The following is a 72,089-nucleotide window of genomic DNA, read 5'->3' on the forward strand; positions in this document are numbered from 1 at the left end:
ACTGTTCTTTTTTTTGTATGTTTGAAAAGTTCCATAATAAAATGTTTTGTTTTAAATGTCAGTCTTTTGATCATGATTTAGTATTTTCCCATTCCCCCCTACCAAATATTTCTCTGTGTTATGGGACAAAATCCCAGTCGTCTCTCACTAGTAGCTGCTCTGGCAACAGGTATAAAAATCTATTGTTTGGTTTAGAAAAAAAAAATAAAGGCTCGAACTTTGAAGTATGAGAAGAGAAACTCAGATATCTACTTTGATATTTCATACTATCTCAGCTCAGTAAACAATTTCAGAATTAGACCCACTGAGACAAGGAAGGGGAGTGCCAGATAGACATTACCATCTCCATCATCACTGGGCAATGGTGCAGGCACTTAAGAAAGAATTCAACTGTTGACTGAGAAAGCATGACTCTGGTAATGCAGAAGGTGGAACTCTCTTTTGGGACAAAGTATGTTTCCCAACCTTCTCCTTCTCCCTGTTACACACACGTAAACGCTCCCCAAGAGAGGCCTGGATCAATAGACAGCAAATTAAACCACTTAGCCTGGAAGTAGTGGTCTTGCTAGAACCAGACTCTTGGGAAAACTCTTGGAAATTTCCATTCTAGAATCTTCCTATCTATACGAATTGGTAGATTGAAGCATAATCCAAAGGTTTTTTTAAAAATTTTTCTCGAGGGAGGGCCTGTTTCCAAATGGCTTTTCAACACACATAAGATAACCCAGATAGGCACAAGGGGAAGGAGGCAGGGTCCAGCATCAGACAGATTCCTGGCTTTACCGGATTTCCTGGAGGCAATGGAAGTGCAGTGGCCACGTGATACCCCAGTTTCCACATCTATCAAGTGGTGACAATAGAGGTTACGGGGATTAGATAATACAATGCATAGGAAGTGCTTAGCACAGTAGCTAATACATTGAAAACACTCAATACATGGGTTTGGCTTTTGTAAATTATTTGATTGTTTACCACATCTTTATATGCCAGCTACATTTTAGCATAATCCAGACAAGCTCACTCGCCATTCAATCCAAACCCCTTGTACAGGGAAAAATGTGTTTCCAAACACAAATATAAACTCATTTTATTACGCTTTTGAAATAAGAAAATATGAGCATAAATATCTGATCTACTAGTAAAATCACAATCTGAAAAAAAAAAAAGGCCCAATGGTACAGTGTATCAATAGAAGTTAGCTTCTTTGCTTTTCTACTCCATTTCAAAGTAGAGCTCACAGTGATATGAAGAAATATTTAAGATGCAGAATCATCCTACCACAATTTTGTTCTTGATTCCACAAAACACATCATTCCTACGAATCTCTCCCTTTTGGAAAAAACAGTATAGGCACATGGAACCTTAACAGTAAAATTTTGTGGAGATACAATGGTGGAGTCTAAGATCTACATTTTCCTTGCTGGTTTTCTAAAATTGCGCTCCAAATGGGCAAGTAAAATACAAATTTATGCATGTAGAAAGTAAAAATATCCCAAATACTTTAAACAAATTTTTTAAAGCTCTGGTTTCTATACTCATGTTTCAGGAACACTTATAATACTTCAGAGAAATCATATTGCAGAACTTGAGAACGAAAATTTTACTCTGGCTGCTAGGAAAAAATATGTCTAGGAATATTTAGAACTATTTATATTTCAAAAAATCTTTAGGCTTGAAGATTCAAGAAACGATATCTAGTATAAAGTGCTATTCCAAACACACATAAGTTCATCATAACTTTGACTTTTTACAGATATTTTCCAAGTATTATTTGTAGATTGCAAATGATCTAGTAAGTGGGTTCAAAACTTAATTCTTGAGCTAAGTAAAAAGATAACAGGCGACATTCAAATTTATCTTTGGAAAGCAGCAGTGAAATATTACAGTTTTCTTCCATTAAATCAAGTCAGTATTTCATTCTGAAAGCAATGTATTAATATGCAATTTTATGAAATAATCCAGTTATAGGCGAAGACTCTTGGTGAACACGCTTCGTCAACCTAGGATCCTCCTAGTGCCGACCAGGCATTTGTGAGACCGCCTGAGGGACAATGGATTAAATGGCCTTTAGGGTAAAAATATTTCTTTCAGGTTCAGATTTAAAATTTCTCTATAATTAAAATCCTTTCTCAATTGTGTAATTTTCTCCTAATTTACAGGTATGACACGATTTGGCGATTCAGGGCTATCACTCTGTGGATTTAAAAGCGGTTGGAGACAAGCTGGAGGCTCTGGCCTTTCTCTTCTCTTTGATACCCTCCCTCTGAAGAGTCAGAAATTGTCCCAAACTATAGGAAAATAGAGTACTTGAGAATGAGTAAACTATTCTAATCCAAGGAGTGAAGGTACGTGAAAGAGTTCTATGAACTGTAAAATACCACACCTCTAGCCTTCTTAACCTTCTCCTCCCTCTCGCCTGAACAAAGCTCTAATTAATGAGAGGGCTAGGATGCTGAGGTTAACCCCTGAAGCCTTCTCATTCATCTGGAGAGGCCCGTAAAGTTTCGAACGATTATCCATCAAGAGATAAAGGGCAGTGGACACTGGAACAAGAATTAACACAGGCAGAAAGGAATCTCACCTCTGGAATATCTCTAGAACAATCTTTTTCAGGCAAACCTCCCTTTTGGGTAATGATGAACCTAAATGTCTGGTCTGAAAAGAAAACTCCCATCAGACCCCTGCTGATTTGAGAATTCAATTCCTGCCCAGTTGGAATACTGCCAACATTTTTCAGTTCCTAACAGGAATGTGTGTGCAAGTTCAATAAAAGCTTTGTTTCTAAAGACGTGTTGGTGTTAACATTTCAGGTGAGACTGAGGAATCACCCTTGTGACTTGGCGTATTCTGCTACACTCATTATTGTATGTGATAGGAACAGAGGTGAGGGCCGGGCCAGAGGTGAGGGGCTCAGTCTTAGGAAGAAGGCTTTCAGTGGAGGTGGACAGGTGAAGATGCCAACCCTTCCTCACAGTGGAGATTCTCATCAGGGCTTTAAACAGAGTCGTTGAAGAATATTTTAGATTCTTCAAAGGGCAGTGATTCATACAGAACCCCTTCTCCAAAAAAGCATAAAGTAAGCTCACCTACACGTCATTGTTTCTCTTTACCTTCTGACTGAGGAAGATGGAGGGCCAGAGAGTTGGAGACAAAGCTTCCCAATGTCATCTTCTTTGGTCATGCCTTGAAATTACCCCCAATTACCACTAACTGCATCAGCTATGTCCTAACATTCTCCACGGAGTGATGCTCATTGCCTGAAAGATGTGAGTTCAATTGTGAGTACAAATCCCAAATGAGGAAACTCTGAGCCAGTCCAACGTGCTTTGTTATTTGCTATTTTCCCCTATAAACGCGTTAATAAAACAACAATAATAATTTCCTCGGAAGGCAATGCTTCTGCCAAAATAAAATGCTTCAGAGACACACACGGTCTGGTGGTCCCACCTCTCTCAGCCCTGGAGATTCCCAGGCTCCAGGCCACTGGTCATGTGGGGTTGTAACCAGACACTGCGACAGCGACAGATTCCTCATCTTTGTGATCTAACTCTTTTGCTACAGAGTAAGCCACCGATCCATTGGTCCATAGCTGCAGCTTCGGATCAGACTCTTTGGCCAGGAACTGCAGCTGGGTTTTTTTCATCTTCTTTACAAGTCTAGCAAAGCCAAGCAACACAGAACTAAATATCATTGAGAATCCACAGAGCAGAAAGGCTGCAGTGTAGCTGCCCGTCGTATCCACAAGCCATCCTGTAATAAGCAACAGCGAAATTACATTGTGGAGTTGACAATTCAATTATTTACCTACTCTCAAATCTAATCATTTCTTTTTTTTTTTTTTAATGTTTAATTTTGAGAAAGAGAGACAGAGAGACAGAGTGTGAGCAGGGGAGGGCAGAGAGAGAGAGAGGGAGATAGAATCCGAAGCAGGCTCCAGGCTCTGAGCTGTCGGCACGGAGCCTGACACGGGGCTCGAACCCACGAACTGTGAGATCATGACCTGGGCCGAAGTTGGACACTTAACCAGCTGAGCCACCCAGGTGCCCCAAATCTAATCATTTCGAAGGATAAGAACAATAGATTGCTAGCACCACCATTATAATTTTGACATGAGAAGCAGATCTAAAAATATGGTGCAGCAACTGAAAATGCATTGTTTTCTAGGAAAAGTTCTTAAATGGATTGTCATCACTAGGTAAAGTGTTTGGAGGAGTGTCCCATTCTTAGTAATCGCACAAGAAACATTGTTATTAATCCTAGAAAATATGGTAGAAAAGATAAAAATAGCATCAAATTATTGATGTTGGGATCACTTATCTCTGGTGTTAAGAGAATATAATTGTACCAAATGCTGGTAGTATTCCCAACACCCACATACCGTCTATCTTGAGTGACATTAACATGCTCCTGGATATAGAAGAATCCAAATTTTCGGCTAGATCCAGTCATTGTACCCCATACAGTGAAAATCAGAACTTTGGGCCATCTTAGATGCGGCCAACGCAAACTTCACAAGATATCATTCTGCAATCATGGCTTTTTTTTTCTTCTTTTCTTTAGCTCCTTTTGCAACAAATTAATCCCAATACCAATTCCCGCTCTAAATTTTGAGGAGAACCAGGGCATATGATATGCAAAATATGGGCCACAATGATCAGAGAATCGATGGCATCAAATTAGACCTTGGCAGGCAATTATTTTACGATTAAAAAGTTATTTAAAAACTCCTCTAAACTTCTATGCCAAGAAAATCCTCTGGAAAAGTATATGATTTTTCCTTTCACCCACTTCATTAGTCAAAAACGGTATGCAGAAATTGTTACAAGCCCCACAAAGTTTCCTGTAATTCAAACTACTCTCGAATATTTTAGTTATCCTGTGATTTGCTTATGCATTTCTGTAGCACCAAACAAAAGAGACTGAGTAGAGAGTTGTCATTTTAACGGTAATTAAATAAGAGAAGTATTATGGTAAGAACTTACACCCTAATCCTCCAATGCCTGGCAACAAGAATGTCTAATTTGCCAAATGAAGGCCATGGATCAAAAAAAAGGATCCAGGAATCCAAATTTCATTTATGCACTATGACTTTTTAACTGAATTACACTGCTCCCTCCAAGGTTGGTACACACAAAAATTGGCTACCAAGGGAGGATGGGGGGACGTTTTGGGGGCAGTTTCCAAAACATGAAGCACTAAAAAGATGGTCCTATATCACAGAATTTAAACTGACCAGGAAATTTTTTAAATGTTTATTTAGTTTTGAGAGAGAGAGAGAGAGAGAGTATAAGCAGGGGAAGGGCAGAGACAGAGGGAGATATAGAATCTGAAGCAGGCTCCAGACTCCGAGATGTGGGCACAGAGCCCAATGCAGGGCTCGAACCCACGAACCATGAGATCATGACCTGAGCTGAAGTCAGAGGCTTAACTGACTGAGCCACCAAGGCACCCCTGACCAGGAATTTTTATCTGCAGCTGTGAAACAGCCACAGTTTCCCCTAGTTGGCTGCTTTAGCAATGGCTGGGTTTGGAAATCATTCTATAGTTTCACTATACGCTAACTAATTTGGATGTAAATTAAAAAAAAAAATAAAATAAAAATACTATCCGTAGTCTCTTAAGAATATAGGGCCCCTTTGGCTCCTTTGGCTGGCACTCAAGACCCTCCACTATGACACCCACTTACCATTTCAGCCTCACTGCCCACTCTCCCCAAGTGGAATCCTGTACTCCCTCCAGACTTCCCTCTGAATGTGCCTGACTTATTTATAAGCCTGAACAGCTGCTCCATTCCATTCCTCCCATCATTAGTGTGGAATGGAATCAAGACCCTAATTTTGGACTTTTTCTTTCCAAGTAGGCTAAAGTCTCCACTTGGCTGGAAGAAAATGATAAAACAAGGATACAAGTGAGCCCATGATACCTCGGTGGCTCTTGAATCCCTTCCTCTTTCGCTCTTCCCAACTTAACTTCCAGTCCCCATTGTCTGTGTGCGAGTTGACAGTTTTCACATCAGTATGACAAACAGCAGAGGTGTCGGGGGGATCTCTCTGGAAACTTACCTGCGATGGGTGGGCTCACCAAGTACGGCACTGCGTGAAGGAAGTACACCACACCGAGGGCTGATGACAAAGACGTGGTCCCTACTATTTCTGCAGTCACTACTGGGATCAGAGTCACGTAGGCACCATCAAAGTAGCCAAAGGTACAAGAGAAAGGCACGAGCAGGGGAAGACTCTGGAGCATTGGGAGGCAGAGATAGCAAAGCCCATCCAGTCCCACGGCAAAGAGGTAGCAGACATACCGGTAATTCTTCAGGCACCTGTGGATTTGAAGACCAAGAATGAGTGCAGAATGCACAGCTTCTATCAAAGAGCTTTGGAACCATGGCCATGCAGCGATAAGCACTGCAGTTATTTATAGAGAAGGCTTCCCGTTATCCATGTCGTCTACCTATCTTTCTTTTGGTATAGGAACACACAAGACTTCATCTTCCCAGGAAACATGGTGTGGCACAAAATACGCTCTAAAACTAGAAAGACGGAAGTCTGAATCCAGTTCTGTCACCTACTAACTGCTTAACTCTAATCTCCATTTCTTTAAGCTGTATAATGGGAAGGTTACCTATCCCATACGGTCACCCTAAGCATAGTTGTAAAATAACAAGTCGAGTGTCAGGAGACTATTTTCTAGCCGTCTACCATATTAGATGCTTTCAGGTACGTCACCCATTGGTGTCTGCTACGTCATATGTGGTCAATAACCCAAGTTACACAAGGGAGAAGCTAGAATATGAAGACATTAAAATGACTGGCCAGAGATGATGTCAGTCTTGTACTAGGACTAAGTGTCATTTTCAAGACCTCCCCAGTGGTACTTCTGTTACCTTTTCCCCCTATAGCTCCAAACTCATCATTGATACCAATTATTTCAAAGACTCGGTACAGTATCAGCCCCGGCCATTTATGCTTTACAAATGTTTTTCAACCCGCAGTCTCATTTGAGCCTCACAAAATGCTAAGAGGTCAACAGAAAAATATTGCACTCGCCTGTTTTACAGATGAAGACCCCTGAAGATCTGAGGGTCACTAATTTTCCCTAGGTCACAGGGATAGTAAGGGGCAGAGCCAGCAGAAGAACTTAGGTCTGGTATAGCCCCTGAGCAGAGATGCCTCTATCAAACCTACACTGGGGCTGCTTCTTGTGGTGTTAGTGGTCAAGACAGAGACCCCAGCTCTTCCCGCTTTTCCTTAACCATTACATTTGGAATTAACTTTAAATATTATACTCATAGCACTGGAGAATGGCTGTTGGACACTGAGTAAGTACCGAAGACATAACATGTGAGAAGCCACATGATGACTGCTCTCCCAGGTCACAGCTCGAGTGTGAAGAGAATCTGAGTATCTCACTCTCCTTCAATCCAAGCAGTAAGCATTAGCTTAAGAAACTACCTAGTAGATTTGTTACAACTTGGGTTTCTAAGCCTAAAACCATACTTAAAGTATTTGCTATCCGCATGGTCAAACACAAATGTGTGGCTATAAATAATGTGTTAGTTTTGCACCTAATCTCCCTGCCTGGACTCAATTCTGTTCCTCTCTCCACTTCCAGCCAGCCTCTGTGTTTTTTGTTTGTTTGCTTGTTTTGTTTTGTCTTTAAACTAAAACCGCAACACCCAGCCTGAGCACTGACTTGACTTCGGATGGAATGAAATGTGTCACCAGAACTTGTGCTTACCACAGGTTTCTGCAATTTAGACTTACCCATCATCCTGAACCGTCTAGAACAGAGGTTGGCAAACCATGGCCAAATCTAGATCACCACCTGTTTTTGCACCAAGCGTTTTCTATTTCTGAGTGGTTGGAACAAAAAACCAAAAGAACAATACTATTTCAACGTGTGAAAATTATCTGGGAAATTAAAATTTCAGTATCCATAGTAAAGTCCTACTGGAACATAGCCACTCTCATTTCTTCACATATTGTCTATAGTTGTTTTGTGCTACAACAGCAGAACTGAATACTTGTGATCACATGACCCACGGAGCCAAAAACGTTTACTATCTACCTCTTTACGGGAAAAGGTTTCCAACCTCTACCTAGAAGAAACAGCAGGGGGGTTGCCCTCAGATACTGAAAACTCATTGACGTCACTCAGATGTGGGTTTTGTACAGGGTAAGGGGATGAGGGGGATCTCAAAGCTGGGAGTCCCCTGGTAGGGCGCCGACTGTGGTTTCACGGATTTTACCTTCTGTCAGTTAGCCATCCAAATGTGATATTGCCAATAATGTCAATCACCCCGAGTATGGACATAAGGAAAGCAGCTTGCTGGTGACTCACTCCGACACTCAGAGCATAAGGTACCAAGTACACAAAGAGAGGGCTGCAGCCGTAAGCCATGAACAGAACAGAGATGGCTAACACAACGAAGTCTGACATCAGTAAAAAACTGTATTCCTGTTGCAAAGAGCAACAGAGGCAGGTCTGCACCCATTTTTTAGTCAAAGTTGCACAGGGAGACACTCGCTTAAAGTCTTGTTTCTGAGTTCTACAGATGTGGTCCTGCTCTGGAGTTGTAGGGTCCTCTTTCAGAGTAATAGGCCGCATCAAGGCGCCGCAAACACAGAGATTCAAAACGAAGCCCCCAAGAATGAGTAACGCTCCCCGCCAGGAAAACTGTTCAATAAGGAGTTGAACCACCGGAGCCAGTATGAAGGTGCCAATGCCACTTCCTGACATAGCGATCCCGTAAGCAAGGGCCTTCCGTCTGCTGAAATATTTGCCAACCATGGCAATAGCTGGAGAGTAACAAAGTGCAAATCCGAGACCTAAGGATGAAGAGAAGTAGATGAGTTCTGGTATACCGTGAGCAGCCGATGAAACAAAATATTTCAGGATAAACTTATTTGGATTAAAGAGAATCTGGCCTTCTGTCAAACCCTTTTAAAACTATTTTCTACACCAAGCTGAAGAGGAGTCTCCCTGACCAGTCATTCACAGTTTGGGAAGCATAGTGTGTGTGGATGGATGGATGGATAGATAGATAGATAGATAGATAGATAGATAGATAGATAGATATCTACAGATATCTATATCTATATCTGCCATATTTTTTTAAGGTTTGCTTCCAAAGCCATATTTTTTTAAGGTTTGCTTCCAAAGAAGAAAGTCATATATATAGATATAGATATAGATAGATATATGAAATGAAATATATTTTAATATATGAAATATTAAAATGAAAGGAAGAGCTTAAAAAATCATTACACGAACTGAATTTGAATTAACTAGAAAATGAAGATAATGCTGACCCAAGAAACTTATTCTCCCCACCCAATACCTCTTTTTATCTTAAATTATCCAGAGGATTACTTCAACTCTTCACTGCCTATGAAAACACAACTCTGATCATCTGGACCACTCATGGAATTTGGGTTTAAATAGCATATATGACCCCATGAAAGTTCCAGAATAATTTCACATAATGGGGAAACTTCATGCCAACTTTGTGTATGAACACAGCATGTACACATAGTAACCTGAACATATTCCTTAAAGTCAGCAGAAAGCCTTTTAAGGATTTTCAGTTTCTATTCCTTTTAAGTCAAGAAAATCTGAAGAGTGTAAAACCTTGAACTCATAGCATCTAAATGGAAAAACAGAACGACCTTCGGCTCCTATTCCCATCCGCAGTGCTGGGTGACCAATGATCCAGATTTGCCTGGACTGATGGGTTTTCAGGATACGAGATGTTCAGTGCTAAGACCAGGGCACTCCTTGGTAAAATGGGATGACTGGACACCTAGCGGTTGGGACTTTTGGGTTACATGGAACAGATACCTTTTTTTTTTTTTTTTAAGCGGACAGAGCCAGATTTATAAAATCACTAGGAGATTATGTCCTTCATTGACCAGATCATGCTACCCCTACAGCCCAGACTGAGTTAGTGCTATTCCACATTCCTTTGAGTGATGGGGCAAAATGCCACTCCAGTGCCACCGAGTGACCCCACCTTGATGCTATGCAGTGCCCTTAGGTATGATTTATGGGATGCACATAGATTACTTCCCTTCTTGCAGGGTTCGTCATAATTCTCTAAAGCATAATTCCATCACATTGAGAGAGAATGCATAATGTAAAAATCTTCACAATAAGGGGCTTTCTTTTTTAAATTGTAAACCCCCATTTATTGGATGATGCTCCTCACTCACTATAAAGCAGGGACAACTCAGGTCGAGCGCAGATAGTGTTTTGGTGTCTCAGCAAAGATGTTGGGAGAATGATGACTGCTGAAAATTTATGGTGCCCTGGCTAACATCTCATTGCTTCTGAGTACAGAATCTCAGCCATCCACTGCTACCAGAGGGGAAGCCGGAAATCACTTCTATCATGTGGCTGAATTGAAGGGTGATACATTTTCATTCCAGGAGTGCAATCAATTGCATTTCCAGCTCTTTTAACTGCTAGGTAGGTAGACATAAGCTAAGTCAACTAAATTATGCAACTATGGGGCACCCAGGTGGCTCAGTTGGGCGTCTGACTTCGGCTCAGGTCATGATCTCACCGCTTGTGGGTTCGAGCCCCGGCTCTGTACTAACAGTTCAGAGCCCGGAGCCTGCTTTGGATTCTGCGTCTCCCTCTCTCTCTGCCCCTCCCCTGCTCATGCTCTCTCTCTCTCCTTCAGAAATAAATAAACATGGAAAAAATTTTACGTTATGCATCTAACAAGATGACTATTTTACGGAATACAGTTCTGTTGATTGCTTGACAACACCTGAAGGGGGTGGGGAGACAAGCGGTACAAAGAGCCCTTACCTGTGAGAACTCCCAGAGTGAGGTAGAGATGCTTCAGACTGGTGGCAAATGAGCCCAGGATGAGACCAGTCGATGCAAGCAAGCCACCCAGCATGATTCCCACTTGACAGGATAAATGGTTACTGACGACACTCCCAAGTGGAGCTTCAAAAACAATAATAAATAGGTTCAGCAGAGAGGCCTTGAGGGCACTGTGGAAAGGCTGTGGTGTTGCGTTGACAGAACAGAAAATGGTTGACCTTTATGGCATCAAGCCCGTCTCGCTCATTCCACATATTTGGAAACTGAGGACAGAGGAAATGACTTGTCTATGGTCACACGGAGAACAAGTAGCAAAGCTGGAATTAGGATCGGTTCTGCTGAGTTGCATTTCCGTGTGCCCTCCGCTTCTCCATTCTATTATAGTCATAATTCCAGGGCTCGGGGGTGCTTTTAAAATAGTGAAATAGCTCCTTATTTAAATTACATGCCACTTACACAGGGATGTGGCTTGTATGTTTCACATAGTATTAATCATGCATCATTAGCAATAATTATCACAGTTAACTAGTAGGGAAGGAAAGTAGGGAAGGGAAGGCAACACTGTGTGGCCAGTAGTGTTGTGCAGGAAAAGGCCAAGGAAAAAGACCATTCCACAATCTGGTACTGTTTTCGGCCTTTAGGAAACCCTGTGGATGAGAAATCAAAATCCAGAAAATCTAGGAAAATGCCTCACATCCGTAGTGACATTTGGGTTGGCCTCACTCTATTTGTGGTTTAACAATGTGTTATAATTGTGCCAGCTTTCAGGTTTATAGAATATTAATTAAGCTGGAATAGACCAAGGAGAAATTGAAGTTCAGGGGACTATGACATGTCCAAGATCACCAACAAGTATAGCTCAGGGCACCTGACACCAAGTTCAGGGTTATTTCACCCTGTTACTCTGTCTCCTTGGGCCTCCCAGACTGATGGCAGAGGAGACATGGGGAAAGCATGAGAATTCTTTCTATGGAACAACTCATGCTGAGCAGTATTCCTAGTACGAAGATCAGAAGAGCAAGTTCTTCGGGTATCTGTGGAGTATAATTTTGTATCGGTCAGGTTGAAACTGGGGCCCGACTCAAATGTACGTGACAGAACCAGCCGTCAGCCTGATGTCTCCTGCCTAGTTAAAACAGTGGCAGTGTGTCTATATAATCTCTGGAGAACAGGAAGGAGCAAAACTCCCAAGAATATATCTAATTCTCCAGGCTGCTGCCGCTATGGCTATTGGAAAGTGACAAAACTTACACTAAACTCAATGAAAAGTGCCCCCAGTGGGTGTCTGCAGCCTCTTCTCCATCTCCTGACCTCAACTAGTGTTGCCAGATGAGCAACATGGAAACTGGTACATGGAAACTGGATCCAACAGGCCTCAAGTCCTTGCATGGCCTCCAGTCCTTGAATTTTAAAATGCTGCATCTAATACGACCCAGCTTTATCACACAGTCACTGTGATCCTGTTGGTCACCGAAGGCCATTTAGTCCTCTTCTGGGGATAATAAATATTCTCCAAAAGATAACAGTGAGGGAAATGAGTCACCTGTGTCATCTGAGAAAGATAAACATGGCTCACTTGGCATGGTCATACAAAGGCTGTGACTAATAACATGACCCTGAAAACCAAGTGATAGTCTTCCTGATTAAAAAAACAAACAAAACAAACAAGAAAACAGGGTAGAAAACCCAAAGATATTATTTTCTGATCCCTTAAGACCTTCCAGGGTTATCAGTAGACAGAGTCAACTTAGCCTTCTCATGAAACGTGCTCTTTGTCCCAGAACTGCTCTCAAATTTCTCCCAACAAAGGAAATACATTTCAGCACAATTCAACTGATTCCAGAGTATGTCCATTTTTTTTTCTAAAAATAAGTATGAATCAGTACCTAGAGTGGAATCAGTTGATGTTATTTATAAGTTATTAAATAATATGGGATTTCCTTTTTGCCACAAGACATGGCCTGAAGAGATAACAGTGGTTTTTTTTTAATACTAAGGATTCATTTAAATGAAATGATTAAATGGGTCTAGACTGCAAATAGATCATTCCAACTTGTCCCAATCTCAGAAACTCTCTAAGACATTCATTTAAGAACTTTGGTTTAAAACGTTCGAAAAGAAAAATCTCAAGACTAGCGTTCCTCTACGACATAGATGGATTGAGAGATTCCATGGATTTTGAGACAACTCTGTATGTCCTCTGTAGTACCCTTGGGGTTTCCTGAATGAAATTATAGTGACGGTGAACGTGCTGATCACATGACTGTACCATCCTATCCTTCCCTCATACTTCTCTAAGAATGAAGGTTTACCCATGAAAAACAAAATCCATGAGCCATATTTTGAACCTCCGGGAAGGGAACAGAATAAGAACAAGATTTCTTGGCATTTGCTTAAGGAGATCATATAGGAATGGCTCATAGTGCGATCCAATGACCGTTTTCATGACTGGAGAATGAGGGACCATAGCATTTAGCAAAGAGAGGTCAAGCATATACTGTATGGTTAACTGTTTCCCAAATCAGGATGAGTCCTGTGAGGTCCAGCACCCTATCTCTATATGGGAGCACCAAATAGTATGCCTTTTTGAGAGTGTCAATCACCTGTTCTATCTGCCCTCAGCGAAGACCATTAATTCCAAGGGCAGGTCTGGTTGGGTTTGGCTGAAGGTAGGATCAGTCTTTTCTTTTTATATAGTCTTAGCCAACTTTTAGCAAAACCCTTCTATTCATAAAAAGCTGGTAAACAGAAGCAGTGGAAGGCCAGTGTCACATACAGTTCAAGAGTAACCAATAATTGTCTAGCCCTGGTGATACTCACCACAGAGCATGGTCACACAGTCTACAATGGAATGGATCCAAGCTGTTTGTGCATAATCCTGAGTGAAGTATGTCTGGAACTCCACAAAAAAAATGGAAATACATCTGAAAAATACAGTGCAAGAATTTTATACAAAAAAAAAAAATGAATGAGCATGGATCAAAACCACAGTTTCAAATTCTGGTTCAGCTGGTTTAATTGGTTTTCAGTGGTACATTGCTGGACCATAGTAAGTAGGAAGTCAGAATGGCCCAATGGCTACGGAGCCACTCTAAAGGATGAGAAAGAATGTTCATCCACTAGAAGGGCTGCTGAAGCCAAGTGGATATGAGGATCACCACTGTAGGGAAGGTTTTACGGGAAATATGGCAGGTCAAAAATATGGGTTCTTTTTTATCTTCATATTTCACCAACATCTGTGACTTCTAAGAGGTTGATACACAAGTTAAAATTTGACAATTAAGAATTATACATCTCTCAGGGTGCCTGGGTGGCTCAGCCAGTTAAGCATTCCACTCTTGATTTTGGCTCAGGTCACGATCTCACAATTCATGGGATCGGGCCCCATGTCGGGGCTTGGGATTCTTTCTGCCCATCCTCTGCTCTCTCTCTTTCTCTCTCTCTCAAAAAAAGGAGTTCTACATCTCCTCTCCCAGCAATTTCAGTTCTAGGTTTTAACAAAAGGTAATAATCAAATGATGATAATAATAGTAATAATAGATACACATAAAAGGATATATTTTAAAGAACTATTTATAAAGGCCAAATATTGTAACCAACCTATTTGCCCATCAATAAGGGACTGGCTAAGTAAATTTTGACATCAATAAAATGAAATATTTTTAGGTGTTAAAAAATGATGATTTGATATGTATTTATTGATTTGGGAAAAAATTCACAATACAATGTTAAGTAAAACAAAGTAGTTTATATAGTAAAGGCTTATTTTGATAAAATCATAGTTCATATAAATAGAGAAAAAAACAAAAAGTACCCAGTCATTATATGTGAATGGTGACATTATAAATAATCACGAGAGAGAGAGACAGACAGACAGACATACAGAGACAGAGAAACTTTACACTGAAAAATTAATTAGGAAAAAAAGATGTAAGTGATTTTAGAGCAATGATTTGTATCACTGTACAAGTTTGAATGAATGTCATGCAGATTAGCAAGTTTCCCAATTCAGGGCAGGAGCTTCTAGTACTCGATTACAGCCAGGGAAGGATCAGGTCTTGGTGAGGATGAGATAGGAGGTCTTCTCTCTGGATAGGGCTACCGTCTAACCCATCATGCTTCAGCAGCCCGCAGTAACCTGTTATTTCTCTCCCCAGCCCCTTCCAGTTGCTGCTAGATGTGAAGGTGGGTGATGGAGAAAAAGATGGAGGAGAATCAGGTAGAACCAGGACAACTGTGTTAGGCAGGGCCAGCTTTCCCAGCGTGCATCCTCTGCAATCGCACAGAATCTGGCACTCAGAAGCATAGAATTGCAGCTGTCACGGTCTTAAAATTTCTAACACGTTCATCTCTGAATTCATGTTTTGTAAGTAAAGTCCAAAGGAGCAACAGGGCATGCACGCGAGCAGAGGAGATACACGCACCACGTGTGTTTGCGACTCTCCGCCTTCCCATGGACACGTGTGGTATTAGACACATAAACTCTGGTAGACTCACAATGTGTGGGTGTTGGGTTAGACTCAGAGTGTGTGCAAGTTATGTTACATTGACAACTGAGTAAGCATGGGGGTAGGGGGAGGAAGGCTCTCACTCCTGAGAGAGGCCATGCTTTCCTTTCAAATCAGAACTTGTTTCAAATGCAGAAAGCAAGCAACAGTGTTCTAGGAAACACAAAGCACTGAGGATTCCTATATCCTCTCTGACTCAGGTTATGTCTCTGTATTTTACTAGCCAACCACTTACGCTGAAAATCATGACATGGAGGAAAAAAGAAAGGTAGGGCTACCCACCATTCCTTTCCCTTTCCTTCTCTGTCTTCCCTTATTCATCAGGAAGTGGAAGATAGAGAATGTTGACAGAAAGTGAGTGCATCAAGAAACGAAGTGAAAACGGTGGAGGTTGTTTTGTTTTGTTTCGTTTTGGTTTTTGGTGCAGGGTTTCCCCTGTTCTGGTGAAAATGAAATACATACACGTGCCTGAGCTCCAGTGATTCTGCATGAGTTCAACGCTCACGTTTGTGTTCAAAACTGGGATTGCAGGATGTAAAGATGAAAGGTAAACTCATGCTAGTAAGAACACCGAAGAGCAAATTAAAAACTCCATGAAGGGGCACCTGGGGGGGCTCAGGTGGTTAAGCATCCGACTCTTGATTTCAGCTCAGGTCATGACCTCACAGTCTGTGAGATAGAGACCCACCTCGGGCTCTGCACTCACAGCGCAGAGAGCGCTTGGGATTCTCTCTCTGCCTCTAAATTTGCCCCTTGCCCGTGTGTGCACATGCATGCTCTCTCCCTCTCTCTCTCTCTCTCTCTCTCTCTCAAAATAAATAAATAAATAAACTTAGCCTGGGTTAGCCTGGGTTTCTCAACCCAAGTCCTACTGACATTTTGGCCATCATCTTTAACAAAGACAACTCTTGGTTTTAGGGGTTGTCCTGTGTATCATACAGTGTTTGGTAGCATCCCTGGCCTCCACCCCCCAAATGTCTCCAAACATTGCCCACCGTCCCCTGGAGGTCAAAATCAGCCTGGTTGAGAACCACTGATCTAATCTATGGTCAGGTTTTATTCTACCTTATACATAGCTCTCAAATGCCTCCACAGCTCTCCATTCCCCTTATTCATAATTCATGCCCATACCTCTCTCCTGGACTGCAGCCCAACCCTCCTAACTCATCTCCCTGAATTCACACTTGGCTGCCTTCTGTACATTTTATATGCAATGGTCAGTGACCTTACTAGAACACAAAAGAGATCCTGATGCTTCAAACTCTTTAACATGACTTCTGACACCCCGCAGGAGTTGACCCTTCTCAGTGTTTCCCCTAACCTACACCATGCATTCCTCATTTCAGCCAGACTGAACTTATTTCCATCACTTTCAACACACCACCCATACTTTTTCACACCTCTGAGCATTAAAGAGTTTTCTTCTTTTCTAGGCTGCTCTCTCAGCTGACCTCATTCTTGTAGTCTAAAGATAATAGTCAACTCCTCCAGGGGCACCTGGGTGGCTCAGTCGATTAAGCGTCAGACTTCAGCTCAGGTCACAATCTCACGGTTCAGGAGCTTGAGCCCTGCGTCGGGCTCTGTGCTGAGAGCTCGGCCTGGAGCCTGCTTCAGATTCTGGGGCTCCCTCTCTCTCTGCCCTCACCTGCTCATGCTCTGTCTCTCTCTCTTGCTCTCAAAAATAAACATTAATGGTCAACTCATCCAGGAAGGCTTCCCTGACAACCTGAGTCTGGGCTTAATACCTCTCGTAAGTGTTTACATGACGTGTGGGACACCTACCACACTACAGGGATATGGCGATTCCCTTTGTGTTTGTTTGTATTCTCCATTAGACTGTTGCTCTGTCACAGCAAAGACCATGTCTGCACTGGATCTTATATCATTACCTGGGTGGTCATTAAATATTGTTCAAGGTTCAAGGTATCGCAGGGAGGAAAGAAAGAAGGAAGGAAGGATTAGTGTTGGTAAAGAAGTGACTAGAAGTGAAGGAAGTAAAAAAGGTTGAACAGCAACTTCAAGGACATGAATGAGAAAGGGAAGAGGAAGACTGGAGGGTGGCTGACCAGGAACGTGTAGCCGGATAAGGTGAAGTAAAGATGTGAAGAATCTGAGTTCATAAGCTGGCAGAATGAAGTATCAGTAGGAGGAAGATCCCGAAGCTAGAGATGGGAAAGAACATGGGGTGACTAAGAATAAAGGGTCCCAGATGATGAGAAGACATTTTGCGATGGTATGCCGATCTCTTCTCTTCACTAAATCATTCTGAGGGATTTCATATTTGTGCGACTATGTTTGTCTCTTGTAACTTTTTTATCTTGTTTTATTGCTGTTTAGTTTTCTGACTGATGGTTTTCTTAACTGACCTGATTAGTCATATCAGTCAAACTTTAGGTATGCAAAGTTCAAAAATAATACCCGAGATTCTTATCTAACCATGTGAATAGGCTTGCCAGAGGCAAAATTTAATAACCATGAACATGCTTCTGATTGACTGCGACTTTCAAAAAACAAGTATCACTTCTTACTTGTTCTCAAAAGGGAAAAAAGTACTTTTCAAATGGTAAAGTTCCATGATTTATGGCTTCTAAACACAGGCATGACCTTAAAGAAAATAAATGTTATCGGGAGCACACGTGCTTCTCACTCCAGAAATAATTTTTATTGTCCTTTGGAAAATCTGTGCATCTGATGTGTCAGGAAAGCTGGGTCCTGATCGCTGATCCTCACACTGAGTAACTGAGAGTTTGGATAAAGCTTCTTAATCTCTCAGAGTCTCTTTTCCTCATTTCTGAAATAAGCAGTTTGATCAGCCTAACTGGATCAGTCATAATGCATTCATTAGATCATGCTCAGTAGCAAACAACTCCTAACATCCTTCAGTGGTTGATAGGCTCTGTTCCTAAGAATAAGGAAACAAAATTATCACGCAAGTGTCATCTTTATGAAATACCATTCTCAAAGATACTCTCCCTCAAGGGGCCAACATGCCTAGTATCTCCGTCTTGCCACTCTGCTATAAAATTCTTCTCAAGGCACCTGGCTGGCTCAGTTGATGGAGCATGCGACTCTTAACCTCGGGGTTGTGGGTTTGAGACCCTTGTCGGGTGTAGAGATTTCTTAAAAAGAAAGAAAAATCTTGGGGCGCCTGGGTGGCTCAGTCGGTTGAGCATCCGACTTGGGCTCAGGTCTTGATCTCACGGTCCACGGGTTTGAGCCCTGTGTCGGGCTCTGTGCCAACAGTGCGAAGCCTGGAGCCTGCTGGGATTCTGTGTCTCCCTATCTCTCTGCCCACCTCCCACCCCCCACCCCACCACTTGAGCTCTCTCTCTCTCTCTCTGTCAAAAATCAATAAACATTAAAAAAAAATTTTTTTAAAGAAAAAATAATCTTAAAAAATAAAACTTCTTCTCTGGCTCCTATAGAGCTAGATGTTGACAACATCTGGTATTTGGGAAAGATGGTTCTCCAGTTGATGAAGTCATCCAGTGCATCAATGTGGAAGTGATCCACTGGCCAGTGTAGCCTAGTAGTTAAAAGCAGTACTACTCACTACCCTTGTGACTCTGGACACATTATTCGACCTCTGTGTGTTGTTTCAAGGACTAAATGATTTAACAAATGAAAGGTGCTTGGAACAATGTTAACCAGCACAGAACAAGTACTCAGCTAACATTAGCTACTATTTATAGGAATTCAGCCATTGTTAAAAGAGCTCCCCAATTCCACAGGACTCTAGACATCTACTGCAACTAAGTTAATTTGGATCCAGAAGATGTTAAGAAAAATAGGTCTTTTTTTAATATAACTTTTTAAAAATATTTAATTTGAGGGGGGGGGAGCAGAGAGAGAGTAGGAGAGAAAGAATTCCAAGCAGACTCCATTCTGTCAGCCCAGAGCCCAGTGTGAGGCTCGAACTCACAAACCATGAGATCATGGCCTGAGCTGAAATCAAGAGTCAGACACTTAACCAACTGAGCCACCCAGATGCTCTTTTTAATAGAACTTTTGTTTTCCTTTTACTTTCTGATTTTTTTTTTTTGATGAGCATGTACTACTTTTATTTTTTATTTTATTTATTATTATTTTAATTTGAGAGAGAGAGAGTGAGTGGGGGAGAGGGGCAGAGGGAGAGAGAGAAAGAGAATCTTAAGCAGTCTCCAAGCTCAGTGCAGAATCTGACGCAGGGCTCGATCCCACAACTCTGGGATCATGACCTGAGCTGAAATCAAGAGTCAGACACTCAACTGACTGAGCCACGCAGGTGCCCTGAGAAAAGTTAGGTCTTACAGCCGGAGGTTTTCTTTGAACATTCAAATCAAGTATTGCTTTTTCAACCATCAACTCCAACTCAAGCTGTCAGTTCACAAACAGAATGTCACATAATTTCACGATGAAATGTGATTCTTGAAATAGAGAATGTGTTTGGTAATAAGATATCTTGAGGCAAAAAATAAGTACTCAACACACATTAATGAACAGAGAGTATAAATAAATGAGAATGACGGCTTTAATAGCCTAGACAACTTCGAGCTTTATGTAAACTTTACATGTAAGGCAGCATCATCAGTTACAAGGCAAGAGTTGAAAGTTGATTTTAAAGTGGTCTGGATCATGACTGTATGGAGCATTGTTTGTAAATCAAAACCCAGGGAACAATATAAGTCCTTCAATCAAAATGTGTTAAATAAATTATGCACACATCCTTGTGATGGAATCTTAAGCTGTTATTTTTCAGTGAGGTAGAGCTGTATGTGCTGAATATGGAAATACTTCCAAGAGATATTATTAAGCAAAAAATAATAAGTTCAAGCACACATTTACTCCAAATATAAGTGAGATGAATGAGTCCCAATGTACATGGGTTTAACTTAAGCATATTCAACAATAGGGCCTTGGATAAAAGAACGAGGACAAATGAACAAGAATGAGAGAAGCCTGTACTTACGCTGTTACTTTCCTTCAACCTAGAACTTAGCCTCCAGCCAAATGTAAAAGGAAGCAGAAGAATTTAAATTCTAGGCATTAAGCTTTCCAACAGCTCAGTATCTGGTGAGCCAAGAGGTTTTCAAGGATTGTTTTGACCTTATGTATTTTTCTTTTCCGAGATGAGCTGTTTACGAAAACAAACGGCTGGAATAGCCACAACATTTAGTCTAAAAATGTCCTCACATTTCAGGTGTATGTGCCAGATATTATAGAAGACACCACTATCCAGGACTTTCAGGTATTAGAAAATCACATTCCTCGCAAAGAAAAAGATATCCAAGCAAAGGAAATGCGCGCGCGCACACACACACACACACACCCTGTACATATACACAGATATTTTCACAATGAGAGGTTCAGAAATAGAACGAAGCAGACTTAGAAGAAAAGACAAGCCAGATCATCTTAATAAATCTAGAAGAAAATCCCACCTACCTGGTGACTGCCCGAGTACAGATGGTAACAAGGAAACAGCCAGCCACAATCATCCAGCCCCAGCCTCCATCTGGAGGAGAGGTAGACCGAACTCGGTTTCTTCTTGCCATGGCCTCAGCTCTTTTTTTCCTCTTTTTCGAGTTACTTCAATAGCCCAGTTGTGATCCTGGAAGAGGTTTGCTGTCCAGTGACTTCCTGTTGGCATTCAAGACTGGCACAGACTGCTACCTGGCACACGGGTTACTGGGCATCTAAAACCAAAAACCAGGACATATTTATATTTTATGGTCATATCCAAAGGCTGATTTTTCACTCGACAAAAATGATCATTCTTTTCCTGTTAAATACTGTTATTTGTAGCTATGGATCCTGGACTGGGGCAAAGGCCATTAGCTGTCCTTGATACCCCTTCTCCTTCTGTTTAATAACAGATCCTCCTAAATTTTAGCCAAATCCATGTCCGCCCAGTTTGATACCATATTTCCTAACCTCTCTTGAAGGTGGATGTGGCAACATGGTTTAGCCTATTTTTTTTTAATTTTTAAATTTTATTTAAATGCAAGTTAGTTAACATACAATGTACTAATGATTTCAGGAGTAGAAGTTAGTGATTCATCACTTACATGTAACGCTCAGTGCTCATCCCAAGAAGTGCCCTCCTTAATGCCCATCACCCATTTAGCCCAATCCCTGCCCAATACCCCTCCAGCCACCTTCAGTTTGTTCTCTGTATTTTTTTTAATTTTTTAATGTTTTATTTATTTTTGAGAGACAGACAGACCGATTGTGAATGGGGGAGGGGCAGAGAGAGGGAGACACAGAACCCGAAGCAGGCTCCAGGCTCTGAGCTGTCAGCACAGAGCCCGACGCGGGGCTTGAACTCACAAATAGTGAGATCATGACCTGAGCCAAAGTCGGACGCTTAACCGACTGAACCACCCAGGCGTCCCTGTTCTCTGTATTTAAGAGTTTCTTATAATTTGCCTCCCTTTCTGTTTTTAATCTTATTTTTCCTTTCCTTCCCCTATGTTCATCTGTTTTGTTTCTTTAACTTCACATGAGTGAAATCATATATTTGTCTTTCTGTGATTTATTTAGCTTAGCTTAATACACTCTATTTCCATCCACATTATTGTAAATGGCAGATTTCATTCTTTTTTATCACAGAGTAATATTCCATTGTGTGTGTGTGTGTATACACATATATATACACATATACACACACACACATATATATACACACACACATACATACACACCACATCTTCTTTATAACATGGTTTAGTCTAAATGAAAGGGATGCAAGGAAAAATAATATGCCATTTCTGGCTCATGAGCTCAAAGGCCAAGGCACTTTCCCAGGACTTCCACCACTCCCTTTCCATAGACCAGAGCATGGATGTAAGGGTGAGACAGCTATGCCCACACACAACAGGACAGCGCCCTGGGGGCTGGACAGCTGTGGGGTGGAAGGAGCCTGGGTCCCTAGATGATGGAGGAGAAGGGTTGCCTCTCTAGCTCTGGACTACACATAGCTTTGCACAGTTACACAAAATACCAAAACGCTTCAATTTTATTTGAGCCTCTGTATTTTCAGTCTCTCTGTTACAATAGCTTAGACCATGTACCTAATTATTACACTGAATGAGTCTGATAGTAACTTCTTTGGCATTTCTGACTGGTGATGCTATAATTTTTATTTTTTCATGAAAACTTGTTTGTCAATGCTGTATTTTGTAAGTGTGTAATTAAAGCAAGAAGAGAATGGCAAATAAATAAACAGTATAGAGAGTCCAGCAGCAAGTATATGATAACTCAATATAGCTAAATAAGGTAACAAAGATTAGTGGAGAAAAAAAGGATTTCTCACTGTATCATGTTACACCTCTCCCTCTAGTTCTAAACCTACTAGATAGGTCAGAGTTTTAAAATTTTTTTTTTTAACGTTTATTTATTTTTGAGACGGAGAGAGACAGAGCATGAACAGGGGAGGAGCAGAGAGAGAGGGAGACACAGAATCTGAAACAGGCCCCAGGCTCTGAGCTGTCAGCACAAAGCCCGACGCGGGGCTCGAACTCACAGACCGTGAGATCGTGACCTGAGCCGAAGTCGGACGCTTAACCGACCAAGCCACCCAGGCGCCCCTAGATAGGTCAGAGTTAAATGTAAAAAAAAAAAAAAAAAAGGAAAAAGAAATCATTAAAAATCTAGGCGAAAATAGAGGCAAATATTTATATGATCTCTAGATAGGAGAAGGGCACCTTGAGATGTAAAGTAACGTAACAAACCAAGGGAAATTTTGGTTGATTTGTCTAAATTAAAATTTAACCTTTCCTACATATCAAAACGTGTAATAAATAAAACCAGATGATAAACCACAGACTTGGGAAAAAGATAGCAATACGTGGTTCAAAAAGTAATGGCTGCAACATTAATTCAATCAACTACCAGCACTCACTGTGTACCATGCGCCAGGCAGTATTTAGGGCACTGGAAATCCTATGGCGGGCAGACTCTACCGTACCCCTATGGTCCCTCCTCCTGTGTTCGTGACTTTGTATCATCCCTCCCCTTGAGTGTGGGTGGGACCCGTGACTTGCTCCTAACCAGAGTAGGGCACAGGTGACTGGACAGGAATCCCACGATGATGGCATCCTGTGTAAGGCTCAGTCATGCTAGAAATGAAAGCTCTCATTCTCCTGCTTGCCTTGAAGAGCCAGCTGCTACACTGCACACTGCCCATGGAGAGGGCCACGTGGAAGGGACTGTGGCCAGCCTGCCGGGAGCTGAGGACGGCCTCCAGGAGACAGCAGAAAACTGAAGTTCTCAGTACTACAACAGAAAGGAAGCAGATTCTGCCAACATCCTAAGTGATCTTGGAAGCCGACTTCTTTTCCTCTATTCCTCTATTCCTCAACTGAGCCTCTAGTTGAGAACACAGACTGGCTGACATTTTGACTGCGGCCTGTGACACCCTGAGCTGAGGACCCCGTTAAGCTGTCCTGGATTCTGGCCTCACAGGAACGGTGACGTAAGGTGTTTCTCAGGGTATTTTTTAGTATATTATACAGACTTCTTAAATTACCATTAAGGATGAATTATTTAAGAGACGAAAATAAGAGTTTTGACAGGACAGATACATTTTCCACTGGACTGAGCAAATCACTCAGTGGTCGGTACGATTGTATCATGGTCACCAGAAGAAATCTGAAATAATATTAATTCAATGCAACACCATTTCAAATATGGCGAAGCCCGCATTGTTTGGAACACAGGCTATGTACCACTTGGTAAATGATGGGCAAATCAAACTATTAAGATATCTTTTACTTTAAAACCACAATTTTTGAAGGAAACGGCTCACGGTAGAACCTTACAGGTGTGCCTCTTTAAAGCCACCCGAACAAACTGGTGGCCTGTGAGTTCACGGTGAATGGGATCAGTTCCCTTATAAAAGGGGCCCTGAGAGCTCCTTTACCCCTTCTGCCATATGAGGACACAGCTTAAAAAAGTCTGTCTAGGAACCAGGAGACAGGCTCTCACCCAACACCAATCCTGCCAGCACCTTGATCTTGAACCTCTCACCTCCAGAACTGTGAGAAATAAAGGTCTGTCAACCACCCAGTCTGTGGTAGTTTTGTTACAGTCGCCCAAATGGACCAAGACACCTAAAACTTTAGATTTCCAAACTCTCTTGAAAAATTGGAAGTGCTAAAGATACCGAGCTGGCATTCCTTTGTTGAAGCTATCAGAGGGAGTCAAGTACCAGCACATTCCTGGATAAGGCCCGTATTCCCCACGTCACCCTGTCCCTGACCTCCTGTATCGCCCAGCCCTGCCGTTTCACTCGTATACGACACCTGACAGGCTCCTGCAACAGATTTTGAACGTCTGCCTGTACCACATTGCCATAACTCCAAGTTTCTTGAACAGCCACATGTGGGTCACATTTATGGGATACTTTTTGTCCAGCACATCTCTCTCTCACAATTTTAATGGGACTAGCATTTGAAGTTCTGCCCACACCTGCACACACACAACGAAATAACTCACTGCTTAGACATAATGAGGTGGCAAGTGTCATGAAATGACAGAATCAATTGTATGAGTCAAAAAGCCAAACTCAGAAACCTCTGCCTTGGTTCGGTCCTAGCCTCTTCATAGGTTTTCCCATTAAAATAACCCCAAGGGTAAGCTGTGTTCCAATTTAAGACTATACATCCACGAACCCATAAATGTTCAGCGTAAGGACCATCCCCAGTCAGTGCTGCCCAGTGCTGTTCAAAAATGCTCAAACAGGGACGCCTGGGTGACTCAGTAGGTTGAGCATCCAACTTCACCTCAGGTCATGATCTCACTGTTCTAGAGTTCGAGCCCCACGTTGGGCTCTGTGCGGACAGCTCAGAGCCTGGAGCCTGTTTTGGATTCTGTGTCTCCCTCTCTCTCTGCCCCTCTCCTGCTCTCTTTCTCTCTCTCTCTCAAAAATAAATAAACATTAAAAAATTAAAAAATAGAATGCCCAAGGAGGCAGTATAATACAGCGATAGATCAGGAATTAAAAAGTTGTTCAAATTCTTTGAACAGTCATCTCATTGCTGGGAAGTTATCCTAAGAAAACAATTTAAGAGAAGATGGACACTATGGGTGAAAAATAATAGTTGCATTATGAATAATATATAAAACAGAAACAACTTAAGTGCTCAACAACTGGGAAGTGTTCGAGAGCTATGACACAAGTAACAAATGGAACAGTATCCACCCCTTTAAAGCCATAAACAAGAAGATAATATTGTAATATGGGAAAACATTTATGATGCAACGGTAAGGCAAAAAGCCGCCACTAATATTGTGTGTGCATTGGGAAGGAAGCGATATGAAACTCACGTAAAAGTTGTATATTCGTAACTGTCACAAAGAGTAGGAAGACTGTGCCAGAAGGAATGCAGTTGGAAAGACTATGCAGAAAAGTATACAGCCAGTATGACTGTTATGATTCATTTTCAAAACTGTATTTGATACCATTTTATATATAGTTTTCTTAGGTAATTCAGATCCACTCCTGCACCGTGGACATGCGCACGAAAATTTTCTTTGCATAGTTTCTCGAGGACTAGAAAGAACTGTATCATTTATTGATGCAACACAATGAAACTTAGGTGATTGTTCAGTAGAAGATATGATGTAGGTAACAAGGCCTGGCAAAAGAAAATGTTCCGTTTCATTACAAAAATATTAAGCATCATTAACTTTTACTTCGCCTCTGCGGTCTCCGTTTGTTTCAGCCGAGCAGCTTCTCCCTGGCATTCCCACAATCTAGGAGTTAAGGACCAACTTGAGAGGATCTCTCAAAAGATACAATTGCATGAATCCAAATTAAAGAGGGGAGTAACCCTCCCAAGCAGCGCCGAGCTGACGGCACAGCGAACAGAGGTCTGTTGTTAAGTTAAAGTCAACCTGGGTAACACCACAGACCCAGGAACATTCTCACGGGGTTCCAGGGTGGGGAGAAACAGCTCTGAAAGCATCGGTGTGCAGTCCTATGATTAATCAGTCCTCTTGAGCAGGCACACTTGAGCCTCCCAAGCCTCAGAGCTGGGCACTGGCTTCTCCCCTTCACCGTGATGATGCTGAAGCCCAGAGAAGAGAAGGGACTCACCTGGCAGCGCTATGCGGAGATGCAGGTGGAGACGCGTGGTCTGGTGGATTTTGGACGGTGCGCCTGCCCATCCACCCTCCAGATTTCAGAGCGGCTATTGGGCATTTCTTTCAACAAGCCGTGCAAATAATGGTGAAGGCTGAGCACCCATTCATGTGAGTGCTCATGACGAAAGAAAGGGGAGGGAGCCCACAGGTTAATAACACAAGGGTATACTGCCCAAAAAATAACTCGTGTTTCTTTCAAAACATGTCACTTACTAGATTTATACGCCTTCAGAAGAGCACAAGTTAGACCAGGCTAACCTAGTTTCATAGAGACTTTGGAGCAACCTGCAGGTCCCCTACAGTATTAGTCTGCACATTCTTATAAATAATTAACTGGCCCGATACGGCACAAATATAATGAAAAAGTCCTTTACTGAGTTAACAGTATACCTAAAACAGTATGCAAAGGAAGCATGTTACCATCATGTAGTTCGTCATTTTACTAATCAGCCCCTAATTTATTTCATTTTGACATCCAACCACTGAAATATAATTGCATTCTGCATCTCATTCTGGTTTCAGAAAAATCTTTTTGGAACAAAAGAGGCTCCATATTATGATGTCCCACTAAGATTACTCCTTCACAGTACAAATTAGGCCATATGCTCAATTTCACTTCATCCTCCTTGCTTTCAAAAATCTAGACATTTGCAAAGAATTCTTGCCAATGGTCCATAACTTTCCAATATAGCACTACATTTTGGGGGCAAATCTTTCATGTTGCCTTCAGTAAAGTTTTCTGAAGTGATTTCCTCTGTCAGAAGACCCACATATTTCTTACAGTCAGGACACTGCTAGAGAAAAGTCCACAGTGGTCCTGGAACCACTCATTTTGTTAGGCTCCCAACATGGTCTATTATTCTTTCCTTCCTCCATTCCCTTCTATGTCCAGTGCCTTAACCTTCATCAAGTACGCTTCTTTATTAATTGCTTTGCAGCCACAAAACAGATAAGGGTGTGTGGGAGAAAGATATCAAGAGCAGGAATCAAGACCATTGGGTCCAACTGATACTACTTAGTAATGACCCTGTGCAAATCACCTCCTCTCTGCTACCATTTCCTGATCTATAAAACCAGGGAGTTGAATTACTGATGTTTCAAACCAGGTGACTGATTATTAAGGACCTCTTCCCCCATAGGTGAGTGACCTGGTAGTCCAGACACTCTCAGTAAACTCGGATTGATTCTACTCTTTGTTTTTACTTAAGAATCATGAAATTTGCCAGTCTTTTTTTTTTTTATGGCATTTCTAAAATATTCCTCTACTGCAGATAATTTTTGGAAATATCTCTTGATATTAGGTTGGCAAGCTGGTTTCCTCTCATTGGCCCCGTTCTATCATTAAGGCTAAGCCCAGAAGTTTACTGTTGTAGGAAACGAGAAGATGGGTCCTGTCCATAATAACTTCATCCATAAATAAGGAACCATAGGATTGTGCTGTAGGGGAAGTTTCCACCACACAAAGGGAAAGTAGAAGCCTGCCCAGAGATGAAGGGGAAAGGTTTTTTTTTTTTTTTTAATGTTTATTTATTTTTGAGACAGAGAGAGACAGAGCATGAACGGGGGAGGGTCAGAGAGAGGGAGACACAGAATCTGAAGCAGGCTCCAGGCTCTGAGCTGTCAGCACAGAGCCCGACGAGGGGCTCGAACTCACGGACCGTGAGATCATGACCTAAGCCGAAGTCAGATGCTCAACCGGCTGAGCCATACAGGCACCCCCCTTTTTTTTTTTTAAAGGAAGAGTGATGAGCTGCCTTTCCCATTCTCTCGAGTCCTGAGCAGGGGTAGGTAAGTGGTATAGCGAAGAATTAAACTGGGTATTTGGGGCAGGGGGTTGCAATAAGGAGGCTTGTGCTATGTATCCTGTGGGTAACTGTGGAAAGACCCAACTTCATTGGGTGCCCTTGGCCTGTGATGTGTCAGGGCAGAGAGAAAGCCAAAGACAGTGCCTACTGACCGTCCCTCACCTCCCATGTGACATAGAAGTGGCCCACGGAAGATGCTCTTCCGTATTCTCAGTGGAGACATGAAATACATCTAAGCGATGAGAGGCAGGGCTGTGGCAAAGGGGAAACAGGCTGAGCCAAACGGAAATCATGGCTGATCTTCACACGAGGATCTGCAACAAGAAAGATGGGGAATCCCCCCAGGTCCTGGCCATAAAGGCAGTACGGACTGTAAGTTTCACCAGTAGCACATGCATCAGCATGGTACACAGTGAGGACAGAAGCCAACACCCAGAGACCAGCCAGATGAGAGTCGCGAGCAGGACGCCCAGGCACCAACACCAAGGAAAGCTGTGCCTAGGCTAGTACGAACTCAGGGACCTGCATGCCAACCACCTCCTCCACCATTATGCATGAGTTCTCCCCGAAGCCAGACAGGCATAGAGGAGAGGGAGGGATAAACACCACAGAAAGGAGAAACAACACTTAGAGATTAACCTTGGATTTGGCTAAATACTGATCCCAGAAGACTGAGCGAAGATGCAAGAGAGTACTTTCAACTTGCAAAGGCTGCTAGAAACGTGTTGAAATTAAGGTGCAATTCATACACAATAAAACACACCCATTTTTAAGTCTTTGTTTTGATGACTTTTTGATGTATACACTCACATAACCACAACCACCACAACCAAGATATAGAACATTTCCATCACCCCAAATATTCCCTCGTGCTCCTCTGAAGTCAGTCTCAACCAACCTCAGCACCACGCCCCCACTGACTTGCTTTCTGTCCGACATAGATTAGTTTTGTCAGTCAAGAATTCCATAAAAATGGAACCACACCACAGGGACTATTTTGTTTCCAGCTTCTTTCACTCATGATAATGTTTTGAGATTCATCCAGGTTGCTGTGTGCATCTGTAGATTCCTTTTTATTATTGAATAGTAACCTACATAATGGATATACTGCGATTTATTTATGTAGTCATCTGTTGATGGACATGTTTCCAGTTTTAGACGATTATGAACAAAGCTTCTGTGACATCGCCTATACAAGTCTTTTTGTGGACATCTATTTTCGTTCTCTTGAGTAAATACATAGGAATGAAATTGCCGAGTCATGTTGTAAGTATATACTTAACTTTAGAAGAAACTGCCAAACTTTTTTTCAAAAATGGCTGTACAATATTATTAGTAATATATCAGAAGTCCAGATGCTCCAGTGTATAATGGATTCACATTGTAGTTTCTTTTTAAGTTTATTTATTTATTTTTGAGAGAGATCACAGGGGAGGGGCAGAGAAAGAGGGAGAGGGAGAGAATCCCAAGCAGGCTCCGCACCAGCAGTGCTGAGCCTGATGCAGGGCTCGAACAGACGAACCATGAGATCACAAACTTAGCTGAAACCAAGAGTTGGACGCTTCACCGACTGAGCCACCCAGATGCCCCACAACTTTTAGTTTTAATTTGTGCTTCCCTGATGATTAAGGATACTAACCAGTTTTTTCATGTACTTATTAACTACTCATACATATTCTTTTGTCTATTCAAATATCGTGCACATTTGGGGGGGGTGTCTTTTTATTGAGATATAAAAATTCTTTGTATGTTGTAGATACAAGCCCTTTGTAGACATATGTATTACAAATATTTTCTCCCATTCTGTGGCTTGCCCATTCGTTCCTTAGTGGTGTATTTTGAAGAACAGAAGCTATCACTTTTGACGAACAGGAATTTATTATTTTGTCTTGTATAGTCAATTATAGTATTTCTATATATTAGGGTGAGCGATTACAAATTAAAATTTAAAAATACTACTTTATAGTAGCATCAAAAACCATGAAATGTCCAGGAACAAACTTGACATAATATTTGCATTATTTTTACACTAAAAACTCCAAAACAGTGCTGAGAGAGGTTTATAAATGCCTAAAAGAGAGAGAGAGAGCTACCACGTTCATTCCACGGAAGATGCCGAAATCTATCCAAGTTGACTGATCCTTTCAGTGGCGAGGAATCACAGAGGACGCCAGGTACACCGAAGGGCAATCTTCCAAGTATGCCATGAGAGGATTCCAACACTTTTCTGCACAGCATTTATAGCCTTTATAGCAGTGGAGCAAAGCGTTCCAGCTGGTAACCCTGCAGACTCGTAGCCTGGGCCAAACACAAGCTCTGACAAGGACTGAATGGGGAGGGAAGTTAAAGAAAGTCCTTTCTGCTTGGGTTTGCACAGTCTGTGGCTCAGGGACCCACCTATTTTTTCCAACGGAGTCTCTGGGTCTTAGGGATGACTGCTAACGCATATGGATTTATTTATTTTTGTTGCTCAATGATATCACATGTGTGCTATGAAAAATATTGTTCTTAGTAAAGAAAAACTAGTGATTCGCTTTTGCCCCCTCTCCTCTCTGCTTCTCTCTGCTTAGTCCTCCAACAGATCCTGGTAACAGGGGAGTACAACTACTGACTTCGACCAGAAAGCTGGGGCTGTCTCTTGGGCACCTTTGGGCACTAAACTGAGAAATTCTGACTTCTGGCAAGGCAGCTGCTCAAGTTCCTACCTTGTGTGAGACTTCGGGGACAGGAATACGTTACCGAAGACCTAGAATAAACAGCAGAGCAATTTATATGGTATTTGGTCTACACAAGGGAGAAAAAGGTACGACTTGTGATTCCCGTAAGGCGCACAGAGCAGAAAGCAACATTCTTTCTCGCCACCAGCTCCTAACCCACAGAAGCTGCTGAGTCTAGGCAACGTCAGAAAAATGCTTACTTCTGCGTCTAATAGTTTGTTGATGGTGCAACTCATAACCGGGAGCTTGCTCCCACTGTTTTCTTCTGCAGTGACGGAGTTCTTTTCTCTCCTATTTGGAAGGGCATGTAAAAGAAGTGACAGGCCTGAGCTGTAGCCCTCTTTGATAAAAATATGTGTGCGTATACATGTATGTATACACACACACACACACACACACACACACACACACACACAATATGCAGTCAGAGATCCCTGGGCCTGGGACAGTGTCTGGTATGAAGCTGGCATTCAACATTTGTGTGGTTCAGTGAATAAATCCTGGAGTCTAACTCCGTGGCCTTGCGGAGTCTAATTTTGCACTCTTACGGCATATGGAGTTATTAGGTGAGGATATGTTATATCAGAGGCTTCTTGGCTGCAGAGGAGAACCTCGGGGCTTGTGATGAATTTCATAGCGTCTTTCTGTTAGCTGACAGAGAGCCTTTTATTGGAGCACAGTGCCGCCTGTCTATACCACAACATTTTCCTCGCTCTGTAATCGCTGTTGCTGCCATGTGGTTGGAATGGGAGGGGCAACCAGTCCGTTATTTTGGTGGGCTAGAACTTAACCCCTCAGGTCATACAGGGTCGTGGAGAATGGCTGTTTGAAAGCCACAATGAAGTCTGCACAGAGTGTGAACTCCCTGGGAGCGGGGACCCTTGACGCTTCAGTGCCTCGGACACTGGCACTCAATAAATACTTAGGGAATGAATATCCCCAGTTCTCACGTTCTGGACATTTTCTCAAATCGCATGGGGAAGGGGGAAGGGGAGCTTGAGGAATGGGGGGAAGAAATTATCCATCATTCTTTGTTCTTTTTACCCACTTGTCAAACCAGGTTGACCAGCCTTCCCAGCATCTGGGTAACAGAGCCTTAAGTGAATGTATCTCACGGAGTACACCAAGCATGGCCAGATCCTGACCCCCGACCAGGCTAAACCTGGAAACACAACTTCACTGCTAGTATAATATAAAAACTCAGATTTTTCCTTCCCGAGTAGGGAAAACCTGGTTCTTCCCTCTGGGTGTTTCTCTCCTATGAGTCTCCTTAACCTCCCACACAAAACACGCTTCTGTCACTTCTGGTCACCAGACACGTGGAGGTTTCCCCCACACCAATCAGAATTCGACTCAATTCTGATACTGTCAACCCAGAGAGAGTGTCAGATCCCACAGGTTGAGGGTTCGGGCCCAGAAGTCTGCCTCTCACCTTACCTCCAGACACCAGACACAAGCCTAGGATGTCATCTGAACTTCTGACCAACACACTGTAGACGGACAGTTCTAACGACCTCTTCCTTGGGTTCAACTATTTTGCTAGAGCGGCTCACTGAACTCAGGGAAATGCTTGCTCGCATTTACCAGTTTACTGTAAAAGGGTATGATAAAGGACACAGATGAGCATCCAGATGAAAGAGACACATAGGGCAAGGTATGTGCGAAGGGCCGCGGGACTTCCACGCTGTCTCCAGCCATGACGCTCTCCCAGCACCTACATGCGTTCGCCAAACCAGAAGCTTCCCGAACCCCACACCACTGGGAATTTATGGAGACATCCTCGCAGAGACAGGGTCAATTAGCTCCATTTTCAGCCCCTCTCCCTTCTCTGAAAAAGAGAGGTGGGTGTGAGGCTGAAAATCCCGCGCTTCTAATCAAGGCTTGGCCTTTCTGGTGACCAAGAGAGAGGCTAAAAATGCACACGGGTTGCTGGAGGGCTCACCTACAGGGCCTGGCACTCAGCCCACGGTCTGCCTCACACACTGCACAGGCCATCAAATTCCACAGGCCCTTAGAGATGTTTATTTTTGCGCTCTGCAGACTCTGCTCGCTGCTTGAGCCACGGTAGGTCACGCAAAGGACAAGGTGTTGCCAAGGCTGAGAATGTGGTGTACTTTTTGGTTCAAGACCGAGGACCTGAGTTTCTTTCTGGAAATAAAAAAACTTGGAAAGGATTTTACAAAAATTCTTTCAAGATGTAGGTGGTCACCTCTGTCTCGATCCTGATAGAACGAGTTAGAACGGAACCAGTTCATTCTACTTTCTCCTAGTTTGGGGCCCAAGGAAAAGTCTGGTGAATTTTAACAGCAAAGGCCTTGGAAGTAGTTGCCAACTTCTTCATGTGTGAGTTTGCACTAAACGTTTAAAAATATTTCCTAAAATAAATAAATAAAATATTTCCTTAGCCAAAGATGGCCACACCCACACATATGTGCTAATTTTATCTGAGAGAGACCGAGCCCGAGTTGGGGAGAGGGGCAAGTGAGAGAATCCCAAGCAGGCCCCATGCTCAGCACAGAGCCGATGTGGGGCTCAACCCCATGACCCTGGAATCATGACCTGAGCCAAAATCAAGAGTCGGTGTCTCGGGGTACCTGGGTGGCTCAGTCAGTTAAATGCCCGGCTCTTGATTTCAGCTTAGGTCATGATCTCACGGTTCATGGGTTCAAGCCCTGCCTTCGAGCTCTGTGCTGACAGCACGGATCTTGCTTTGGATTCTTTCTCTCTCTCCCTCTCTCTCTCTACCCCCCCACACACACTCTCTCTCTCTCTCTCTCAAAATAAATAAACATTAAAAAGAACAGTTAAAAAAAAAAGAGTCAGATGCTCAACCGACTGAGCCACCCAGGCACTCTAGCAATGGTTATATTTTTAATATGTTTACTGATTAAGAAAATACATAAAGACAACAGTTAAAATGAATCTCACGGTATTTTCAAATATATTTTATTTTACAAATCACTAAGGCACTTACAAACATTTGAAAGAGCCTGACAACTGTGTAAGATATTACTCTGTTTATGGATGAGGATGCTGCGTGTGCATGTGGGTTTGCATATCCTGTACTAACTCTCTTGTCTCCTTCCAGGTCAGAGAGAAGCCCCTCTCTATTAAGGGTAGGGTTGGTGCCTTGGAGATCATAAATTCCTTCTGGTCTACTAGGTGGTTTTTTTTGGTTTTGTTTTGTTTTTTTATCCAAGGTCCTTTTTTATCCAAGGCCAGGAAGTTGGGGAGGCTTCCACAAAGACATTTAGAAAGATGTGAGCTGTGTTCATAAACTCTAACAAAGGTCAGTAGAGTCCCCAGGGGGTAGTAATAGTGGAAGATATTACCACCTCTAGGTCTGAAGGACAGTTACTGGAACCTTCTATAAAGTCACCATAGAAATTCCTGAGCAAAGAAAAGCAGCCAGTCCACAAGGATCAGACAGTAAAAGAGCCAAGGACACAAATGCACCAGCCTCGCACTCCAGATGCCTTCCAAGTCCTCTCAGTGGCTGGACTCAAGGGGGACCCATTGATGCAGCCCACACGTCAGTCTCCCAGGGTGGAAATGGATAAACAGTGAACTTGGACAAATGGAAGCCGTCCGGCACACCAGTGTGGGCTGTAAGCTTGTGTCATGCACCAGGGCTCTGGTTAAAAGATGAGGTCAATTCCTGAACCGCAGCCAGGCTTGCCTTTAGACAAGAGCAAGTCGCTCAAGGTTACCAACTCCAACCTTTTGGCTTATTTCAAATACAAAACTCAGTTGTGAAACTGAACCTCCTCCTTTGCTGCTCTTACTTTAGTCCCCACTTAGTTTCAGCCAGCACTCACCCTTAAAGGGACAATGCCCAAATCTGCCTCTCTGCTGCCGACATTCCTCAACTTGTGGACTCAAACTTCCAATAGCCTCCAGGGTACCTCAAACTCACATGTCCAAAAGAGCACAGGCTATTCTCCCCTGGAAACACAGTGTGTGTGTGTGTGTGTGTGTGTGTGTGTGTGTGTGTGTGCGCGCGCGCGCACGCATTTAATGCTTTCAGTATTTTCCAACTAGGCATACTAGAACACTCTGAGTCCCCTTGACAACTCCCTAGCTCTCATAACCAGCGAGTACAACTCATGGCTTCTGCTTGTGTGCCTCTCACATCTGCCCTCCCTTTTGAATTTCCTTTTGTCTTGTACCTGAGCCACACTGAAGCCCACCCCAGTGTTCCTGGCTCCATCCATCACTTACAGAGTGACCCCATTTAGACTTCTCTGCTACTCACTAATCGCAACTCTTATTTAGTGTCTCAGTGCCCCAGCTGCCATATCTGTAGGACAGATCCATGTACAATACCTACAAATGGGGACAAAGGCCTTCTTTCGATTGATTCCATGTGTCAGGGACTCCAGCAGATGTGACATCCTTAACCTGTCTCAACCTCCTCACTTCCTTTTCTCCATAGGAGGAAAGCAGTTACCTGATTTGTGAGTTTGGGAGAAACAGATACAGTTGCACATATTCAGTTCCGCCTTTCTCACCCTTGTCTCCCCCGCCCCCCGCCCCTCCACTTGGGATCTGCCTGTTAGTAGACCGTGCTCATCCTTCTCAGGTCTTCCACACTATAAATGAGATAGGGGCAGGTGCCCTTGCCAGTAAGCCTGTGGTTGTCCGGGGCTGGCAGGGACTGCGACTAGGTAAATCTGTATTGTTTATGGGGAAAGTATTGCAATCCTACTTGGCTGGTAGTCCCAAGCCTCGTTCCCCAATTATCGGTAATCATTAGCACTGGAGGTGGCATTTTGATCTTCTTCTGTTGGATATCCGTTTCTACCTCTACACTGGTTCAGAATTTAGGGAAAAGATGAGTTTTTTTTATTGATCCATTCAAATCCCAATGCCTACCTCGTGGAGTTATTTGGAAAATGAAATAAGTAACCCATATTATATCACGAAGCATAGACCCTCCCCACAGCATAAGCGTTCAAATAAATGTTAGCTATTACTACCCTAATTGTTACAGACTGCCTCCATGAGCCATAGGAGAGGGTAAGATTTCAATATTTTATGATAATTTTTTAAATGTTTATTTATTTTTGAGAGAGAGAGAGGGGGGAGGGAGGGGCAGAGAGGGAGATAGAGGACTGCCAGCACAGAGCCCTATGTGGGGTTTAAACTCACAAACCGTGAGATCATGATGTGACCCAAAGTTGGACGCTTATCCGACGGAGCCACCCAGGTGCCCTGATTATTATAATTTTTTATATTGAGATAGCATGGGGGGGATAACAGTTATATCAAGTGGAACCTCAAAAACTGCAGAAGAAGACCTATCATCCTCCCCTCTCCAGAGACTTCACACTGGAGCACATATGTGTGTTCTGAGGCTGTGTGTGAAAAATGTTCTCAAAGAGCAGTTCCCTGAGAAGGAGGCTTACAAGAGGCTCTTAGGCCATGATGCAGCTGGACATAGTGACATAACACGGTTAAAAAAAAAATTTTTTTTTTTTTTTGAGACAAAGCGTGAGTGAGGGAGAGGAGCAGAGAGAGGGAGAGAGAGAATCTTAAGCAGGCACAGAGCCCAACGTGGGACTCGATCTCACGACTGTGAGATCATGACCTGAGCTGAAGTCAAGTCATGCTTAACCGACGAAGCCATCAGGCGCCCCTAGAAAAACATTTTTATTTATTTTTTAAATTTTTTAATGTTTATTTATTTTTGGGAGAGAGACAGAGACAGAGACAGAGCACGAGCAGGGGAGGGGCAGGGAGAGAGGGAGACACAGGGTCCGAAGCAGGTTCCAGGCTCTTTGTTGTCAGCACAGAGCCGGACTCGGGGCTTGAACTCACAAGCTGTGAGATCATGACCTGAGCCGAAGTCGGCCGCTTAACCGACTGAGCCACCCAGGTGCCCCTAGAAAGACATTTTTAAGAGAAAAAAGAAATCCACATTCCTCTGATGGGATCTCCCCCGTTAAAGGATTCCAGGGGTTCCCTCCTCCCTCTACTACTGACCTTGACGTCTTTAAAACTGCCACAAATACAAAAGCTGGATCACATTTTTAAGCATACACAACAGTGTGCTTGGGGTGGGGCCAGACACCTCCGGCTTAGAAACCCAACTCAGACAACTGCTGGCTGAGTGGCCTTGACCACGGGACTTAGCTTGCTGAATCACAGTCTACCGCTGTGTCTGTGGGAGTTAATAGTTCCTCTCTAATAGGGCTTTAATGAGGATTGAAGGGCGAAGTACACGTAAAAGCACCTAGCGCCGACCAAAAAATTCACGTATTAACACAGTACACACTCACAAAATACTTACCTGAGTTAAACTCATACCACTTACTAGTTCCAGTAGTGACATGATTAGCAAATTATTAGTCAATGAGTATCTTCATTATAGCTGAAAGTACCCATGTTTCTTTTGCTAGAGTATCCAAAGGAAAAAAGCCAAGGAGCCACCCAATGACTTCATGTTGCTATGTCAACTTTCTCTTATGCTACAGAGACGATACAAAAGAGTAAATAATGGAGAGAGAGTGCCAGAGAAAATGAAAGAGAAAACAATACATCCAAGAAATACAATGTCTTTTGAACATGTAAGCCAATTTTCACTTCTTTGCAGTACTTAGTTGGTCCTTTTGAAATGCACACAGCAATTCTTTGCAGGCAATTACCTGTATACCAAACATCCGTAGCCACATTCTCTTCTCTTTTAATGACTTTTCCTAAGAGGTACAGGGAGGGCACGTCCAAGCCATGGATTATTATGAAGCCTTTCCCAATGATGGTCATGAGGACTGGGGCAGCACCAAAAACACGCCTATGCTGGGCAAACCCAAAGTCAGAACACAAAATGTGCGTGCTTTGAGCACACCTACAGAAAATACAGATGCATACAGACAAAATGAGAAAGGAATGTACAAAAATAGAAAGTAGTTGTGTGAGGAAAATAAGATGATGAATGGTCTTTTCGTGTATTTTTTGAAAGTCTCATAATACTCATAGCCTTCTTACAAACAGTAACAAAACCATTTTTACACAGTTGTAACTAAGTAAGCTGGGTTTTCCCATTTTCCATACATTTATATATGCTTTTTTATATTTTACAGAGATAACATTTCCCATTTATTATGTTTATCATGCTTATGTTTACTGTCTTTATTCAAACTTGTCAAGATCTTTCTCCTTCCAGTAATACCTGAGAGGCTTTGCTTTGGGACCACTCTCTCATACATGAATTAAAGGGTACCCCTCACTTCTTTTCTTCCCAACAGGCTGAAAACAAGAAATCTATTTGTGGAAAGAGAAGCTGTCTGATCATATTTTAAGGTTGTCTAAGGAAACAATTCAACTGGCAGAGTTTAATTTTTATTGTTTTTTTTTTCATATATGTGTATGTGTGGTGTGGGGTATGTGGTATGGTGTGGTGTGTGTATGTAAAATAAATTTATTCCAGCATGGTCTTTCACTATAATTTCCAAGTTTGTTCTCCTCTTACAAAGTGATGCAATATTTGTTGTTTATTTATTTATTTTGAGAGAGGGAGGAGGGAGGGGGGGAGGGAGAGAGAGAGAGAGAGAGAGAGAGAGAGAGAGAGCGCGCGAGCCCTCGCCCACATGTGTGCAAGCAGGGGAAGGGCAGAGAGAGGGAAAGAGAGAATCCCAAGCAGGTTCTGTGCTGCCAGCACAGAGCCTGATGCAGAGCTTGAATCCACAAACCGCCAGATCATGACCTGAGCTGAGGTCGGATGCTTAACCGACAACCACCCAGACACCTCAGTGATGCAATATTTGATGAGTAAATAACAGGGAATGAACATGTCCACCTTAACAACTGTACTGGATGGAATGAGAATCTGACGTTCTTGCTCAGGACATTCTAGGCTCCCATAAGAATCTCATTCGGTCTTCTTTGACCTGTGTTTTGAAAGAATGTGGACAATGACAGAATTGTCTTCTCTGGGGGCAAGGGAAGGAGTTACTTAACATCTTCAGAGTAAGAATAAATAAAGGCTTGAGTTATATTGGATACTTGCAGGATCTTGGAATGAGAATAATCTGAACCAAGAAAATAAACATTTTGATTTCTACAAGACAATCATCTATAAGATTGAGAAGTACAGCTTTGCAGGTACTTAATCACTCATGTCTTAAACTGGTATTCCTCACTTAGAATAGAGTGTCGAATAATATAAATTCAATTTACTTGGTTCTCATTTCTCAAAAACGCAACTAATTAAGAACACAGCAAAAAAGGCTGATGGGGGGGGGCACCTGGGTGCCTCAGTTGGTTAAGCATCCAACTCTTGATTTCAGCTCAGGTCACGATCTCACAGTTCATGGGATCCAGTCCCGCAATGGGGCTATCATCCCACGATCAGTGCAAAGCCTGCTTGAGGTTCTCTCTCTCCCTCTTCCTGCCCCTCCCCTGTTTGCTTTCTCTCTCTCAAAAAATAAACTTTAAAAAAAAGGCTGATGAATGGCTGAAGTCTATGTTCCAAAGGCCAGTGTGTTTCTACTGTATCTTCTACATGAACATGTTATGGGTTTCAGGCCCACCAACGGTAAGCAATAGTCATAGTGTTGGGGGGGGGGGGTTGGTATCACAGACAAATCTGTAACCAAGTGTGAGATCGCTGTTGACAGTCTGAGAGCAACAGAGACAACCTAGAATAAAAGAAACAAAGAGAAAAAGATAAAAAAAGAAAAGACCCAGAAAAAGTCAAGAGCCTGGAGTCATTTTGTAAAATTAACCAGAGCAGAGGCAGAAATCTCTAGCATTTGTGGCAATTAGCTGAAATAGTTCCTAATGAGGTATTTGGTCCCCAGAAGATGGAAGGGGAAGCTGATGCGTGTCTTGCAGGGTTGGTGGGCAGCAAGCTCACTGCCTGGCACGGGTGAGCATCTGGGGTTACATGGAAACGCCTCCTGTGGTTTAGGAAACAAACAAGAAGTCCACAAAGACTGAGAAATGGACATCCCCTCAACCTCAGACAAAGAAGGAGGTTTAGGATTAAAAACAAACAAACAAACAAAGGATCATTAACTCTTTCTGGGGAAGAAAGATTTGAAAAACCAGAGCCAAATGTAATTTGTAATTTACATATGTAAATTATGTGACCGTGACATGTACTAAGTAGAAACAGAGGGAGGAGAGGAAACCAATGTTACAGAAACAGAGGCCTCCTAGATCCCTTATTTCTCCTCTTCTCGACTCAGCTTCTAGTATGGATAATGTAATTCTGAGGAAAAGTTCCTTTTGCAGTTGGCAGTTCAAAGGTCCTAGGTCAGAAAGCAGTAGATACACAGTGTTCCAGAAGAGATCCGTGTTGCTTCCTAGCAGTGAATGGACCCCTGCAGGTCAAAAGCGCTCAAGGATGAAATTTGGAAGTATGGGATGAAATGAAGACCTTCTCACTGCCCGGCGGCGGTGCTCCAGAAAGCTGCTGGAGGGCCACCATCAGTCCCTTTCACAGCTGGCTGGGAAGATCTGTGGGATCTGTACAAAGGGTCAGATTCCTCCAAACGAGCATGGCCATCCTGGGCAAGGCAACAAGACTTCTCTAAGGGGGAATAACATTTGACTGACTAATTGGGTATTTAAAGGAAATACCCAGGATGGTGTGGCCAAAAGACAACTCAGCATTTTAATTCTATAGATGAGTATCATCAAAATAGCAACAAGCTACTATTTTGTGAGCGCTGATCCACAGGCGAGGCACTGTGCTCAGGGAGTCACATACGCAGTAGTCTTTCAGAAGAGGATCTGGGTACCTGCTCCTCACTGTCGGTGGCATCATGGTACCTTGATTTTGCATAGCAGAATTTCCCTTTCCTTTCTGAATTAATTCCAAGCCTCCAGAAGTGCTGAGAGCTTGGCAACCAAACCCCCTCACCCTCGAATAGACTGTGGGAGAGTCAGTGAGGTTTGAAAGTAACCTCGCTTTGGGGCGCCTAGGTGGCTCTGTAGGTTACATACCCAACTCTTGGTTTCAGCCTAGGTCATGATCTCAAGGTTTGTGGGTTCGAGCCCCACATCAGGCTCCATGCTGGCAATGTGGAGCCTGCTTGGGATTCTCTCCCTCTCCCTAGCTCTCTGCCCCTCCCCCACACTCTCTGTCTCTCTCCTCATCTCTCTCATTATAAATAAATGAACTTAAACAATTTTTTAAATAATCTAGCTTTAATTAATTTGGGCATTGCAATACGTACGCCTGGGATACCGGCAGCAACAAACCAATTACAATGACATTTCTCCACCAAATGATGCCTTACAAATCTACAGATGCTCCTTTTCTGAGCAGTATGGATTCCCAAAGGACCACTTCCCACTTATAAAAGAAATAAGGAGGAAGGCTATGTCCTAGGATAGAAAAAGCTCAAGGGGAACTGAGACACAGGCGATAGCCAGACATGGCAAGGTCTGGTTGAGATCATTCTGCACAGTATCAGGATAAGTAGAAGCTTTGATGTGACAAGAGTCAAAATGAGAACTGATATGTCAGGAAAGTGACTAGAGAGTGGCTCACTTCCCTGTCGGCACTAGATATCTTACAGCCTCATGGAAGGAGTCTTTCATGAGGAAAGAAAGAGTGATTATACTTGTTACTTTTAAACAGTTATCTCTACAAAATGTGGGTATATCAATATCAATGGAATTATCATTGTCAAAAAAGCCTTACAATTATTCTTGGTATTGTTTTCATTTAAATAAGGAAACCAGGCCCACCATTTTATAGACACACTATTTTGACCTTAACAGTACTGCTCAGATGAATAATCAATATCACACTCAGACGTGGTTTCCAATGATTTTTGATGTTTCCAAAAATCAGTCACTTTCTTGGAGTGAAGAGCCATTGTTGAGGACATTCAAAAGAATATGCTAAAGACTTAAAGTAGTTTCAAAACATGAGGCTCTAAAATATTGTGAACAATAGACTGACCTTAAAAATTCCTAAGGTAGCTGCTTTTATGAGGATAATATCATTTGGATATGTATTTCCTTTTGAGTCAATAGTGTATTACATGTATCTAAACCTGTGAACACATAATAATGTTTGTTATTTCAGAAATGATGAAAAAAAAAAGGTGTAAATCTATTATTGAATAGTCCCTAAAGGTATCATCAGTTCAAGTGCTTCTGTGATCAAGAGAGTCAATATAATTTCTGGTCATCATCAAGGGGAAATAGGGACAAACTAAAAAAATGTAATTCCCCTTGTATCAAACATCAGCATCCATAATGCTACAGTTCCATTCACTTGAAAATCAAGAAAAATAGAACAATTTCAGAAGCGCCCACGAAAGATGACTGCAGTGTCTCAAGACATCAAAGGTCTTCATAGGAAGAGAAATGAAAACGTAGGGCTCTTCTTCGGTAGGCAAAGAAATAGATCAAAGGTTAATGGGCTTGAAGATTAAAAAATCATGACGAGTAGGTATAATGAATCTGGACTTGCAACAAATCTCAGAACCTGCCAGCAATTCCGGAAGGCTAGAAGAGACTGCGGTGGCTTATATGTAATACAGTATTCTCTGATTCTTAAGTCTTCCAGCAATCCTACACCAATGGCGTGTCCACAATTCAATTCTGACACGATCAACCCAGAGTTAGCATCAGAACTTACAAGTTAAGGGCCTCGTCTACAAGACTGCCCCCGCTCCAGACGCCATCTCAAATTCTAGGCCACTTGTACTCCTGACTGACCAGCTAGAAACTCGAGTTCCTACGCCCCCCTCCTCAGGTTTGATAATTTGCTAGAACAGCTTACAGAGCTCAAGAAAACACTTTACTTACATATACGGGTTTATTATAAAGGATACAGAGGAAACCGATGAAAAGGTACATAAGGCAAGGACCAGAAGGGTCCCGAGTCGGGCGCTCCCGTCTGTGGACTTGGGGCGGGCCACCCTCCTGGCAGATGAATTCATGTGGATGTGTTCACCAACCTGGAAGCTCTCTGAATTGCTAACAGCCAGATGAGAAGTACTGAATGCCTCATAGGTGCTGTGTTCGAAGGGTTGAGCGACAAGAACAAAAAACCCAAAATCAAAAAACAAGAACCAAAAAACAAACTCCCACCTGACTCACTACAGAGCCCAATCTCTAGCCCCACTTCTTGCTGCTCCGAGGAAATTAGTGAGTATGGCTGCAAGTCCAAATCACATGGTCATTCTGGTGACCAGCCCCATCCTGAGGCTACACAGGGCCCCACCCTAAGTCACCTCCTTAGCAGACTCCAGTGTGCTAAGAAGTGGTTCCTTATGAATAACAAAAGACATTCCCCTATCACTCAGGAAATGCCAAGAGTTTTAGGAGTGCTGTGCCAGGAGCCAGGGACAGAGATGGAAAAAAAAAAAAAAAATTTTTTTTTTAATCATACCACAAGTCTGTTAACATTAAAGTCTTATCTGAAACACCCAAGTAAAATAAATGTGAAATTCTATTGTGACAGGCCAGATGACTGTCTTCGGAACTTACACACAAAAATCTCATTCCACAACTCTTGGGCTCCTCATCTAGCTTTGAAAATACAAAAGAACTGAGAGTTAGAAATTAAAAAGAGGATTTTGGGCGGGGGGGCACCTGGGTGGCTCAGTCGGTTAAGTGTCCAACTCTTGATTTCAGCTCAGGTCGTGATCTCGTTTGTGGTTATGGGTTCAAGCCCCACACTGGGCGCCCTTCCCCTGTTCACTATCTATCTATCTATCTATCTATCTATCTAAATAAATAAATAAATAGGAGTTTTTAAAGACAATTTCCTTAGAGATGAGGGGATACCCCCACCCTACCTCAAGTTTAGAAAAAGTAAGGTGTCAGTGAAACCTTGGGGGGGGGAGCTACTTGGACTCTGCATTTGAGAACAGAGGAGGGAGATATGAGTCCAGGCCCAGGGAATCCCAAGAGTGGCTAATACATGGGTTTGACCTTGGCATGAAGGAGACAGAAATCCCCCGTCCCTCAAGGTGACTCAACAGGTGCCACATAGTTTCCCCTGGGCCAGGCACAGACCCTGCTGAGGAAAGAACTGTCTAGAGCCATTACACTTCTGCCCAGGAGGGCCTCCTGATGGGAGATGGTTCTCTAACAGCAAAGGTCCATAATCCCTGGAGAACCAGGAGCCAAGGGGGTTGCAGGCAGCCAGATGAGAAGTACTACATGCCTCACAGGTGCTGTGCTCCAAGGGCTGAAAAACAACAAAAACCCAAAAACAAAAAACAAGAACTAAAAACAAACAAACATCACCCGCCAGATAAAGAGTTGACAAGTGTAACATTGTGCCCTATTCTCCTAATCCCCTCTCCTACTTAAGCCAGGTCCCAAGGAGTTAAAAAAAAAAATTACAGCAAGCTAGTGAGGAAGAAACATTAAGCTGGGCAAGGGGAAAGAATCATGCCTCCTTCTGCCACTACAAACAGCCAACATTTTAGTGGCCTTGCCTGGGGGAGGAAGTGAGGATTGACATTAAATTCAATTCTATGTTTCCACTACCTGCATGGGTTAGCTATTCTAATGTCTGAATCGAGACCATGTTCAGGACTTGAGGTGGCCATGGGGCCACCTGCTACCCAAGAATGAACAGAGAGCCATGGGACCTGTCCACGTTTTCATTTAGAGAGATGGCAGAGGGTTATTCCCTATGGAACACGTTCTAAAGGAAAACAGGAGATGAAAAATACAGTTGCAGCTTATTATAGTCTGTAAATAGTACTCACTCAACATACCATCACACAAAATGAGGTGTATTGATAGGACCCACAAAAAAATTATGGCTCTCATCTCCGGAGGCAATACTAATTTAGGTATAAGTAGATTCAAGAAAAGTTTAGATCAGTTCACGGATAATGTCAAGATTGGCTGCCAAGAGAAACAGGGAATATTTGGAAGATGCTGTCATACTTTGCACTAATATGATAACCATGTCCTCCCAATGGCTTCTTCTGTTTTCGGTGTCATACTAACAAGCAAACAAAAGATCAACTTCAATGTTTTAAAACTGTGCATGTCTTAATTGACCATAACCATTATATACCAAGATAAAATAATCTATCGTATTATCTCATTGACCAAGGCATTAAAAAAATATTTTTTTAATGTGTATTTATTTTTTGAGAGAGAAAGAGAAGCAGAGCTCAAGCAGGGGAGGGGCAGAGAGAGAGGGAGACACAGAGTCCAAAGCAGGCTCCAAGCTGTCAGCACAGAGCCTGACACGGGGCTCAAACTCACGAACCATGAGATCACGACCTGAGTTGAAGTCAGACACTTAACCGACTGAGCCACCCAGGTGCCCCTGACCAAGGCATTTTAAACAAGACTCTATAAAGATGATGATAAATGCACATAGACTATCCACTAAAGGTTATTAACGTTCCCTTAAAGTTATCCTTCAGGTCATGTGGCCTGGAACAAGAGTAGTTTAGGAATAAGCATGAGGCCCTCCAGGCCTAAAAGAACTTGCAAAAATTAACTACAAATAATTTACGTGGGTTGAGTATCCATAAAATGGGACAAAAAGAATACTTTACTATGTTATGTAAGCTATGGGGCTTATATTCAAAATATTACGGTATTTAAGCCTGAGACCATCCAGTGAGAAAAACAGCTCTTGTTTTCTTTCTGCCCAGCATCCTGTCCTTACCTAGAGGCGGCAGCAGCTTTCCTTGGGCATCTTATCTATTCTCGGTTCACATGCCTTGAGAACCTACACGCTCCTGGAGAGGCCTGGCCAGCTGGAGACACTGACTGACCAGACACTTATGAGCCAAGCTAGAGCTAAGAGTCAGCTGCGGGACATTTGCCGAAACAGTTGGGAAAGAGTGCTTTCTTTGCATGGGCTTCCCAAGACCCAGAATGGATATAAAGAGCTGCGGGCAGCCATTTTTTGTTTTATTTTAAGTTCGTTTATTTGTTTTACGAGACAGAGAGAGCACAAGCAGGGGAGGGGCAGAGAGAAAGGGAGAATCTCAAGCAGGCTCCACACTGTCAGCACAGAGCCTGACGAGGGACCCGAACCCCTTAACTGTGACATCCTGACCTGAGCCGAAACCAAGAGTCGGATGCCCAACCGACTGACCTGCCCAGGCCCCCGTGGTAAGCCGTTTTTCTCTCCACTTTGAGAGACCCCCACCTAAAATGAAGCCAACCCAGGAAAGAGAAGGAGCGAGAGGTAAAGAAATACATATTTCTGGAATTGTGTAAACATCTGAATTCGGCTATGTCTAAATTCTATCCCTGGGGTTCTCTGTTAAGTAAATAAATGAATTTGTTTTTTGATTTTAGTCATGTTGAATTTGATTTCTTTCACTGCACCCAAAAATCCTTACTAGTTTTTGTAACCATTGTTATTCTTGTCTTACATAAATATGGCTCAGAGCCTACATGATTTTCCAAGATCGTGCAATAATCTGTGGCTGAGCCAGGATGCAAACCCAAAGCTGTCAAACTCCCTGTCTGTGGCTCTTCCCAATTCTCAGCTGGTTCTCTATCCCACATATTTATACTACCAGCGTTCTACAGGCCTAACTGCATTTTTTACCTCTTTTTGCAGAAGCACTCGCGTAATCAGATAGGCCAGCAGCCATGTCAGAAGCAGAAGGATCAGGAGAATGAGTTTGTGACATGAAGCAGACAAATGAAGGATGCTCACTAAAGCAATTTTGTGAAAGCAGACTATTACCAAATCGATCATCAGTTCCTTTAATACTTAAAGTTCTGGAAGCCTATGAAACTGAAGTACTATGAGCCACAAGAATAGAGTAGAGATAAAGAAAATCCAAGAAATCATACTGGCTCCATTCCTGTTGGTAATTTAATCACTCACATGGTATCATTTTTTGTCTTGAAGAACTATAATGTTCAGTATTGAATTTTTCGGTTACCTAATGTGAAAATCTGCCAAAATTATTAAATAGAATGTTTTTAACCCCACAGAGAAATCTGTCAGTCAAGGATCAAGGAGGATATATAGCTAGTTCATGAATAAAAACATGTGTTCTGTCTCACACTGTTGACAGGAGTATTAGTTGATTCAATTTTTTTGAGTCATATTAGGCAGTATCTGTCAAAACTTTAAACAAACTTAACTTCAGACCCAAGGCTTCTACAGTTTGTAATGTCATGGAGCAATGCTCCCCCATGGGCTCAGATATATTTGTATTAAGGGCACATTAGCATTATTTAAAAAAAAATTTTAATGTTTATTTATTTTGGGGAGACAGAGAGACAGAGTGGGGGAGGGGCAGAGAGAGAGGGAGACACAGAATCCCAAGCAGGCTCCAGGCCCCGAGCTGTCAGCACAGAGCCCGACGCAGGGCTCAAACCCACAAACCAAGGGATCGTGACCTGGTCTGAAGTTGGAGGCTCAACCGACTGAGCCACCCAGGTGCCCAGTCATTAGCATGATTTATAACTCCAAACACAACGGAATAAATTTCCATTAGCAGGAAATCAGTTGGATAAATTGTGGTACATACAACTTCTGATTTAATACAGCAGGTTGAAAACACAGGTTTATATCTGCTCTCTCCTAAAACACCACTGATAGTAAAGAAATTAAGAAAGAAGCCACAAAGACACAGGGAAAGGAGAGAAGGGAACAGCAGGTTAAAGAGGTGAACCACCTGTGGGAAGCTGGGAGTGACCCAACAGATGGTATATACAATGTAGCAAGACAGAGAACCGAACCAACAGGGAAGGAATACAATAAAAAGTAAGCCAACTGCAAAATCTCAGAAAGTGTCAGGCATGAAGGAACAGAGGATTTCTAAAGGCAGCCAGAACAGAATGGGGTTAAAAATAGGAGGATTGATGGAAGGTCTTTAAAAGTTCTTGCCCCCTAGACAATTAGCCTTCCCCTCCCTGGAAGAAAGCTAGATTTTACTCTGTGGATAGGCTGCACACCTACTGGGGATAGCAGACTACAGGAGAATAGAGCGGGGAGGCGAGGCACCACAGGAACACAGGGGATTAAATAGAAATCATGTTAAATGGTGAAACACCCTGGCCCCATTAGACTAGCAGTCAGCCTTCTAACCTCCAGGCAGAAGACTGAGCTCTATCTTTGGAGTGACTGACCACGCTGAGGAAAAAGGCACTGTCACTCGGGGGATGCAGGAACTAAGTCCAACAAAACTGCCAGATCCAACAAAACTCATTCACAATGCAGCTGCCAATTCATAAGACCTTCTGATCAGCTTCTTAGTGTCTCATTCCTAAATGAACAGACAACCAAAGATCACCAGACAATTAAAAGCCTCTAATATAAGAGCTGGGATGGGGGATTCAGAAGGGGAGGAGGGTGGGGAATGAACTCAGAGGAAATAAGGACAATTCAGAGCTTAAAAGAAAAAGGCAAGGATGGGGCGCCTGGATGGCTCAGTCGGCTAAATGTCCGTCTGACTCTTGGTTGCAGCCCAGGTCATGATCTCACAGTTTGGGGTTTGAGCCCGGATTCGGCTCTGCACTGATCGTGCAGAGCCTGCCTGGGATTCTCTCTCTCCCTCTCTCTCCCTCTCTCTCTGCTTGTGGGCACTCTATATCAAAAATAAATAAATAAACGTAAAGGCTTAAATAACTTAAAATTAAATAAACTTAAAAAACTTCAACTTAAAAAGCACTATAGTTACTATCCTCAGATACACAAAAAAGTGCATAAATGAAACAACGAAAGGAGTCTTTAAAAAAGAAACATTTGGGAACTAAAACACTCTTGGAATCAAAAATAATGATGGTGGAAAGTTGGAATTTAGGGGCGCATGGGTGGTTGAGTCAGCTAAGCATCTGACTTCAGCTCAGGTCACAATCTTGCAGTTCGTGAGTTCAAGCCCCACATAGGGCTCTGTGCTAACAGCCTGGAGCTTGGAGCCTGTTTTGGATTCTGTGTCTCCCTCTCTTTCTCTGCCCCTCCCCTGCTCACATGCTCGCTCTCTCTCTCTCTCTCTCTCTCTCTCTCTCAAAACTAAACATTAAAAAAATTAAAAAAAAAAAGAAATTTAGAATGTAATAGGAGAATTGGAAGGTAAAGCTTTGTCTACCCAAAAAGCAGACAAAAACACAAAGACATAGAATATTAGAGTGGAGACATAAGAAAATTATTGGATTAGTTCAGGAGATCCAATATTCACAATAGGTGTCCCCTAAACACAGAAAATATATGATGAAAACATACCCCACATGTGAGTGTGCAAAAATCTTAACACAAAACCCCACAGCCCCCCATCTCACACTATTCACAAACATCACCTTCTGGTGTGCTATACAACTAAAATATGAAAAGCAAAACAATTAAGCCTTAAGAAGACCATGCTTACATCATTCCCCTTGCTTCATCTCAGCACGTAGGCATTTTACCATCTCATACTGTCATGAGGAGAAGATGAGTGCAGTACAATGTGATAGAGAGAGAGACCACATTCATATAACTTCTATTACAGTATACTATATAATGGTTATATTTTTATATTTTATAATTATTGCCGTTAATCCTCTTACTTTGCCTAACTCATAAATTAAACTTTATCATGGGCATGTATGTTTAGGGAAAAACATGGTATAAATAGGGTTCGGTACTACCCTTGGTTTCAGGCATCCTCTGGGGATCTTAAAACGTATCCCCCGAGGATAAGGGTGGGGGGACTACTGTATGCATATGCTGAGTCCACTCAGAACCCATCCATCTGGTCATGTGCCACAATGATCAACACGTTCTCCTTGGGTATCAAGCTTCTTCGGTTTTATTTATGTATTCTTAAAGAATAGAAGTAGAAACAAAGAAATTCAGAGGAACATTTACTATTTATGCCAATAAGAAATGTATATCATTCTTAAATCAAACTATTGTATGTTGCATTGTTTGCATCCGATTTCTGAAAACTCAAAGACCAGGTCTTTTCAGCTTCAGGAGGAAAGCACGATGGTGCAACAGGGGTCCCTGGCAAAAGCACAAGGGAGAATTCCTCATGGTGCAGGGGAAAGAGCACTGGATTAGGGGCTCGGAGCCCCAATCTGTCTACGTATGCACAGCTGGTTAAAGGCAGAGTGGAACTAAATTCAGATCTCCTAACTCCTAATCTAGCATACATCCTACTGTATGCTATTGCTATCCTGTGTGCAATTACTGATTTAGGAGTTAGAAGGGTATGGGGAGGGCGGTGCCTAGGTGGATCAGTCGGTTAAGCGTCCAACTTCAGCTCAGGCCATGATCTCTCACTCCGTGAGTTCAAGCCCTGTGTCAAGCTCTATGCTGACAGCTTGGAGCCTGGACCCTGTTTCAGATTCTGTGTCTCCCTCTCTTCCCCTCCCTCGTGGCACTCTGTCTCTCTCTCTCTCTGTCAAAAAATAAACACTAAAAAAATGTAATTAAAAAAAAAGGAATTAGAAGGGTATAGACACCAGGCAGAAAAAGAAAACCCAAAATTATTTCATTAAGAGCATGTCTCTGTTAATTAAAAAAGACCCTTTCAATCATATATAAACTAACATTTTCTTATTGAGGTCAAAACTATATTTTAGGTACATATGTTAACTAGGTAATTATTCCCTCCAAATAGTAAACTTGGGCACTCAGACGACATAAAATGAAGTTAGAAATAGGTACAATTTTATTTTATCTAATTCTGTACTACTTAAAAATATAAGAACAAAAAAACAAAACAAAAAATATAACAAGGAACAAGTATTACTTTTATAACCAGAGAAAACAAAGACAGTAACCCTTACTAGTCCAATTGATTGGGGTTAATGACATTGGCTATGATGCATATACGATGGACTGTAACATGTAATTACCGACCAGGGAGGTTGTTCCAGATATATAGATATGTGGATGAATTCAGTTGTAAAACTAGGCATGATCTCTTTTTTTTATCAAATATATATAAGTATTTATAAAAAATCTGGAACATTGGGGTGCCTGGGTGGCTCAGTCAGTTAGGCGGCCGACTTCGGCTCAGGTCATGATCTCGCGGTCCGTGAGTTCGAGCCCTGCGTCGGGCTCTGTGCTGACAGCTCAGAGCCTGGAGCCTGTTTCAGATTCTGTGTCTCCCTCTCTCTGACCCTCCCTGTTCATGCTCTGTCTCTGCCTGTCTCAAAAATAAATAAAACCATTAAAAAAAATTTTTTTTTTAATCTGGAACATTAGATAGTAAAAAGTCAGGATATAAAAAGGGAAGACTATAGACTATAACTGTAAAGTTGGGTAGAAAGAAGCACTGTTTATCAGACCCTGCTTAAGACTCTCTAATGGTTTCTCCCTTGCCCTGAGAATATGACCTAATATCCTTATAACATAAGGCCTTGAATGATCCGACCCTTTTCAATCTTCAAACGTCACCTTCTAGAACTCCTCCTCTCAACCATGGGAGGAGCAGTATCCTTCTTTCTGTTCTCTGAACTTGCCAAATTCAAATTCATTTCTGCCTCATGACCTTTGCATTTGTTCCTTCATGCCTAGAAAGCCCCTTCATGCCAGCAAGCCCCCCTCATGCCGTATCTTCACATAGATGGCCCCTTCTTACCATTCAGATCTTAGGTCAAATGCCTCTAAGATAGCCCCTCCCCACCATAATAATTTACGACGTTCCCTGTCCCCCCAAATCCTAGTAACTCTGCACTAATTAGGCTTTTTCATTTTCATGTAGCTACCACTATTTGAAGTTGTCTCATTCATTAACTTGTTTCCTGTTTGTCTTCACTACAAAACTGTAAGCCCCATGAGGGAGCGAATCTTGCCTATCTTCTTTAAATGCTGCTGGATTCCCAGCAACCAGAACAAGCCTAACATACAGCAAGCCCCCAACCAATATTTATTGAAAATGCAAGATTCATTGCCTCATAAATAGAAGACAATTTGATCCTCACCGCGTTGCTTTCCATTTCAGTGACGTAGGTTGGCCACTCACAGATTCACAACTGCTTACAAGAGGAGCGGAGGCGGTATACAGCCTGCACAACCTCCATCTGATGCCGGGATTCAGGCAGGAGTGATGCCCACCTAAAAACTCCTGGTACGACAGAGAACTGGATCCTGCATGCGTTCACCAGAGGACGAGCAACGCTCCTGAGAATTCAGCGTCTTGCCCAGGGGTTTGCAGGGTTTCGGAGCCACACTCTGGAGGGCTATCAAAAATGTGTCAAGTGCCTTGAGCCCTTGGGATTACAGAAGCAAATAAACATCACTCATCTTAGCTCTGCATCTGCCGGGCATCGATAAAGTCAATACCCATTCCATAAGGAGCATGCACTAAAGTTTCCAGCTGCCAAATCACACGGGTTGCCACAGACTGAGACCAACACGACGCTTATGAATATTAATTTGGCAAAGGATCAGGAATTCCCCGACTTCATATCCATTAGACCTCCATCTGTCCAAAGAAGCCAGCAGCCGTCTCTCTTTCACCTCTTCAGCAGAAATTGAACAAATGAGAAGCAACAGTGCCTGGCAAAGCTTATAGGAAACGCGTGTTCTACCCACAATTAAAATTACTATCTGAGGTCACGGTCAGGGGGTTCCTGTTTGTACCTTGTCAATGACAGACAAGCACTCAGTTCATTTCTCTCCAGTGAATGTTCTCAAAAGCAGCCCCACATCATTCAACAACAGGCTTTAAAAAGGACAGGGCAACTCTCTCTTGGCATAACAAACGTTATTAAATTACAAATACATCGAAATGGCTTACTTCTCATGTAACTGGCTTCCACCTTTTTTCTCATTACTTTCTTTTTATATTAAAAATGTCTTACTGAAGTGGTAGGTCCATGGTTAACCTCAACATGTAAACATGGCCTTGTTTTATTTAAAAAAGGTTTTAAAATGAGGTGGTGACTTAACTTTGGTAAAAAGAAAACTCAGGAACAATTAATGTAACGCCATCTAACCCACAGTTGTTATCCCGATCCCACTTGGAATTATAAAAGGTCCCTGTACCCTTCCCCATCAACCTGTGCAGGACCTCTTTCAACGGCTGCCTGCCTTCTTCCTGCGGATGCGCATAATGGTGAACAGCCTAAAATGAGTGGTTATGCACTGTAGGGAGAGAGGGGAGGGAGGGTGCAGCGGGTGCTGGAGCACATGGATTCTAGATGTGCCTAGAGAAAGAGACACGAGCAGGTGAGTCAGAGGCAGTGACCTGAAAAAGACCACAGGGCCAGCTGGGTCAGGGGTGGGTGTGCCCAGAGTAACCAGAGATGAGCCCACAGTCAGGCTGTGGGCAGGAACAGTGCCTACAGTGGAGTCTGAAGTTGCCTCCATACGATCTGGGCCACCAAGGCCTGCACCAGGCTGGGGCTATGCTGACGGAAAGGAATGGCAGGCATGGAGGAAGCTGCAAGTGAGAGGAGAAGGTGGCAGAAAGCCAAACCCAAAGTTATCGACGGCTTCTCTCTTGAGAGGTCTGTGAGAAATCTGAGCACAGGGAAGAAATGTGGAGATAAAAGCAACAGCGATGCCTTATCCAGATGTAACATGATGAAGATGTGGAATTGCTCTCGCGCCTCCCCGATACACAATTTGTCCTCAGCTTCCACTCCTTCCATCTCTATGAGGCCCCAGGCTCAGTTGTCGGATCTCACCAGTCTGTCTCCTATCTGCACAAGATCAGCACAAGTGCTAACAGCTCAAGTTTGGACGGTTCCAACAGTCTCTTGGACTTTGCTTCAAAATCTTGGCCCTCGAACTCGGCAGCCAGAATCGTCCCGTCAAAGCAAAACAACCAAAAGAAGGTCCCCACAAAAGGTCATTGGTAATTGATTAAAACACCCAATTACAAGTACAGAGAGCTTTAACTGAAGCCTCTCCTTATACCCGTCCCTGGCTCCCTCTCCACTCCTAAAAAAAAAACAAGCAGAAAGCCATCCTTTCAGCTACCACATCAACAAATACAGTAAGCAAAAAAAAGGAATAAATTATATTACTGTAAACTGGACAGCCCTTATTTTCATAAAGGTAGTAATTTGCTCCATGAAAGCTTTTCTTTTGGTTCTTTCTGAACTGGTACATATGCAACCCTCACTGCTTTTTAAGCCGACACAGAGTCAATCTTGTGATGTATGAGCCTTGAAACTCTTTGGAAAATTACAGAGCATATAATTCACAGAATAGGAAGAAAGTAACTTTCCCTTCCATTTGCAATCAGTTAAGATGACCGGCCCAAACCTCGCTGAGTAAACACCCCCAAAAAGGAGATTTCTTTGTGCTAAAAATCCAAATGGGGGAGGAAGTGGCCTAGGGCACCGGAAAGCTGACACCTGGTTATAATAGTTTCCTGCATCTCATCCGATGCCAAGAAAACCTGGTTCTGCTTCACTGGGCAGAGGAATGAGCAGCAGCCGGGCCCCCAGCACTGGAGCATCCGTGGATGGCCTCAACGTGAAGAGTGGCAACATGACAGGGGCAGCCTCAAGTCCAAAATCAGCAAGTTATGAGGACCCACGTGAGCGCTGCACAGCCAGAGGCAAACAAGTTGCTGCCAACATCTGAATTGATAAACCTTGACTCTGAGTTTCAGGCATTTTTAATTACACGTATTATACATCCTTAATGCAGAAAAAGGAGAGCATAGAGCAAAAGGAGAACAATCATCTACAAAGATGACAAAAATCATCTACATCCTGCCACCCAATAGGTACTGTTTTTATTTGGAGTAAATCCTTTGGAGAATTTTTTTTTCTATATCATGCCTGTCAATACATCTTTTTAAAAACAGCACTGAGACTTCATATCCATTACAATGGCGACTATAAAAAACAAAAACAAAACCCGAAAATAACTAGTGCTAGCAAGGACACAGGGAAATTGGAAGGCTTGGGCACTGCTGGTGGGAATGTAAAATGGTGCAGCCTCTGTTGGAAGACAGTATGGTGGCTCTGCAAAATATTAAAAATAGAATTACCATAGGACCGACCAGTTCCACTGCTGGGTATATGCCCAAAAGAAGTGAAAGCAGGGGCTCGAACAGATATCTGTGCAGCTATCTTCATAGCAGCATTATTCGTAAAGGCCAAGAGGTAGAAGCAACTCAAGTGGTAAACAAAATAAAGTTTATGAACATCATGGAATATTACTCAGCCTTAAAAAGGAAGTTCTGACACATGTTGCAACACGGACGAACCCCGACGACATTATGCTAAGGGAAATAAGCCAGTCACAAAGTGACAAATACATGACTCCACTTATGTGAGTCAAATTCATAGAAACACAAAGAATCGGGGCGCCTGGGTGGCGCAGTCGGTTAAGCGTCCGACTTCAGCCAGGTCACGATCTTGCGGTCCGTGAGTTCGAGCCCCGCGTCAGGCTCTGGGCGGATGGCTCAGAGCCTGGAGCCTGTTTCCGATTCTGTGTCTCCCTCTCTCTCTGCCCCTCCCCCGTTCATGCTCTGTCTCTCTGTGTCCCAAAAAATAAATACACGTTGAGAAAAAAAAAAAAAGAATGGTGGTTATCAGGGGCTGGACAAAGAATGGGAAGTTATTGTTTAATGGGTATGGAGTTTCAGTTTGAAGTGATTAAAAAATACTGTTCTGCAGATAGACGATGGTGATGGTTGCTTAACAATAGGAAGGTACTTAATGTTATTGTACTCTTAAAAGGGTTAAAATGGTAAACTGTACATTACATATATTTCACCATACCTCAAAAAAAAAAATCCAAAACTGGGGTGCCTGGGTGGCTCAGTTGGTCGAGTGTCTGACTCTTGATTTCTGCTCAGGTCATGATCCTAGGGTAGTAGCATCAAGCCCCGTGTAGGGCCCTGCACTGAGCATGGAGCTTGCTTAAGATTCTCTCCCTCTCTCTCTCTCTCTCTCTCCCCCCTACCCCCGCACCTCTTCCCCACTTATGTTCTTGCTCTTTCTCAAAAAAAAAAAAAATCCAAAACTGTAATCATTTTATCTGTACTTTGTTCTTTTCATTTAGTTTGACATCATGAATGTTAATAAATGTACTCTGATCATCGTAATGGGTGCAAAGTATTTGTGTGAATTTACTATAATTAATGTCACCAATCCTCTGTTGTCGGACAGTTGCATTGCCTCTGACTTTTCTTGTCCCAAAAAGATGTTGGATGATTCAATCATGTGACATATCAGGTCACACTACATTCCCAGGGAACCCTACCTAGGGTCATTCACAAATATTCTGGAAAGCTTGCACTTCACTCAAGAGAACTTGCTGTCTGCTCACCATTAAAAATATTTATTAAGTCCTAGTACCTTTAATATGTTACAGTTAGTAACAAATATAATGAATAATACTAATTAAAAATATTTATTAAGTACCTGTATACTTTCAAGTTTACTACAGAGGGAAAAAGCTAGACAAGGTACGAATTGAACATGATACCCTGGGCAATATTCAAAATATTTAGCAAAGGCTGTTAGCTGCACGGATCACTCAGAGGAGAGGCCCCTGAACAATGGGGTCAGCCGGATCAGAGCATATTGCCTATTAGATTAGCTCTCTTAACCCCAAAGGAACCATTTAACCAGGAGTGTGAGGCTAAATGGAAGTTCTCAAGTAAAAGTTTCTGAAGACGGGCACCTGGGTGGCTGGGTTGGTTGAGTGTCTGACATTGGCCCAGGCCATGATCTTGCAGTTTGTGAGTCTGGGTCCCGTATCGGGCTTTCTGCTCTCCGTGCATAGCCACTTCAGATCTGCTGTCCCCCTCTCTCTGTCCTTCCTCCACTCGCATTCTCTCTCTCCCAAAAATAAACAAGACATTAAAAAACAATTTTGTTTAAGTTTTTGAAGAGCCCCTGTATTTTATTGGTTGCCCGAAGGAATAGGTGCTTATTTGGAAAAAGAGGAGCAAAGCTCTAGACAGGGAACATTTGCTATCCCTATGGGACTGGTCTAGGGCCCAGGGGAGAGGTCTGGTGTCCACATGTACACAGGTGCTGGGGAGCACCCTTGGTCACTGAGACGTTAAAGAGTAGGCCCTTCAGACTTCTGTGAGTGTCTCCTGTTAAAGGCAGATTCAGATTCGGCAGGTCTGAGGTGGAGCCTGAGATCCGAATTTCTGATAAACTCACAAGTGAGGCCTGTGTGCTGGTCCACAGACCCCAATTTGAGGAGTGAGGTGTCCTGACGGTAGGTGGAAGAGAAGAGAGAGTAAAGAGAGAGAGCAGGACTCTGAGGAATCTCAATCTCTCAAGGAGGGTCAGGAGAAGTAGAGGTTGCAAGGAAATTGAGAAAGGTAAAGATAAATCCAGGAGAGCACGGGGTCAGAGGTCAAAGAAGAAAGGAACAGCATTATCAACCCTACTGGCAGATCAGGTAAGACACTAAAAAGAGGCACTTGAGCCTGTCCTAGTCCACTCGGGCTGTCGTAACAAAATACCACAGTTGTGGAGGCGGGAAGTCGGAGGCCAGGGTGCCAGCATGGTGGGGCTCTGGTGAGAGCTCTCCTCCTGGGGTTGGCAGGGGGCTAAATTCTGGCTGTGTGCTCACATGGCCTCTCCTCAGCCCTCCCCGTTCTTCCTCTTCTTCTAAGGACACTAATCTCATCACGGGGCTCCACCTTCACCTCTAAGACCACCCCATTGTGGGTTGGGGCTTCGACATATGCAGGGGAGACACAAACGTTGGGCTCCCAACAGTGCCCACTGGACTTTGTGTAGATGTAAAGATGCCCGTGAGGCGTTTGGCAGCAATTTCAGTGGTTGATGGGATTACTTGAGGGCACACAGATTCGCGGTAACAACCCAAGACCACTTCTGTAATACCACGTGGCCTGTCGGGACTCTCAGGTCCCCCCAGTGGAACATGCCCCAGGGCGGGACTGCTGAGACGCTGGCGTGGCAAAATCACTGCCTCCGGGGTCAGCACAGCACCCCCCACATGCAAGGCAAGCAGGAGCTCGTGGGTACACACGCCAAGAAGTTCCTGAGACAGGAATCCGGGCCACAGACATTCACATCCTTAATACCCGTTAAATTGCTAAAGACAGTCTCCCAGGCATTGAAGGCTGAACAGAACAGAGGACTCTAATCCCTGCCAGTGGCCAGCGTTTTCTCTCTCCCAAACTATCAATTTCGCCTCACTTTGCAGACCCAGAAGTTCCATCTGCAAAAATGAGATAAGAGCAGTCACAAATGCTCCTTATCCCCATTTTCCCACAAGAAGCTCAAAGAAAAGGCACATGGTTTCTGAGGTCCAAGCTCTCAAGCGTGTTATTCTAGTGACCTCATCAGAGTCACACGGCTCCCGGTGGGTGGGCGTGGGGGTGGGGGGAGCTCCCAGCACAGGGGAGCCCCGAGGGAGCTGGGGTGGTTGTCAACGGCACTAGGGCATCACCAATTAACACAATCCATGCAAGGACAGATGGCCTTTTTCCCAATGCTCTATTTTCAATTCAGTAGCAAAACTGGAACGAAATAGACCAGGGGCTGCCTTGTAGAGCCAAAAGTATTTTATAATTATGGTTATTTGGCAAATTAAGGCAACAGAATGAGCAGAATGCCAAAAATTAGCCACCTCAACGTCTATTGTAATTACAAGAATCTCACTTATCCAGAAACATCAGCTATGTGAAAAGGGCCTCCAGGCAAACAAAGCTGGGATCTGGGCAGTTTGGTTACAGGAACACACCAACGTGTCTGACTCATTGACTTTTACTCTAGAGAGAAGTCTAACTGGCTTGGTTATTTGTTTTTCAAGGCAGTGACAAATTAGAATGTAAACTCCAGAAGGGCAGGGATTTCTGTCAGCCTTGTTGGCTGATATATCCCTGGCACGAAGAACAGAACTTGAGGATCTGTCCAATGGCGAAAGAATGTTTTCCTCAATTTGGCAACAGCCCGCTCCCTCCCTATTAGGTCAAGACTCAGCTACTTCACGCTTGAGTTCCCAAAGAGGGGCGATTTTGCAAACCCTGGTTTAACTGCCATGACCGACCATTTCCTTGTGAACGGATACTGTAAATAACTGGTAAGATTTCTTTTGGAATAGATGTATTCTCTCTGTGATCTTGTTCCCAGGAGTTATTTGCTCTGCACCCTGTTTTTTACCTGGCAAGGTGACTGCCTACCTTGTTTCCTACTAGATTATAAACTCCTTCAAACTTGTAATTAGGGCAGCTTGGTTGAATCAAGCTGGAAGGGGAAATTTAGTTCAGTGTCTACCAGTCTTCACTACTGGAAGGTTCTCAAACTGAACTCCACTTGGACAGGAAGAGAGTAATAGTTTTTAATCCCCTCCTATTAATTGGCAAATCACAGGAACTAAGTGGCACTGTAATTTCCCATTTGAATTTTAGCACTTCTTTTGGGTTAACATTCTGTCCAAGGTACGAGACTTTGGGGGCCAACTGATATTTCCAATAAGGGTGAGGAACCCCCTAAATCCATGATAGGCAAATAGTTCTTGCCAAGGCCTAATTCGAGAAAAATTCAAGGGTTTAAGAGTCTTTTTAAGGTTTATTTAATGTTATTTATTTATTTTTGAAAGAGAGAGTGGGAGCGGGGGGGGGGTGGAGATAGAGGGGGACAGAAGATCCTAAGTGGGTTCTGCATCCTCAGCAGCAAGCCCAGTGAGGCTCGAATTCACGAACCATGAACCATGAACCATGAACCAAAGTAGGACATTCAACCCACTGAGCCACCCAAGCGCTCCAAGAGCCATGTTTTAAAAATTCAAAATGAAAATAGCTTCTTGAGTCCTATTGGTGGAAGGGGGAGATTTGAAAATGTAAACTGTAAACTTGATTCACTCACAATGTAGAATTTAAGAAACAAACAAGCAAGGGGGGACAGGGTAGGAGACAAGACAAGGAACAGATTCCTTTTTTTCTTTTTTTTAGCTTTTATTTATTTTTGAGAGAGAGAGAGACAGAGCATCAGCAGAGGAAGGGCAGAGAGAGAGGGAGACACAGAATCTGAAGCAGGCTCCAGGCTCTGAGCTGTCACAGCACAGAGTCTGATGCAGGGCTCACACTCACGAACTGTGAGATCATGACCTGAGCCGAAGTTGGCATTCAACCAACTGAGCCACCCAGGTGCCCCCCCCCATTTTTTTTTAACATTTATTTATTTTTGAGAGAGAGAGAGAGAGAGGGAGAGAGAAACACAAGAGGGGAGGGGCAGAGAGAGAGGGAGACACAGAATCTAAAGCAGACTCCAGGCTCTGAGCCATCAGCACAGACATGGGACTCAAACCCACAAACTGTGAGATCATGACCTGTGACCTGAAGTCAGACGCTTAACCGCTTAACCAACTTAGCCACTCAGGCACCCCAAGAAACAGATACTTAACTATAGATAGCACACTGATGGTTGCCAGAGGGGAGGTGAGTGGGGCTGGGGGGGTTAAAGAGTGTGCTTGTCCACACTGGTAACATATGGAAGTGCTGAATCACCATACTGAACACCTGAAACTAAGATAGCACTATATGTTAACTATACTAGAATTAAAATAAAATAATAAAAAATAACATAAGCCTCAGATATGAGAGAAGGTGGGGGAAGCAGTATGCCCTTTTGTTCCCTTCTGTGAAGTCTGAATTATTTTAGAGGTAATTTTGAAAATTCAAATCTGGGAAAAGAAAACAAAAAAAGCAAATAAAGAAGGTGCCATTTGAATGTAGAAAGACCTGGTTTGAAATCCAGGCTTTCCCACTGACTTGCTGTGTAACCAACCAGGTAGGAGTGGCCTCCTGGGGCTCCAGTGTCCTACGTGCTACATAGGGTTGTCCTGGGCCCTCCCTCAAACCACTTAGTTGCTGCCACGGCACTCTCTGTGTCCCCTCCAGCCCTGGTCACACTGTGTGCTCTGTTGAGAGTCCCCTGCAAGGTCCCACTCTTTTGCTTTTTCCTATTATCCCACTCAACACACTAGTGTGAAAAACTAGCTGAGGAAATGTACAAAGAGCAAAATACACATACAAATTGGCTATGGTTGCAATTACGATTTTTTTAAAATCTATTTAAGAATAGCAGTGGTTTCTTCCCCTGACTTTCCATGGGCTACGTAGCTTCATTCATCAATAGATCTGGTGGGGTAGGAAGAATTGGGGAGAGAAGTATTTTAGGAACCGTTGAGAGAATTACAGGGGAAGTCAAGTCATCCGAATGGAAGTCGTTCTATTTGCACCACAACACCAAAATAGATATTCCATATTCATACTGCATCAGCAAAAAACCACAGTATATCTCTTCATTTTCCCCATCAATTTGCTCACATATTGTCTAAGAGTATAGCAGAGCTCCCAGCATGAGGGCCAGAACTACGAATAAAAAGCAGATGTGCATCAAAGATAGCCCTGCAGGGAGTCTATTTGCATGCAGATCAAGAAGCCTCAAGAGCAGCAACTCACACACTAAGGAAAGGATAAATCAAGATGGAGAAGTTTAGTTTCTCCCCAGGACATTAGGAACTAATGGGAGGAACTGACATAGGCGGGACCTCTCAAAATCCAGTAGGGGCTGAGCCACAGTAACACTGTTTTTATTATAATTGCAAGGGGGGACCCGGGAAAATGTAAGTTGTATGGTATTAGAACAGTTCAGATTTTCTGGAAATACCTTATGATCCCGGGCATATAAAACACCGTAGAATGAGAAAACACATGATCCCCAAGTAACACTACAAGTGTGCCGGGGCGCGTTGGGGGGGCTCAGTCCGTCGTTAAGCGTCTGACTTCGGCTCAGGTCATGATCTCACGGTTCGTGAGTTCGAGCCCTGCATCAGGCTCACTGCTGTCTGTGCAGAGTCTGCTTCAGATCCTCTGTCCCCTTCTCTCTCTGCCCCTCCCTCACTTGCTCTCACTCTCTCAAAAATAAACAAACATTAAAAAACAAAACACTACAAGTGTGCCATTTTCACCATTCAAAAACCTTCCATGAACCAATCACTCATTCTGTGTAAAAAGTTCAGACCCTCTGACCCAGATTCTCCTTCAGAGAAACTATCTGAAGGACACAAAATCAAAATATGAAGAAAGTTCACTTTGCAATGATGTTCACAGCAGGGCAATTTGCAACATCAAAAAACCGATGCCCCACCACCTACAGACTTCATTACCTGAGGATCTCATGACCACTAAGCCTCAGTACAAATACAAAATAAGGCTTGACTTCATGAGGCTCAGATGAGGCAGCACAGACAAGCACCTAATAAACACTTATAAATCCCTCTATTTCAAGAGCAGAAACATGCAAACGCTTATAAAAGAAAAGTATCAAAAGCACATGCACACTTGTGTGCGGCAAATCCCCAGCGCAGGGAGCCCTGCACTAGTTAGCCGAAGGCCATCAGTGGCAGAAAACAGAGCAATTGTCAGAGGCACCACAAGCCAGCTGCCACTTCTCAGTCACGCAGTCCGAAAAATTGAAATCCGTACATGAAACGGAGCACCGCACCCCCCCCCCTTCTCTGTCCCTAGCCTTACTGTTCCAGATCTCAGCTTAACAGAGATCAGAAATAAAGCACTTAGGAGAATGCCTTGAGTATAATGGTTGCTCAATCTGTGTTTAGTGAGTAATAAAGAAAATGCATTAAATGCCTTCTGCAAGTGCCTGGAACATGTAAGTGCTCAGTAAATGAAACTGTTATCCTTATTATCATCATCATTATTAAATGAAAAATTAGCATTTGTATAGCTCCTTAAAGTTTATATAAAGTGTTTTCGAGTCCCACAGTGATCCTGTAAGAGAAAACAGAAGCTCACAGAATAATCTGTCCAAGTCCTTACTGCCAGCAAATGTTGACTTGGGGACTTGACGGTCCTCCAAGGCCCCTTCCCCTTGAGGAGGCTGGAATTTTATAATAATGGCCTCAAGCCTTCTCTCTATCATGGACGTGATTCCCAACATCCCAGTCCATCCCAAGTGGTTAATCAAGAATCATAGCAATCCTGTTCCGCCAGCCAGTCATGGACTGATTTAAGGAAAGGGCAGTGACCCAAACCTTGCCAGCGACAACAAAGTCTTTCGGGAGCTTCTTGGAAAGATTTCATCACTACTGAGCAGATGTGAAAGATGCTGTCGCTCCCCTTCCATGTGGCCCTTCAAACAACCGTAGCCATCTGAGGACCATGGCAGGGGCAGAGCCAAGAGAATCACAGAGAACTAAAGTCAGAGCGCAGACATTTCTGCTCCTGGACTTTCCACCACACAAAGAATCCTTTTCCTTACCAGTGAAGCCAGGCCAGGTTGGAGTTTCCGTTCTTATACCCCCAAACTGCCCACCTGATATACTCTCTACAAATGCCATTTACACATCGGGCCCAGAACACATGTCCTTTCCCCTGTGCAGTAGCCCCAGATCCTCACATGTGGGTATTCTAAGCTTACATCAGATCTAATTTTGACTTCCAAAATCCTGAATGGGCAGAGGAGGAAAGCAGACAGTGGTATGCACAGCTGTACAAAGGGAATGCATATTGCTGGTTCCCATCACATGGCTAACTATAGAAGCAAAGACACCACACTGAGTCCCACTCAAGTTTCTGGCCCCTCTCCCATGACCCCCACCCCCACAAATCACAACAAAGCTCGACAGCTGGAAGCCTGATGATCCCTGGTTGCTTCCCCGCCCACAGAGTGCTGTACTGCACACTACCAGAGAAAAGAAAGAGGAGGGAGAAGGAAGAGGAAGAGGGGGTTTCGTGAGAGCACGCAGTCCTTTCTTGGCAGGTTGATAAGGACGATTTGGCGAAAGCATCAGAAGTTACTCGTGAAATGTGCTGTTTTGCCAACCGGTACTTGCAAGTTAGTTTTTCAAAAACGACAGTGCAAAATAGAAGCTATTCAACTGTCTTTTGACAATGTTCTATTGAGATCGAGTGATATTTATTGCATGCCGGATATCAGTCAACCTTTTGTATCTTTCCCTAGAACTGTAACATACTTGTCTTACAGCTTTCTAAAGTCCAGACCAGTCCACGGGGCTAGTGGGCACCATCTTCCAACAAGAGAAAGGATCTAGTCAACATGTCCCCAACATCTTGGCTGATCTCAGCCTCAACCTTGAGCTCATCACAACCCTTAAGATTCACCTCCGTTCGATAAAGAAGATGTGGAGTATTCTCGGCAGTATCACTGTATTGGAGTATTACTACGTGGACGGAACTGGAGGTGTTATGCTAAGCGAAATTAGCCAGTCAGAGAAAGAAAAATACCATATGACTTCACTCATATGAGGACTTTAAGAGACAAAACAGATGAACATAAGGGAAGTGAAGCAAAAATAATATAAAAACAGGGAGGGGAACAAAACATAAGAGATTCTTAAATATGGAGAACAAACAGAGGGTTACTGGAGGGGTTGTGGGAGGGGGGATGGGCTAAGTGGGTAAGGGGCACTAAGGAATCTACTCCTGAAATCATTGTTGCACTATAGGCTAACTAACTTGGATGCAAATTAAAAAAGATAAAGTTAAAAAAAAAAGACTCACCTCCATTTAATTTAGCCATGTACTCCCAAAGCCACATCATCAATCATCACCTGTGCTAATCCTCACTTCTGGAATCTACAGATGTTGTGAGATGTCAGTATCCCTCCCAAACCCCAACCTTCTATCGAACAGCAACTCCCTAACTCCTGCTGCACCTAGTTTCCAACCTCCCTGAGCGCCCACGTCCCTGGTTTCTCCATTTTCTCCCATTTCCTCAGCTTGTCCCACTCCTTAGAGGCTAGAGCTCGTTCTCTGTTATGTCAATTGCTCTTTTTCTGACACCCCCACTCCTTCCAAACCACCAATCCCCAATTTTGAATCAATTCAGACCATCCAAACTTGTCCGTCCCTATAACTGGTAAGGCAAGTTTCGCTAGAGGAAATCTCTCAGCCTTGCAAATTAAATGGCACAGTTATGATTTCCAACACGTAAACTAAGTGCTCGAAGTGACTCAGCAACAATATCAGCACCTGCTCCATCTGCACAATGGTTATTCAAAATCTTAAGTACTCCATGTACCCCTCAGCAGGATGGCGAACAGCTTTAGGGGCTTCCTGGTTCTGTTTCTTAGCAGCTGTACAACCTCAGCAAGATGCTGAACCCCTCCCGGCTTCAGTTGTCTTGTTTTTAAAATTAGGATAACAACTCCCTCCTCACGTGATTGTTGCAAGAACTCAGAGAGTTAACACGTGTAAAGTAGCCTTAACAATGCTTAGAACATATAAACTGTCCCAAAAATGCTGTTACTATTTTATAGGGAAAATGGGGGCTGCTTTTACTCCATTTTTCCCCTTCAGCTTATTCCTCCAGTTCATCCCTATCCACACACGTCCTTGATCCCTTTTGTTCCTTTCAAAAGAAAGACATGTCCTTTTATATTTTTCAGGTTAGTATCCCCTCTTCTAGTTTCTCTATTTTGAACCTAGACTTTTATACTGGATCCTCTTTAGCCTACACAGTTACTCACGTATCTCTCATCTTGAAAGCAGGAAGGAGAAATGTGAGAGGGGAAAGAAGGGAAGAGAAGCCAAGGGAAGAAACCCCCCTCCAACCGTGCCACCTTCCCAGGTGCCCCCAGTGACTTTTGTCCCTTCACAAACCCAGCCTCTTAATGATCTGTCTACACTGTCTCCTCATCCCTCTTCTCACTCCCTCCTCAATGGAATGGAATTTGGCTTCTGCCTCCCCTACATACTGCTCACACCGTGTTAGACATCGTCACCAATGACTCCTAATTGCCAATGGTAACTCTGCCATCCGTAATTCATTGACCTCTCGGCAGCATTTGGCACTCTGTCGTTGTTGAAACTCTTCCTTGAATTTCCATGACAGGAGTCTCCCCTGTGTATCCTTCTTCCCTACATACCCATGCTTCTTATTTTCTTTTGCTAGATCCTTCTTCCTCTGACCACTCATTCGATGGTGTATCATTTATTCATTCATCCAACAAACACTACTGAACTCTTACCATGTCTCAGGCACCGTGACAGCCGCTGGGACAAGTAAGGCAGGCACAGCTGAAGCACAAGTCCAGAAGGCACTATTCACCGTGAGACACAACTACTCAGACACGTGAGTGGCACTTTCTGGAACTGTGCAAGGATTTTTATCTTTGATCCATCTCACGTCTCTCTATAAACACTCTCCTTGGGTGCTTACTTCCACACACAGGACTTAAACCGTGAACAATGGCAGTGACACTGTAAAGAAGACATAGTCTCTGCCCTCACCGTTGGGCTAGTGAAAAAGATCAACATGTAACTAGAGTGGAAAAAGAAAGGCACGATGACCAAGAGGTGCCCTGGGTATAACACGAACGAACACACCCCAGTTATCCTCCACAATTTTTGGACCCATTTCACACGTCATCCTTTACGTGCTCCCCGGGTAATTACATCCAATTATGTCTTGTTCATCCAATCCTGTCATGCTCAACTGAGCCTATTGGCTGGTGATGCCCACCTTCTGGATTGCTTGCCCAGATTATCAAATTGCCTAACCAGCCATCTCCACCACATCCCTATAAGGGCAGCAAGCATGGAGAATATAAATATGAATAAAGCCGGCGTCTTACATGAGGCATTAACCTTACTTCCCATCTGTACCATTTCTTTTTTTTTTTAATTTTTTTTTCAACGTTGTATTTATTTTTGGGACAGAGAGAGACAGAGCATGAACGGGGGAGGGGCAGAGAGAGAGGGAGACACAGAATCGGAAACAGGCTCCAGGCTCTGAGCCATCCGCCCAGAGCCTGACGCGGGGCTCGAACTCACGGACCGCAAGATCGTCACCTGGCTGAAGTCGGACGCTTAACCGACTGTGCCACCCAGGCGCCCCCCATCTGTACCATTTCAACAGGCCCCCAGTGTGTCACCCTCTTGGACCTTTCTTCAAGCCTCATTCAGACATATATGTTTGAAACACAAGTTAATTTTGTCACCCAACCCCCATTCCCACCCCACCCCCCTGTTTAAAGGCCTCCAAGGACTACTCTTAGCAGCTAAAGCAAAACTGAAACTCAGTGGTGTGGTACACAAAGACCCTAAATGATCTTGCTCCTGCCAGTTCTTCTGGTCCTATCTAGCATCTAGCCATATGCATACACTGCAGGTCCGCCATACCTAACCGCCCTGAAGTCCCATCCACAGTGTGACTTTCCCACCCCAGTGCCTTTGCACGTATTGTGCCTGCACCTGTTGTTTGCCTCATGAATTTCTACCCTTCCTTAATGCTTTGATCAACCTAGGCAGCATGAAGTGTCTCTGGCTCTGAACCAGGTAGGGGACTCTTCACAATGCCGTGACTATTTGTCCACACATCCGGATCCCCTAGGAGATTGTAAGCCTTTGGATAAAATCCTCTCTATTCTCTGTGGGCCTTCAGCACCTGACACAAGTACCTAGCACGTGCTGGGTACTCAGCACACACTTGCCTGAGGAAGCGGTAAACTCACTGAGTTATTTTAACATTACTTAATCCCAATATGTTTTTTATTAGGGGCTTTAAAAGTAATGAATTCCATTTCATCTAATTCAAATGTGTCTTCCCAGCTTAAAAACTATTAAAATTTAAAAAACCCAAACTGACGCATTACTTTAACGTTGCCTGTATATGCCACCCATTAGGTATACCATCGTGCAAGGGTTTACAAAGAAAGCAGAATGTGCCAGAACAATTCCAAGATGCTGATTTGGATGTAGCAGCTATTCAGTGTCATTTGAAATTTTAATTAGACCTTCACCTCTAATAAAATTAGAATGTATGGTTTTCTGTACTTTATCTTTTTTGAGTGGGGAAGAAGTCAACCAAAAGAAGTAGAAATGAGAGGAAATAAATGTGTGGTGCTTAATTTTTTGATACAACGACCAATCTCCTTATTGTTGGAACCCCCTAACTATTAAGCAAAATATTTTTGCCATTATCTTATTTATGAACATTTATTTATTCTTTACCATGGTACTTTGAGCTTTTCTAAGAGGGTTCATGAAGTTTATGAATTATGTTAATACACTGTTGCCTGTTGAGACTTGTAAGTAAATTTGCCAAACAGCTGGCCAGCACTGAAGGCAGGGTCTGTGTCAATGAAACAGAAAAAAGCTTCAGACCCTTTGGAATGCAGACTCACCCCGGGGCGTCAGTGGGACCTTACCCAGAGCCTAGCAGTCACCACTCTGGTTCCAGAGGGGAGAATGAAGACATGGGGGCAACGTCTGGATTTTAAAAGTCAAGAAACCATAATGCTTCTTAACAAATCATTGTAGGCCAAAAATACTGCAATGGCTCTCTCACTACCAAACCCATGAGGCAATCACTCAAGTTTATCGTCTTGTTCTGTTCGTCAACACACATACAGAAGTAGCCCTCTAGGTGGGGCACTTGGGCGGTTCAGTCGTTTGAGTGTCCAACTCTTGATTTTGGCTCAGGTCGTGATCCCAGGGTTGTGGGATCAAGCCCCACGTTGGGAGCCACACTGAGTGTGGAGCTTAAGATTCTCTCTCTCTCTCTCTCTCTCTCTCTCTGCCCTCCCCGCTGCCTCTCCTCTGCTTGCACATGCGTGTACTCTCTCTCTCTAAAATTAAAAAAAAAAAAAGAATAAGCCCTCTAGGATGTAGGGTATTCAAAGAAACAGAAAACATCCTTGGATGGTTTCCACAGTCTATGTGCTCTGACCTCATCCCCTACCCCCACCCACACACATAGACAGTCATACTCCAACTCTTTTGACAGTTATGCCCAAGTATACGTGGGGAAATGGCAAAGTAAAGAGGAAACTCCATTGACCAAAATGTGACTACAGAGGGTACCTGACCCAGAACAGCCATTCCTCGGGATTTTATCTTTGACTCACCTCATGTCTCTCTATAGACGCTCTCCTTGGGCGATTACTTCCATACATGCGGGACTTAAACTGAGTCTCTACGCGGATAACTCCCAATCTATGCGTCTTGCCCAGAATATCTAACTGCTCATTTGGCTGTCTGTCTGCACAGGCACAGAGGATATAAAGTTAGTAAGACCAAGGTCTTCCCATGCTTTTTCAACACAGGTGCACAGTAGCAGTTAGAAACAATAAGGAGCTACCAGAATGACATAAATCAAATTTGGCAGGGTTGCAGAAGCAGAAACTTACAAACACGTGGCCTAATCATTTACCAACTTGTTTTCACCAAGAAAGCCTTTGTTCAGATAAAATCTGACTTGGAAATCCAAAATGCGAAACCAAGAATAGCACACCTGCTCAGGTTGCAGTCGAGACCACCAAAGGGAACCCCAAACTGGATGCAGGACATCTTTCCCCCTCATTGTCCCCATGCCCCATAACAGCCCCTGCGACTCCTTGAAACTCCCAGAAATCTGCAAAACACAGTTCAAAAATGACTGGCCAACATCCATGAAGGTGCTACTTTTAATACAAAAATCAACAGGGAAAGCACATTTGGGGACAGCGAACTGGTAACAGTGGGTGAGAATTCCCAACAGTATTAGAAGTAAAATAAGAACAAATGTCATTAAACATAAAGTCAGTTCTAAGAAGTGCACTAGATCAGCGTCTTTCACTGTGTCTATCACCTTATCACATTTTCTCAAAGACAGTAAATCTTAATGGTAAGGAAAAACTTAAAAGTAGACACTATTGGGGCGCCTGGGTGGCGCAGTCGGTTAAGCGTCCGACTTCGGCTCAGGTCACGATCTCAGGGTCCGCGAGTTCGAGCCCCGCGTCGGGCTCTGGGCTGATGGCTCAGAGCCTGGAGCCTGCTTCCGATTCTGTGTCTCCCTCTCTCTCTGACCCTCCCCCATTCATGCTCTGTCTCTCTCTGTCTCAAAAATAAATAAACGTTAAAAAAAATTTTTTTTTAAAGGAGACACTATTTTTTTAAGTCACATAAGGCAAGGTTTAAGCTGCTTGCTTCTAGGAGTCTTAGGTATTTCTTACATAGAAACCATGTTTTTTCAAAATTTATTTTGATACAGTTAAAAAGTATTCAGAAACAAGTTTGAACATTAAGATTCCTATCAACTTGAGGAAATGCATAATAAACACGGACACATCTTTAAGTTATTATAGAGGAAACCGATTATTGTAGAAAAGGCCAAATTACTGTCCTCAAGAAAAACAATCACCAAAACATAGGACAAGTAGGGTGACTGATCAATTATTGGTTGGTTGACTGTAATAACACCAACTTGGTCGATTTGTTTTTGGGTTGTTTTTTTTTTATGTTTTTTTGGGAGAGGGTGCACAGACACATGTGAGCAGGGGGGAGGGGCAGAGGAGAGAGAGAAAATTTCAAGCAGGCTGCGTGCTCAGCGAGGAGCCCTAGGCAGGGCTCAATCTCACAACCCCGGGATCATGACCTGAGCCAAAATCAAGAGTTGCATGCTTAACTGACTTGGCCACCCAGGCACCCCTTGATTTGGTTATTCTGACATTGTACTGACATAAGCTCAGTGAATTCCTCCCACAGGAGGAAAATCAGTGAAAATTCATTCGACCATTGGGAAAGCTTCCCATATACTGAGTGAGTACCATATAGAGAAATTGTAGTACTAATTAAAAAGAAGAAAAAAGTCTCATGTTTAATATTTTCATCAAGTATGTTAAGAAATCATACTTTGTTTCAATAAAAGTTGTTCTGAAAAAGTGTAAAATTATTAAGTATTATATACATCAGGTTCACAACCCTGCCTACACATGAGGTTCACCAGGGGAGGCTGAAAAACCACTGGTGCCCTGGCCCTAACCCAGACCTAGTGAATCAGAATTTTTGAGGATGGGTCCTTGGCACAAATACTGTTTTTCCCTCCTAGGTGATTCTAATGTGAAGCTAGCGCTGAGAACCACTGATATAGTCTTGAATCAAGTGACTGATCACTCAGTAGTCAGGCCTCAACTTGGACAAACCACTTTTCTTTTTAATTTCCTTAAGTAATCTCTACACCCAACTTGGGGCTCAAACTCATGACCCCAAGTTCAACAGTCGTGTGCTCTACCCACTGAGCCAGCCAGGTACCCCTGGGACAAACACCTTCTTTTTGATGGCAGTGATGCCTGTGAGTGGGCTTCCGCATTTGTGACCCATTAATAATGATGGTCAAGATTGCTTTTTGCTAGTTGTCTGGTTGACCAACATCAGACTGAAGAAATAGCTCTCTATTCTCCCTTCAAGCAGATCTAACTTAGTTGTGAGTGTGGGTTTGGGTTTTGTTTGTTTGTTTTGGGGGATTTTTTTGGGGGGGTAGTTCCCTCACGGGCTATGAATGCAGGTGCTTTGAAGTCACAAGTTTAGAAAGATGAAATTACTATTTCAAGAAACACGACTGGTTTCAGTAGGTAAATATGAGCTTACTCCCGTGGAAAGTATTCCATCCAAAAAAGTAAAATTACAAAAATAACACCCTTTGGCCTCCCAGATAGGTAATTACAGCTTTAATCTGTAATATGCTAAATAAACCAGAAAATGGTAGATTGCGCTCAGAAATATTTGAAAAATTATAAAGTTAACAAATGTTTAAGTATTGGGGTGGTTAAGATTTTATGTGGCTACTCTGTTTACATATAGTAGTCATAAGATATCTTGGGGGGAGACAGACAGTGACTTTTATGGGGATTTAAAGCTTGAAGACTAGGTTCAGGTCCCCTTTATAAATAGGAAGTAACTAACATTACATCCATAAGAGAGGCTTATAAACATGGAATTTCTCTCCAGAAGCAGAGGGATGAGCTATTTTCAAGATACACGGGTACTCTAAGAAACTGAAAAATTAAGATCTCTCTTAACTGGGGCAGTCAGAAGTCAGTAAAAGCAGAGTCAAAAAGTTGATACGACATATTTCAAACATTGTATTTCAACATTAGTCACATAAATACAAGCAAAATCACTCACTAACCTTTAGCTATCAGGTCACGACCGGAGTTCTGGGTTGCCTTCTTGGTGAAACCACACCCAGATTTCCTGCTTCTGTTTCTTAAAAGCACTTGTACCTTAAAGTCACTTGTGGAAAAACCTGAGTGCAAAATCTTTCTGGATTTGCTTTATTATAGTTTTCCAATCATTTATAGCTGTCGGTTCCATGCCTAAATAGGAGCAGCCTGTTTGATGACTTTTCTTTCTCTATTTAGCTTCATTATCTTTGGGGGAGGAGGTTGAGATAAAATTTACTGTTTTAATCATTTTAAAGGCTACAGTTCGGTGCACTTGCATACTACAAAGCCATCACCGTTATCTAATTCTAGA

At 43.0% G+C, this 72,089-nt stretch overlaps 1 protein-coding gene across 1 annotated transcript; it reads right to left on the bottom strand.

Annotated features, from left to right (window-relative positions):
* Window positions 1-941: 941 nt before the first annotated feature.
* On the bottom strand, window positions 942-30,968 carry SLC16A12 (solute carrier family 16 member 12). Its single transcript, XM_053207787.1, is given in 8 exon segments — window positions 942-3,750; window positions 6,063-6,322; window positions 8,252-8,831; window positions 10,819-10,962; window positions 13,660-13,763; window positions 20,772-20,883; window positions 20,886-21,022; window positions 26,428-30,968. Coding segments are annotated over 7 exon segments (1,554 nt in total). The 5' UTR covers window positions 20,977-21,022; window positions 26,428-30,968; the 3' UTR covers window positions 942-3,487.
* Window positions 30,969-72,089: the final 41,121 nt, after the last annotated feature.

This window comes from Acinonyx jubatus, chromosome D2, assembly GCF_027475565.1.
Source record: "Acinonyx jubatus isolate Ajub_Pintada_27869175 chromosome D2, VMU_Ajub_asm_v1.0, whole genome shotgun sequence".
NCBI classification, from domain to species: domain Eukaryota; kingdom Metazoa; phylum Chordata; class Mammalia; order Carnivora; family Felidae; genus Acinonyx; species Acinonyx jubatus.